This window comes from Oncorhynchus kisutch, linkage group LG4 (genome assembly GCF_002021735.2).
Source record: "Oncorhynchus kisutch isolate 150728-3 linkage group LG4, Okis_V2, whole genome shotgun sequence".
Lineage (NCBI taxonomy): Eukaryota > Metazoa > Chordata > Actinopteri > Salmoniformes > Salmonidae > Oncorhynchus > Oncorhynchus kisutch.
The window spans coordinates 18,767,237-18,837,428 of NC_034177.2; the positions used below are offsets into that span (position 1 = coordinate 18,767,237).

Sequence of the window (70,192 nt, forward strand, 5' to 3'; positions counted from 1 at the left end):
CTGCATTTCGGTCCTCTCTTTCAACAAACGAAGAACGCCGTTACAGAATCACCCACCACATACGGACCGAGCAGCGTGTTAACAGGCAGCAGCGAAAGGAGGACGTTATGGACAGCAATGGCACGGAGTATACGACGTGGGAAGAAACCGACAGGTGTTTAGCGCAGACAGAGCTGCCAGCCTGCATGGAGAAGCCAGAGCTGCCAGCCTGCATGGAGCAGCCTGAGCTGTCAGTCTGCATGGAGCAGCCAGAACTGTCAGTCTGCAAGGAGCTGTCAGTCTGCAAGGAGCTGCCAGTCTGCAAGGAGCTGCCAGTCTGCAAGGAGCTGCCAGTCTGCAGGATGCTGTCAGCCTGCATGGAGCAGTCAGAGCTGCTTCCAGATCAGCCTGTCAACCAGAATCTTCCAGATCCGCCAGCCAGCCAGGATCTACCGGAGCCTACTACCTACCTGAGCTTCATCTCAGTACTGGGCTTCCTCTCAGTACTGGGCTTCCTCTCAGTACTGGGCTTCCTCTCAGTACTGGGCTTCCTCTCAGTACTGGGCTGCCCCTCAGTTCCGGGCTGCCCCTCAGTTCCGGGCTGCCCCTCAGTCCCGAGCTGCCCCTCAGTCCCGAGCTGCCTCAGTCCCGAGCTGCCCCTCAGTCCCAAGCTGCCCCTCAGTCCCGAGCTGCCCCTCAGTACCGAGCTGCCCCTCAGTCCCGAGCTGTCCCTCAGTCCCGAGATGCCCCTCAGTCACGAGCTGCTCCTCAGTTCTGTGGGGTTCTGGGTGAGGACTATTAGGCCATGGTCGGCGGCGAGGGTGGATTATCCCAGGACGCGAAGGGGAGGAACTAGGACATTAATGAAGTGGGGTCCACGTCCCGAGCCGGAGCCGCCACCATGGACAGACGCCCACCCGGACCCTCCCTATGGTTTTGAGGTGCGTCCGGGAGTCCGCACCTTGGGGGGGGGGGGGGTTCTGTCACGGCTTGGTCATTGTATTTTGTGTTTTCGTTATATATATTTCATATTTGTATAGTTATTTCATGTATCGTCATTTTTCTCATTAAACTATCACTAACCACCACGCTGCATTTCGGTCCGACTCTCCTTCAACAAACGAAGAACACCGTTACACCTTTATGGAAGAGTGGCAAGAAGAAAGCCATTTCTTAAAGATATCCATAAAAAGTGTTGTTTAAAGTTTGCCACAAGCCACCTGGGAGACACACCAAACATGTGGAAGAAGGTGCTCTGGTCAGATGAAACCAGAACTGAACTTTTTGGCAACAATGCAAAACGTTATGTTTGGCGTAAAAGCAACACAGCTCATCACCCTGAACACACCATCCCCACTGTCAAACATGGTGGTGGCAGCATCATGGTTTGGGCCTGCTTTTCTTCAGCAGGGACAGGGAAGATGGTTAAAATTGATGGGAAGATGGATGGAGCCAAATACAGGACCATTCTGGAAGAAAACCTGATGGAGTCTGCAAAAGACCTGAGACTGGGACGGAGATTTGTCTTCCAACAAGACAATGATTCAAAACATAAAGCAAAATCTACAATGGAATGGTTCAAAAATAAACATATCCAGGTGTTAGAATGGCCAAGTCAAAGTCCAGACCTGAATCCAATCGAGAATCTGTGGAAAGAACTGAAAACTGCTGTTCACAAATGCTCTCCATCCAACCTCATTGAGCTCGAGCTGTTTTGCAAGGAGGAATGGGAAAAAATGTCAGTCTCTCGATGTGCAAAACTGATAGAGACATACCCCAAGCGACTTACAGCTGTAATCGCAGCAAAAGGTGGCGCTACAAAGTATTAACTTAAGGGGGCTGAATATTTTGCACACCCAATTTTTCAGTTTTTGATTTGTTAAAAAAGTTTGAAATATCCAATAAATGTCGTTCCACTTCATGATTGTGTCCCACTTGTTGTTGATTCTTCACAAAAAAATACAGTTTTATACCTTTATGTTTGAAGCCTGAAATGTGGCAAAAGGTCCCAAAGTTCAAGGGGGCCGAATACTTTCGCAAGGCACTGTATGTGAAAACTCCTTCAAGACTGTTGGAAAAGCATTCCTCATGAAGCAGGTTGACAGAATGCCAAGAGTGTGCAAAGCTGTCAACAAGAATCTAAAATCTAAAATATATTTTGATTTGTTTAACACTTTTTGGGTTACTACATGATTCCGAATGTGTTATTTCTTAGTTTTGATGTCTTCGCTATTATTCTACAATGTAGAAAATAGGAAAATAAAGAAAAACCCTTGATTGAGTAGGTGTGTCCAAACTTTTGACTGGTACTGTACATTCAGAAGTCCACTGATAAGCACATGGCTTGGTCACAGATTCCACATTGTGTGCAGAACACCGGTTTGGATCATTGTTTTACATCAGCAACTAAATAAAAGCATCTGGTGTCCAACAAAAGGAGGGGAAACGTTAAAAAAAACATTGATCTGTATAATTATCTTCATCGTTAACTGTAATAGGTGTGTAAGATGTGTATAACATCAGTGACACACCTATAGACAGATGTAGTGTATGAGAGTGGGAGGGCCAAGCTTTCATGGATACGTAGGCCTATGCATGTCAGGTTATCCTCTGTTGCAACGTGTGACTGAAGTTCACCTAGGAGGAGAAGTGTTGTGAAATGGAACGCCAAAGCCATTTTTATGACTTGTAATTACTTTGAACTATTTCACCATTCATTGTATAGACAAATAGATTGCATTGCATGTTTTCTGGCTTGACTTTTGTGCTTAGACTCAGTGTGACTTTTTTATGAGATTTAATAGCTTTGAACTACTTGACCTTTCATTGTATGGAACTGTTCTGTAATGAATAGGGTAATAGAGTGCTCTGCACATTTTCGTCTGGCTAAACATCAAAATACGACTTTGTGCTTTTTTTCAGTTTAGTGCAGAATTTCCATAGGGGTCACGAATCCAAGTTAGGTTGCCCTGATCTGAAAATGTGGTTGTGAGAGAAACTCAGAAAAAATGAATTGAATAGTGCATGGTTCATAGAACCGGGGTTTCATCAGTTACCTCCGGTAGCCGCTAGATGCTGTTGTATTAGACAGAACGGTTTCTGTTTTCTTCCTACAAATGTGGCTCTCTTTTGAACTGTTTAAGCTACTAAATATTTTCACTGAAAGATAAGCCTCTCAGGAACACGTATGTGTCTTCTGTTTCCCTCTACATCGCCCACAAGCAACACAGGACTCATGCGAACAGAGTGGACAAGACCAGGCACTAAGTCAGACTGGGGGAAATAGAACATCATCAATGACAATGTTCTTTTTTACACAGAAGAGGATACAAAATGATTGCCGGATGATGTTCTGAGCTTCCCAATACCTTTCTGATGCATGTCTGTCACTTCAAACCATACTTCCTTAAGATTGAAATACTGTCAAAGTACTGTCAAACTGATTTGTAATAGACTGTCATAGCCCCAATTAAAAAATGTAACATTGGTCGTTGATTACATACCTTTTTTTACATGGTGGGGTCGCAAAAATGTTTTCATATCAAAATGGGGTCACTGGCCAAAAACGTTTGAGAACTCCTAGTTTAGAAACACGTGCAGAGATGAGAGACGTAGAGATGTCACTCACTGTGTTCAACATTCTTGGATTTCTTCATAAAGAACTATATTTTTCTGTGTGCTATGCTATTTGTAGATGTCATTATGTGGGATATGTAGTCTATTTTTACTCCCCCATTCTTTTTTACCAAAAAACTTTTTCCCACTCCTCTCAGTGCTTATGAACTTTCATCTCTGGCACACACAACCCTACCCTCTGATTTGAAGAAAATGATCTGTAAATTGCATGCTGGTTTGTGCCTAATCATAACAACTCAAAGTAAAATGGTTACAATGAGTGCCGCTCTTCTTTCCCCCCCTGAGTCAAATGAGAAGCACATGTGTCTATGGAGTTTATTTTGACTTCCCTTAAAGCCGTTACGGCACTAAACCACCATGGCTATTATGGAGAGTGGTCTCGGTGGAGAGGGGACCAAATTATGGAGGCAGGCAGCACATATGTCACACTGGTGGTTAGCCTGCAGCCTCAGAGAGAAACAGATGGAGGGGGGGAGTGATATGGGGAATACTTGAACTACTGAACAGCATTGAAAGTAGCCAAAGTCACTTTTGAGTGTAGATTTGCATATACTGTATTTGATTGGGTGTATTTTTGTGGTGCGTGCACGTGTGTCAGCACAAAATCCCTGATTATGGGTGTTTGAGAAAATGGCTGTGTTCAAGGCTGACATTTATGCTTAGTTGCCATGTCTCAACGTTTTACCTCAAGCTTAAATGAAAATTCCCCTCAGAGCCATTGCTGACATTACCAATATAAAGTCACAGATCAACTTGCATTACACTTCTATCGGGAAGAAAAGGTTGAATAGGTAATTCATGGTAACTATTGACTGAAGTCCCCTCTGAACACTGTCAGGACAGCTCCAGTCCTGAGTGTGCTTGGGGTGAGACAATGACAATGCGGACTCTGATTTCAAACACGTCTTGCCTTTACAAAACCCCTAAACCCCTAAACCTAACCAATATATCATTTTTAGGGGTCAGACGCTGGCTTGCATGATCTTTCCAAGCACTGGTGTTTGAAATCTAGAACCCAGTAAGGGGTTTTAACATGATCAGTAATTCACAAAAGTGGTACAGATGTAGGATCACTCTTTTGCTGCATATTGTTTATTCAAGGTTTTAAAATATCCACTTAAAAATTTCACTTTAAAACTTGATTTGCCCTAAGGAAAGATGTATCAACCCCTACAGAAAAATTCAATTAATTATAATGTGAATATAATCATTCACATTTCCTGTTGCTACATAATTCTTTTCCTGCTGTAGCAAACTGGTTTAAATTAATATCCTACTTCTACAGTGCCTTCAGAAAGTATTCAGAACCCTTGACTTTTTCCACATTTTTGTACTTTACAGCCTTATTCTAAAATTGATTAAATCGTTTATTGTAAATTACAAAGGAAATAGCTTTTTAGAAATGTTTGCTCATTTCTAGAATTAAAAAAAACTGAAATATTACATTTACGTAAGTATTCAGACTGTTCATCAGACCATGCTTCGTTCATCTTTGCCTCGATCCTGACTAGTCTCCCAGTCCCTGCCGATGGAAAACATCCCCACAGTATGATGCTGCCACCACCATTCTTCACCGTAGGGATGGTGCCAGGTTTCCTCCAGACGTGACGCTTGGCATTCAGGCCAAAGAGTCCAATCTTGGTTTCATCAGACCAGAGAATCTTGTTTCTCATGGTCTGAGAGTCTTAAGGTGCCTTTTGGCAAACTCCAAGCGGGCTGTCATGTGCATTTTACTGAGGAGTGGCTTCCGTCTGGTCACGACCATAAAGGCCTGATTGGTGTAGTGCTGCAGAGATGGTTGTCTTTCTGAAAGGTTCTACCATCTCCACAGAGGAACTCTAGAGCTCTGTCAGAGTGACCATCGGGTTCTTGGTCACCTCCCTGACCAAGGCCCTTCTCCCCCGATTGCTCAGTTTGGCCAGGCGGCCAGCTCTAGGAAGAGTCTTGGTAGTTCCAAATGCCTTCCATTTAAGAATGATGGAGGCCACTGTGTTCTTGGGGACCTTCAATGCTGCAAAAAAAAAATTGTACCGTTCCCCAGATCTGTGCCTCGACACAATGCTGTATCGGAGCTCTACGGACAATTCCTTCCACCTCATGGCTTGGTTTTTGCTCTGACATGCTCTGTAAACTGTGGGACCTTATATAGATAGATGTGGGCCTTTCCATGTCCAATCAACTGAATTTACCACAGGTGGACTCCAATCAAGTTGCAGAAAAATCTCAAGGATGATCAGTGGAAACAGGATGCACTTGAGCTCAATTTTGAATCTCATAGCAAAGGGTCTGAATACTTATGAAAATAAGGTATTTCTGTTTTTTTTAAATAAATTTGCAAAAATGTCTAAAAAACTGTTTTTGCTTTGTCATTATAGGGTATTGTGTGGAGATTAATTAGGCATTTAAAAAAAAATGATAGAATAAGAAAAAAGGCACTGTAGATATAAAAGAATCGGACTGATTCATATTTCTTTCACTGCTACCATGAACATACTTGTAACAAATTAAACTAAATATTTTTTTTTGTCATTGCAAATGGATTTGGAATATTCATCCAAGTCCTGTCCCAATTTTTTGTTGTTGCTATAGTTAAAAGTAAACTCTAGAGTCACTACAACTTTGTTGGACATGTGATTGCCAACGCAACATTTGTGTAAGTTTGTATTGAGTTTCTATTTCATATCTAAATTAATTATAGTAGTTGAATCAGTTACAGACGTTTAAAGCTTATGTATATTAGTTAATTGTTATGGGCAACTGTCACATTGTGGTATTTGTTTTGGCTCCCAATACAAATGTATGATCATCCTGTGCCTGTATAAAAAAGTCCATAGTGAGTGCCAAAACAATCAGCTAACAATGACACAGATAGAACTCTATGTCCTTGTACTGTTATTCTTTATTTGTTAAATGCATCAATGCTATTTACTTGGTACATACAAAACTTTTACTGCCTTCAAAACACTGTGTGAAACTGTGAGAAAGTTTGACATACTGACACTAATATGGAGAGGCACATAGCTTGCATGTCAAGTTCAAAGAGGGAATTCGTGCCATCAGATGTTATGGCACCACTAGAACTTGGACGCCGTTCAAGGTGGATCTCAGCCAAACCTACTCTTTGTGCGTGTGTATTCGCTTTTACTATCCTTGTGGGGACCAGAAGTCCTCTCAAGGATAGTAAAACAAGGATATTTCGGCAGTCCCCACAAGGAAAAAGCTATTTCAGGCTTAGGCATTAGGTTTAGAGTTACAATTAGAGTTAAGGAAAAAATTAGGGTTTTGTTTAGGTTTAGGGATTTGGGGTTGAGGTTGAGGTTAGGGTTAGGAAAAATGGGATTTTGAATGGGAATCAATTGTTTGGTCCCCACAAGGATAGTAAAATATATGTGTGTGTGTGAGTGTGTATCTGTGTAAGCAGTATAGCCTTGATCAGGGACAAGTGAGTTCACAAGACAGAGAACTTCTAGAACTCTGAGCGGATGACTCATTCCCTATTATTCCCATTACCATGGCAGCGGGCAAACCAGTGTGTTTATCTTGTGCATCGTGTAATCACCTGAGCGTCAGTGTATCTGGGAGAGACGTATTACTCAAGCGTCAGATTTTCCAAAATAGTGCGATCGCAGCACAAAACATCCTCCGCAGACATGTCAAAGCATTGTATGTCCGCCTTGGGCCATCACATAACAAACAGCAATAGGGAAATCCGGAACTACACACTGTACACATTTCAAAGTGCAGGTTGACATTTATTGTCATGAATCTTGCCCTGAAGGCAGAACTGAGCGATTTCCGCTAGATTGGCCAGCTGCAAAGTCAAAAGTGGCTATATTGTAAAACTTAATGAAAACACTTTTTGGTCTTAATTTAAGATTATTGTTAGGCATTGATCAAATCAAATCAAATCAAATGTATTTATATAGCCCTTCGAACATCAGCTGATATCTCAAAGTGCTGTACAGAAACCCAGCCTAAAACCCCAAACAGCAAGCAATGCAGGTGTAGAAGCATGGTGGCTAGGAAAAACTCCCTAGAAAGGCCAAAACCTAGGAAGAAACCTAGAGAGGAACCAGGCTATGTGGGGTGGCCAGTCCTCTTCTGGCTGTGCCGGGTGGAGATTATAACAGAACATGGCCAAGATGTTCAAATGTTCATAAATGACCAGCATGGTCGTATAATAATAAGGCAGAACAGTTGAAACTGGAGCAGCAGCACAGTCAGATGGACTGGGGACAGCAAGGAGTCATCATGTCAGGTAGTCCTGGGGCATGGTCCTAGGGCTCAGGTCCTCAGAGAGAAAAAAAATTAAAATTAAAAAATTAAAAAAGAGAGAATTAGAGAGAGCATATGTGGGGTGGCCAGTCCTCTTCTGGCTGTGCCGGGTGGAGATTAAAACAGAACATGGCCAAGATGTTCAAATGTTTATAAATGATCAGCATGTTCGAATAATAAGAAGGCAGAACAGTTGAAACTGGAGCAGCAGCACGGCCAGGTGGACTGGGGACAGCAAGGAGTCATCATGTCAGGTAATCCTGGGGCATGGTCCTAGGGCTCAGGTCCTCCGAGAGAGAGAAGGAGAGAATTAGAGAACGCACACTTAGATTCACATAGGACACCGAATAGGACAGGAGAAGTACTCCAGATATAACAAACTGACCCTAGCCCCCTGACACATAAACTACTGCAGCATAAATACTGGAGGCTGAGACAGGAGGGGTCAGGAGACACTGTGGACCCATCCGAGGACACCCCCGGACAGGGCCAAACAGGAAGGATATAACCCCACCCACTTTGCCAAAGCACAGCCCCCACACCACTAGAGGGATATCTTCAACCACAAACTTACCATCCTGAGACAGGGCCGAGTATAGCCCACAAAGATCTCCGCCATGGCACAACCCAAGGGGGGGCGCCAACCCAGACAGGATGACCACATCAGTGAATCAACCCACTCAGGTGACGCACCCCTTCCAGGGACGGCATGAGAGGGCCCCAGTAAGCCAGTGACTCAGCCCCTGTAATAGGGTTAGAGGCAGAGAATCCCAGTGGAAAGAGGGGAACCGGCCAGGCAGAGACAGCAAGGGCGGTTAGTTTCTCCAGAGCCTTTCCGTTCACCTTCCCACTCCTGGGCCAGACTACACTTAATCATATGACCCACTGAAGAGATGAGTCTTCAGTAAAGACTTAAAGGTTGAGACCGAGTTTGCGTCTCTGACATGGGTAGGCAGACCGTTCCATAAAAACGGAGCTCTATAGGAGAAAGCCCTGCCTCCAGCTGTTTGCTTAGAAATTCTAGGGACAATTAGGAGGCCTGCGTCTTGTGACCGCAGCGTACGTGTAGGTATGTACGGCAGGACCAAATCAGAGAGATAGGTAGGAGCAAGCCCATGTAATGCTTTGTAGGTTAGCAGTAAAACCTTGAAATCAGCCCTTGCTTTGACAGGAAGCCAGTGTAGAGAGGCTAGCACTGGAGTAATATGATCAAATTTTTGGGTTCTAGTCAGGATTCTAGCAGCCGTATTTAGCACCAACTGAAGTTTATTTAGTGCTTTATCCGGGTAGCCGGAAAGTAGAGCATTGCAGTAGTCTAACCGCATTAGGCATTAGGGGTAGCAGTGTGGGTTAAGGTTAGGGTTAAAATCAGATTTTATGACTTTGTGGCTGTGCCCGCTAGTGACCAATCTGCAGAGCTGCCTCCAGAACAAGATTCATGACAAAAAAACGTTAACCTGCAATCAAAGGACCCTAGCCGGCTCAGTGTCTGCTTTACAGTAGATACAATTTGGAGTAATATCCAAGTTGTCAGTACCCGTTGAGTCCATTGGAATGCTTAAAGAATATTACAAATCTCTCCTGATGGATTATATCTATCATTGTACACTTTTGCTCTCATCATGCACACGTGATGAAGTCATAAACCAGGGGGTCTGAAGAGACATCCTTTACTAGGGGGATATTTGATACTCCTGATATTTCCAGGTATACTTTTGACTATATACTCTGTGATTCTTCAGAAACATATCTACACTACACTGTAATCAAAGAAACAATAAGAGTGAAGCTATTTCACTCAAGTACATTTGAGTCTTCCCACTCCTTTCTCAGTAAAGCAAATGCCCCCCAGCCCCCACTTTAGTCTGTGTTTAACCTCAATGTCCTCCCTCCCTCCCTCCCTCCCTCCCTCCCTCCCTCCCTCCCTCCCTCCCTCCCTCCCTCCCTCCCTCCCTCCCTCCCTCCCTCCCTCCCTCCCTCACTCCCTCCCTCCCTCCCTCCCTCCCTCCCTCCCGGATCTCTCAGGTATCATGCCTGTGTGTGTGGGAGTCTGATCCCGACAAGTGATTCCCTGTCAGCAAGTCAGACGCAGCCAGTGTGGGGGCGATACAATTCTCCAGGTAGACTTTGGTGCACCCTCTCCCCCTTCCACCCTCTACCTACCCCCCTTGTCCTTCTACCTTCCCCTAATCCTCATCCTTCTGTACCTTTCCCCCATCATTCCCCCTACTCCTCCTCTTTCCATACCTTCCGTACCTTCCCCCTCCCTTTCCTTCCCCACGTCCCTTCTTCCCCTTCCCTCTTCCCCCTCCCATTCCCCCTTCTTCTACCTCATACCTCCTCCCCCCTTCCCCTTCCATCCTTCTAACTACACCCCCCTCCCCCTCCCTCTTCCGCTCCCCCTTGCCCTACTACACCCTCAATGTGAGGAAATATTGTCTGCTGACGACGTCACGCACCCAGCTCTTTCACTCACACGCAAGGGCTTCCCTGCAAGAATGAGGGTTGCTAGGCGATGGAGCGCCAGACCATAACAAACACTGGGCTTCTGTGGTGTGTAGCATACCTGTCACTGTGGGAGCTTAGGTCGGATCGCTCGCAATCCGATACTGGCTTACCTGCCTGCTCCTAATTGGCTCATATTAAAGCCCAGCACTTTGGAATGCCAACAGACTTTTTAACAACTCAAGTGCACTCATCTTAGACCCATTACAATGGCATCTATTTTATGATATGTGCTGTTGTCAGGTTGTTGTGGGGTTATATAAATGTAAATATCACTGTATAATTGAGTAAGGTAATTGAGTAAAGTGTTTGAAGAGAACACTTAGCGAGTTCCATTACAGTAACATCCTTCTTTGAATTCTGAAGGAAGAGATTTGTGAAGTATTTAAAAAAAATATTACAATCATACTGTAACCCGAAGCATTGTGAAATGATTGTGAACGTTTTTCAAATTTATTCAATGTGAGACTTTTGACCAACTTGATTTTCTCTCAGTTTTAACAGGACACAATCCAGAGGAAGGAATATAAGCCACCTGTACCTGGAAATGGTTGGAAGTCTGTAGAAGGGATTCAGCCTGTGTGTGTGTGTGTGCATGTGTGTGCGTGCCTGTGTGTGTGTGCGACATGCACGTGTGCGTACTGTTGAGTAGGTTACTTTGTAAATGTAATCCGTTACAGTTCCTAGTTAGCTGTCCAAAATTGTTAACAGTAGCGTAACTTTTGGATTACCCAAATTCAGTAATGTAATCTGATTACTTACTGTTACTTTTGGATTACTTTTCCCTTAAGAGGCATTAGAAGAAGACAAAAAGGATCCATCAAACGCATTTGGTGTGTCATCATAGAGGTTTGACTTGTGGTCAGACTCGCTCAGGTGGAACAAACTTAAACTTTTGTCTTTTTTCAATTATTAATTGAATGTCATTAAGGTGTCATAATGTATTTTTTCCCCAGTAAACATATTTTATGAATTTAAAAGTAATCCAAGAAGTAATCATCTAGTTTTTCAAAAGCATGTGTAATCTGACTACAATATTTTTTGTTGGTAACGAAACTGATTACCGTTTTTTGTAATCAGAATACATGTAATTGATACATGTAATCAGTTACTCCCCAACCCTGCGTGTGCATGTGTGTGTGGGATCAACCTGTTCTTTGTCGCTCTGTCATACACTTAGGGACTGATAGCGTATGTGTGTGTGATTGCGTACACCTATGCACATGTACATGTCTGTGTGTTTCCAAGTCATAAAACCAATATGACCATCATCTAATTGTTGCTTTATCTTCTGAGCCTGTCCAGTAGATGTTTATTTTCAGAAAGTCACGTGTTATTTCACCAACAATATGCTGTAGGTCATATCCCCCCATAATCCAACAGACTTTGCATTGATTGGGCTAAAGCTGCAGTAATTTCCTCATTAGGTAGCAGGGCTTAGCACCAGTTTGCTCTGCAGTGATTGATTTGGTCCTAAATGAATTGGCCTCTTGAGTCTATTGGACAGCTGAGGAGAGATGAATTGTTAATGACTGAACAAGCAGAAAGGACCATTGTCCTATTTCACATGCCAGTGACAGGAGAAGTATGATGGAATCATAATATGAGAACAATTGTAAGTAAACATACCATAGGCCAAGTCCTAGAGGGGACTGGTTAGCCTATGTGTGAGCATTTAATGCTGTGTTGTAATCAAGAGCTCTTGCTTAAAAAGTCTCTCTATCTCTTGTAATACACTTTCTGTGGAAGTGGAAAGTGCATTACCTTAAGTCTTCAGAGGCCCAGGTGGATATGTTGTTTTTAACCACATCACACATTGGAACCAGCTGATGAAACAGGTCATGTGTAGTTTATGCAGCATTTATGGTGTTGTTCATTTATAGTTTGTCACAACCTTTCACTGAAACTGTAGATCTCATCTAAGGAATGCTCCCTGTTTCAAGTGGTTGCTCTCAATTTTAGAGCGAAACCGCAAACATTCTGTTTGTCACTGAATGCATTTTGTGTATTCCAACAAAGAGCCTTGTACATTTGTGAGAATTCAGGACTCAGTCATAGCAATCCATAAAGAATTGACTCAATTAACTAAACAGTTTATATGTGAATATGTATGTGTTGTTTTGTTGCTTTGTGACAGGAGATCTGAGAAAGGGAGAGGAGTGATGGAGTGAGTGGATGACAGCACCCCCAATCTCCCCTTCAGCAGTACTGCAGCTCTACTAAGGTAAATCTGTACTGAACAAAAATATAAACACAACATGCAACAATTTCAAAGATTTTGCTGAGTTACAGTTCATATAAATTAATGAGGCCCTAATCTATGGATCCCCTGGGGTCTTGTATTTCAGCTCATGAAACATGGGACCACCACTTTACATTTTTTATTATTATTATTATTTTTTATACCTTTATTTAACCAGGTAGGCAAGTTGAGAACAAGTTCTCATTTACAATTGCGACCTGGCCAAGATAAAGCAAAGCAGTTTGACACATACAACGACACAGAGTTACACATGGAGTAAAACAAACATACAGTCAATAATACAGTAGAAACAAGTCTATATACGATGTGAGCAAATGAGGTGAGAAGGGAGGTAAAGGCAAAAAAAAGGCCATGGTGGCAAAGTAAATACAATATAGCAAGTAAAACACTGGAATGGTAGATTTGCAATAGAAGAATGTGCAAAGTGTAAATACAAATAATGGGGTGCAAAGGAGCAAAATAAATAAATAAAATAAATACAGTAGGGAAAGAGGTAGTAGTTTAGGCTAAATTATAAGTGGGCTATGTACAGGTGCAGTAATCTGTGAGCTGCTCTGACAGCTGGTGCTTAAAGCTAGTGAGGGAGATAAGTGTTTCCAGTTTCAGAGATTTTTGTAGTTCGTTCCAGTCATTGGCAGCAGAGAACTGGAAGGAGAGGCGGCCAAAGAAATAATTGGTTTTGGGGGTGACCAGAGAGATATACCTGCTGGAGCGCGTGCTACAGGTGGGTGATGCTATGGTGACCAGCGAGCTGAGATAAGGGGGGACTTTACCTAGCAGGGTCTTGTAGATGACATCGAGCCAGTGGGTTTGGCGATGAGTATGAAGCGAGGGCCAGCCAACGAGAGCGTACAGGTCGCAATGGTGGGTAGTATATGGGGCTTTGGTGACAAAACGGATGGCACTGAGATAAACTGTATCCAATTTATTGAGTAGGGTATTGGAGGCTATTTTGTAAATGACATCGCCGAAGTCGAGGATTAGTAGGATGGTCAGTTTTATAAGGGTATGTTTGGCAGCATGAGTGAAGGATGCTTTGTTGCGAAATAGGAAGCCAATTCTAGATTTAACTTTGGATTGGAGATGTTTGATGTGGGTCTGGAAGGAGAGTTTACAGTCTAACCAGACACCTAGGTATTTGTAGTTGTGCAGGCAGCAATCGGTTGAAGAGCATGCATTTAGTTTTACTTGTATTTAAGAGCAATTGGAGGCCACGGAAGGAGAGTTGTATGGCATTGAAGCTTGCCTGGAGGGTTGTTAACACAGTGTCCAAAGAAGGGCCAGAAGTATACAGAATGGTGTCGTCTGCATAGAAGTGGATCAGAGAATCACCAGCATCAAGAGCGACATCATTGATGTAAACAGAGAAGAGAGTCGGTCCAAGAATTGAACCCTGTGGCACCCCCATAGAGACTGCTGGTTTTAGACCAGCTCTAAAACCAGATTGCAGAGCAGAGAGGGTATGGTGAGAATCGAAATGGTCGGTAATCTGTTTGTTGACTTGGCTTTCGAAGACCTTAGAAAGGCAGGGTAGGATAGATATAGGTCTGTAGCAGTTTGGGCCAAGAGTGTCCCCCCCTTTGAAGAGGGGGATGACCGCAGCTGCTTTTCAATCTTTGGGAATCTCAGACGACACGAAAGAGAGGTTGAACAGGCTAGTAATAGGGGTGGCAACAATTTCGGCAGATAATTTTAGAAAGAAAGGGTCCAGATTGTCTAGCCCGGCTGATATGTAGGGGTCCAGAATTTGCAGCTCTTTCATAACATCAGCTATCTGTATTTGGGAGAAGGAGAAATGGGGAAGGCTTGGGCGAGTTGCTGTGGGGGGTGCAGTGCTGTTGACCGGGGTAGGGGTAGCCAGGTGGAAAGCATGGCCAGCCGTAGAAAAATGCTTATTGAAATTCTCAATTATAGTGGATTTATCAGTGGTGACAGTGTTTCCTATCTTCAGTGCAGTGGGCAGCTGGGAGGAAGTGTTCTTATTCTCCATGGACTTTACAGTGTCCCAGAACTTTTTTGAGTTGGTGTTGCAGGAAGCAAATTTCTGCTTGAAAAAGCTAGCCTTGGCTTTTCTAACTGCCTGTGTATAATAGTTTCTAGCTTCCCTGAAAAGCTGCATATCACGGGGGCTGTTCGATGCTAATGCAGAACGCCATAGGATGTTGGTTAAGGATGTTGGTTAAGGGCAGTCAGGTCTGGGGAGAACCAAGGGCTATATCTGTTCCTGGTTCTAAATTTCTTGAATGGGGCATGCTTATTTAAGATGGTTATGAAGGCATTTAAAAAAATAACCAGGCATCCTCTACTGACGGGATGAGATCAATATCCTTCCAGGATACCCCGGCCAGGTCGATTAGAAAGGCCTGCTCGCTGAAGTGTTTAAGGGAGCATTTGACAGTGATGAGTGGAGGTCGTTTGACTGCTGACCCAATACGGATGCAGGCATTGAGGCAGTGATCGCTGAGATGTTGGTTGAAGACAGCAGAGGTGTATTTAGAGGGCAAGTTGGTTAGGATGATATCTATGAGGGTGCCCGTGTTTACGGCTTTGGGGAGGTACCTGGTAGGTTCATTGATAATTTGTGTGAGATTGAGGGCATCAAGCTTAGATTGTAGGATGGCTGGGGTGTTAAGCATGTTCCAGTTTAGGTCGCCTAGCAACACGAGCTCTGAAGATAGATGGGGGGCAATCAGTTCACATATGGTGTCCAGAGCACAGCTGGGGGCAGAGGGTGGTCTATAGCAGGTGGCAACGGTGAGAGACTTGTTTTTAGAGAGGTGGATTTTTAAAAGTAGAAGTTCAAATTGATTGGGTACAGACCTGGATAGTAGGACAGAACTCTTGCAGGCTACCTTTGCAGTAGATTGCAACACCGTCCCCTTTGGCAGTTCTATCTTGTCTGAAAATGTTGTAGTTAATAGTTGTAGACCACCAAAAATGTTGTAGACCACCAAAAATTTCAGAATTTTTGGTGGTCTTCCTAAGCCAGGATTCAGACACAGCTAGAACATCCGGGTTGGCAGAGTGTGCTAAAGCAGTGAATAAAACAAACGGAGGGAGGAGGATTCTAATGTTAACATGCATGAAACCAAGGCTATTACGGTTACAGAAGTCATCAAAAGAGAGCGCCTGGGGAATAGGAGTGGAGCTAGGCACTGCAGGGCCTGGATTCACCTCTACATCACCAGAGGAAAAGAGGAGGAGTAGGATAAGGGTACGGCTAAAAGCAATGAGAATTGGTCGTCTAGAACGTCTGGAACAGAGAGTAAAAGGAGCATTCTGGGGGCGATGAAATAGCTTCAAGGTATAATGTACAGACAAAGGTATGGTAGGATGTGAATACAGCGGAGGTAAACCTAGGTATTGAGTGATGATGAGAGAGATATTGTCTCTAGAAACATCATTGAAACCAGGAGATGTCATCGCATGTGTGGGTTGTGGAACTAATAGGTTGGATAAGGTATAGTGAGCAGGACTAGAGGCTCTACAGTGAAATAAGCCAATAAACACTAACCAGAACAGCAATGGACGAGGCATATTGACATTAATGAGAGGCATGCTTAGTCGAGTGATCAAAAGGGTCCAGTGAGTAGTGAGGTTGGTTGGGGTCACGGCGATTCAGACAGCTAGCCGGGCCATCGGTAGCAAGCTAGCATAGGATGGAGGTCTGTTTTTAGCCACCTCGTGCGTTTCCGTCGGTAGGATTAGTGGGATTCCATGTGGTAGAGGGGATCAATCCAATTCGCAAAAAAAATAGATCTAGTTATAGAGGCCCAAGAAAAAAGAAAAAAATGGTCAGATTGCTGTCTTATCGGCTGCTATCTGAATAGATCTAACGATTAGCGGACCGCAGATGGGCGTTCAGGTAACGTCGTGACGGAGGAGCCAGCTGGATAACTCCCTCGGGCAGATAACGTCGGTCGTCCAGTTGTGAAGGCCCGATGGGGCTCCGCGCTGACAGTGAAACGGATCCGGATAGGTGATTGTAGCCCAGGAGTGGCTGATGGAACTCTTCAGCTGGCTAGCTCCGGAATAATTGATGTTTGCTCCGGGATCGACGTAAGCCAATAGTCACAAAGATAGCTGCTAGCTAGCTGCGAGATCCAGGTATACATGTCCAGAGCTTGCGGTTGAAATCCGGGGACATAGAGAGAAAAATAGGTCCGGTATGTTCCAGTCCGAGCTGTTCGAGCTAAAGGATAGCTGATGACCACAAACCGTGGTTAGCTGAATACTAACAATTAGCCAGCAAAGAAGCTAAATAGCTTCTGATTAGCTTCTGGTTAGCTTCAGACTAGCTTCTGGTTAGCTTCTGGCTAGCTTCTGGTTAGCTTCTGGCTAGCTTGTATGGAGGATTACAGATTTGAGGTAAATAATACTTTTTTATATATATAAATTGGTGTGGCAGGTTGCAGGAGCGTGTTTTGAAGTTGAGTTTATGGAAAAGAAAAAATATATATAAAAAGGTATGCGAAGAAAGTTTGTCTGGATTTTTTTTTCTCATTTGGTCTGTCATAGTTGAAGTGTACCTATGATGAAAATTACAGGCCTCTCATCTTTTTAAGTGGGAGAACTTGCACAATTGGTGGCTGACTAAATACTTTTTCCCCCACTGTATGTGCAGTGTCTCTCTCACTCTGCTCTGCTCTGTGTGCATCTTGCTAGCTGTCACTGAAATGGCCAGGGGCTGAAGCTCATTGGCTGGAACTCGAACTGCTAGGGGGACGGTCCACGTGGGTCAAAATATAGGGGAAATGGCGCCGCACAGCTTCCAGTAAACAGTCGCTTTCAAACGAGGGATTTCATGGCTAATTGAGGTAAAACAGTAATTCTGCTCATAGATTATGTGTGTATGAAATACAGATTGACACATTCAACCCAAATTGGGTGGTTTAGTAGTCTAAGTAGTCGCCAAAGTTCCAGAGCATGTCTTTATTGACCAGAAAATCCATATACATGAATATTTTATTTATTTATTTTATTTAACCTTTATTTAACTAGGCAAGTCAGTTAAGAATAAATTCTTATTTACAAACACGGCCTACAAAAAGGCAAAAGGCCTCCTGCGGGGACAGGTCTTGGGATAAAAAAAAAATATATATATATATATATAGGACAAAACACACATCACAACAAGAGAGACAACACAACACTACATAAAGAGAGACCAGAGACAACAAAATAGCAAGTCAGCAACACATGACAACACAGCATGGTAGCAACACAACATAACAACAACATGGTAGCAACACAACATGGTAGCAGCATAAAACAGGGTACAAACATCATTGGGCACAGACAGCAGCACAAAGGGCAAGAAGGTAGAGACAACAATACATCACACAAAGCAGCCACAACTGCCAGTAAGAGTGTCCATGATTGAGTCTTTGAATGAAAAGATTGAGATAAAACTGTCCAGTTTGAGTGTTTGTTGCAGCTCGTTCCAGTCGCTAGCTGCAGCAAACTGAAAAGACAAGCGACCCAGGGATGTGTGTGCTTTGGGGACCTTTAACAGGATGTGACTGGCAGAACGGGTGTTGTATGTGGAGGATGAGGGCTGCAGTAGATATCTCAGATAGGGGGAGTGAGGCCTAAGAGGGTTTTATAAATAAGCATCAACCAGTGGGTCTTGCGATGGGTATGCAGAGACGACCAGTTTACAGAGGAGTAGTGCAGTGATGTGTCCTATAAGGTGCATTGGTGGCGAATCTGATGGCCGAATGGTAAAGAACATCTAGCCGCTCGAGAGCACCCTTACCTGCCTATCTATAAATGATGTCTCCGTAATCTAGCATGGGTAGAATGGTCATCTGAATCAGGGTGAGTTTGGCAGCTGGGGTGAAAGAAGAGCGATTACGATAGAGGAAACCAAGTCCAGATTTAACTTTAGCCTGCAGCTTTGATATATTTTGAGAGAAGGACAGTGCACCATCTAGCCATACTCCCCAATACTTGTATGAGGTGACTACCTCAAGCTCTAAACACTCAGAGGTAATAATAACACCTGTAGGAGAAGGGGCATTATTCTTACCAAACCAACAGGTGTTCAGAACAAGGTTAAGGGCAGAGAAAGCTTGTTGGACACTAAGAACGCTTTGTTGTGGAGCATTTAACACAAAATCCAGGGAGGGGCCAGCTGAGTATAAGACTGTATTATCTGCATATAAATGGATGATAGAGCTTCCTACTGCCTGAGCTATGTTGTTGATGTAAATTGAGAAGAGCGTAGGGCCTAGGATCGAGCTTTTGGGTACTCCCTTGGTGACAGACAGCAGACTTTCTGACTTTATACAATGCACTCTTTGAGAGAGGTAGTTAGCAAACCAGCCCAAAGACCCCTCAGAGACCCCAATATTTGTTAGCCGGCCCACAAGAATAGAATGGTCTTCCGTATCAAAAGCTTTGGCCAAGTCAATAAAAATAGCAGCACAGTATTGCTTAGAATCAAGTGCAATGGTGACATCGTTGAGGACCTTGGTCGAGGGGTTGCAGTGACACATCCATAACCTGAGCGGAAACCAGATTGCATATATACTATAGACATCAAGAAAGACAGTCAGTTGAATATTGACAAGTTTTCCCAACACTTTTGATAAACAGGGCAAAATAGAAATAGGCCTATAACAGTTAGAATCAGCTTGATCTCCCCCTTTAAATAAAGGACGAACCGTGGCTGCCTTACAAGCAATGGGAACCTCCCCGGAAAGGAGAGACAGGTTACAAAGGTTGGAGATAGGCTTGGCGGTGATAGGGGCAGTAACCTTAAAGAAGAAAGGGTCTAAACCATCTAACCCAGGTGGTTTTTTGGAGTCACGTTTAAGGAGCTCCTTTATCACCTTGGACTCAGTGACTGCCTGCAGGGAGAAACTTTGTAGCAGGGCAGAGAAATAATAGGGAGAAGAATCGGGGATAGTCGCATTAGAAGGGGTGGGAGATTAGAAAATGTTGGATGGGCAAGGTGGCATGGCTGTCAAATAGGAATCCTGACTTAATGAAGTGGTGATTAAAGAGATCCGCCATATGCTTCTTATCAGTAACAACCACATCATCAACATTATGGGACATGGGAGGTGTGAGGAGGAGGGTTTATTCTCCAGGTCTTTAACCGGTTTCCAGAACTTCTTGGGGTTAGACGCACAGAGAGAGAACTGCTCCTTAAAGTAATTAACTTTGGCCTTCTGGATAGCCTGAGTGCACTTATTTCTCATTTGCCTGAACAATAGCCAGTCAGCCTGCGTATGTGTGTGCCAAGCCTTTGGCCAAAGCAATTCTTGAGGTGGAGTAACTCTGCAAGATCACGGTCGAACCAGGGGCTGAACCTGTTTTAATGCTCATTTTCTTTGTGGGGGCCTGTTTGTTAACAATACCACTGAAAATATCAAAAGAGAAGGTCCAAGCGTCTTCGACAGAGGGGATAAAGCTGATTCTATACCATTTTACAGAGGCCAGTTCATGAAGGAAGGCTTGCTCATTAAAGTTTTTTAGCAAGTGTCTATGACAAATCAGGACAGGTCATTTCACGCAGCCATTACGAACACAGGCTGTAAAACAGTGATCACTAAGGTCATTACAGAAAACACCAGACTGGTACCTATCAGGATTATTTGTGAGGATAACATCGAGGAGAGTAGCCTTTTCTGGGTGTTTGGAGTCATACCTTGTGGGATTGGTAATAATCTGAGAAAGATTTAGGGAGTCCCATTGTCACGGGACAATGTGTTATTGACTTGTTAATTGTTTACTCCATGTGTAACTCTGTGTTGTCTGTTCACACTACTATGCTTTATCTTGGCCAGGTCGCAGTTGCAAATGAGAACTAGCCTACTAGCCTACTAGCCTACTAGCCTACTAGCCTAGCCAACTAGCCTACCTGGCTAAATAAAGGTGAAATAAAAAAATAAAAAAATATTTTAAAAAACAAAAAAAACAAAAAAAACAACAACACCACCAGAGAACAAAGAGATGTGATGTCAGACTCTGTGTCATCACCAGTAGTCCCCTACCCTCTCATCTCTAACCTCGGCATGGGTACATACCCACTTCCTTATTTCACACATTTAATGTGATCTATAGTTCCCCTTGTTGGTATAGATTAGGGGTGTGGTGGTACACAGAAGACCTGCAACGCCCGAATATCACTCAAACAGATACTAACTCTGCAGTTTCAGTCCCCCTCTCCACTCCTCATATCTCATAAACAGCTTCAACAACAAAAACGATCAACTAGCAGATTATCTTTCAGGCTGAACCAGTTGTCTGATTGAACCACCGCCGTGACACGAGCAGTTCAGATGTCATGTCAGTAGTTGTATGCCAGGCAGCTATTCTACATAGATAAGGACATAAAGACATTATGACAACATGTCACAGTCATATTTTATCAAGATACACTGTGACCTGATTGTAGTCAGAGGTCCAGTGAGTTAGTCACAGTGACTGGCTGTGTTTGGTAAACTGGTGAGGTCACGTCTCTCTCCTATTCCATGGACATGTCTGTCTGTCTGTTACGGTCTGGTCTGGCACAGTAAGCCAGATCTCAGCTACTGATTGGAGCCATGACAGTTGCACAAGAGCAGCCAGAATGTCAACAGAACCATAATAGTGGGTAAAATATTAAATTCACTATTTCACTATGGCTGCTGCACCCTGCTCACTGTGACCTAAGCCAAAGCCACCCCCACAGAGACTGAACGCCAAGGGAAGGGCCACAGGCTAAAGAAAACAAAGACACTTACTCCCCAGGGACCTTTCCCTTCAGATAAGACTGTTCAAGATGGTGATGTATTTCAAATGAGACCCAAAACAATCTGCAACATTTGTTTTTAAGCTCGATAACCACCTGCCGCTATCTGGGGACATAAAGATAAGGGCAAATCCATAACTACATTGAACGGCATTTAATAAATCATTTATTATATGAATCATATGGTTGCATATGGATAGGGTAAAAAACCTTTCCAGGAAGACTAGGCAAGACACTCCTTAAAGTGGTGGAGTTAGAAGGAAGTCATTTGTCAGTGCAAACCCCATTTACATTGCTTTTGTAGGACAGACTAGTGTCCACATTATAGCTGTTGTAGGACAGACTAGTGTCTCCACATTATAGCTGTTGTAGGACAGACTAGTGTCTCCACATTATAGCTGTTGTAGGACAGACTAGTGTCTCCACATTATAGCTGTGGTAGAACAGACTAGTGTCTCCACATTATAGCTGTTGTAGGACAGACTAGTGTCTCCACATTATAGCTGTTGTACGACAGACTAGTGTCTCCACATTATAGCTTTTGTAGGACAGACTAGTGTCTCCACATTATAGCTTTTGTAGGACAGACTAGTGTCCACATTATAGCTGTTGTAGGACAGACTAGTGTCCACATTATAGCTTTTGTAGGACAGACTAGTGTCTCCACATTATAGCTGTTGTAGGACAGACTAGTGTCTCCACATTATAGCTTTTGTAGGACAGACTAGTGTCTCCACATTATAGCTGTTGTAGGACAGACTAGTGTCTCCACATTATAGCTTTTGTAGGACAGACTAGTGTCTCCACATTATAGCTGTTGTAGGACAGACTAGTGTCTCCACATTATAGCTTTTGTAGGACAGACTAGTGTCTCCACATTATAGCTGTTGTAGGACAGACTAGTGTCCACATTATAGCTGTTGTAGGACAGACTAGTGTCTCCACATTATAGCTTTTGTAGGACAGACTAGTGTCTCCACATTATAGCTGTGGTAGGACAGACTAGTGTCTCCACATTATAGCTGTGGTAGGACAGACTAGTGTCTCCACATTATAGCTGTGGTAGGACAGACTAGTGTCTCCACATTATAGCTGTTGTAGGACAGACTAGTGTCTCCACATTATAGCTGTTGTACGACAGACTAGTGTCTCCACATTATAGCTTTTGTAGGACAGACTAGTGTCCACATTATAGCTGTTGTAGGACAGACTAGTGTCCACATTATAGCTTTTGTAGGACAGACTAGTGTCTCCACATTATAGCTGTTGTAGGACAGACTAGTGTCCACATTATAGCTTTTGTAGGACAGACTAGTGTCTCCACATTATAGCTTTTGTAGGACAGACTAGTGTCTCCACATTATAGCTTTTGTAGGACAGACTAGTGTCTCCACATTATAGCTGTTGTAGGACAGACTAGTGTCCACATTATAGCTGTTGTAGGACAGACTAGTGTCTCCACATTATAGCTTTTGTAGGACAGACTAGTGTCTCCACATTATAGCTGTGGTAGGACAGACTAGTGTCTCCACATTATAGCTGTGGTAGGACAGACTAGTGTCTCCATATTATAGCTTTTGTAGGACAGACTAGTGTCTCCACATTATAGCTGTTGTAGGACAGACTAGTGTCTCCACATTATAGCTGTTGTAGGACAGACTAGTGTCTCCACATTATAGCTGTTGTACGACAGACTAGTGTCTCCACATTATAGCTTTTGTAGGACAGACTAGTGTCTCCACATTATAGCTTTTGTAGGACAGACTAGTGTCCACATTATAGCTGTTGTAGGACAGACTAGTGTCCACATTATAGCTTTTGTAGGACAGACTAGTGTCTCCACATTATAGCTGTTGTAGGACAGACTAGTGTCTCCACATTATAGCTTTTGTAGGACAGACTAGTGTCTCCACATTATAGCTGTTGTAGGACAGACTAGTGTCTCCACATTATAGCTTTTGTAGGACAGACTAGTGTCTCCACATTATAGCTGTTGTAGGACAGACTAGTGTCTCCACATTATAGCTTTTGTAGGACAGACTAGTGTCTCCACATTATAGCTGTTGTAGGACAGACTAGTGTCCACATTATAGCTGTTGTAGGACAGACTAGTGTCTCCACATTATAGCTTTTGTAGGACAGACTAGTGTCTCCACATTATAGCTGTGGTAGGACAGACTAGTGTCTCCACATTATAGCTGTGGTAGGACAGACTAGTGTCTCCACATTATAGCTGTGGTAGGACAGACTAGTGTCTCCACATTATAGCTGTTGTAGGACAGACTAGTGTCTCCACATTATAGCTGTTGTACGACAGACTAGTGTCTCCACATTATAGCTTTTGTAGGACAGACTAGTGTCCACATTATAGCTGTTGTAGGACAGACTAGTGTCCACATTATAGCTTTTGTAGGACAGACTAGTGTCTCCACATTATAGCTGTTGTAGGACAGACTAGTGTCCACATTATAGCTTTTGTAGGACAGACTAGTGTCTCCACATTATAGCTTTTGTAGGACAGACTAGTGTCTCCACATTATAGCTTTTGTAGGACAGACTAGTGTCTCCACATTATAGCTGTTGTAGGACAGACTAGTGTCCACATTATAGCTGTTGTAGGACAGACTAGTGTCTCCACATTATAGCTTTTGTAGGACAGACTAGTGTCTCCACATTATAGCTGTGGTAGGACAGACTAGTGTCTCCACATTATAGCTGTGGTAGGACAGACTAGTGTCTCCATATTATAGCTTTTGTAGGACAGACTAGTGTCTCCACATTATAGCTGTTGTAGGACAGACTAGTGTCTCCACATTATAGCTGTTGTAGGACAGACTAGTGTCTCCACATTATAGCTGTTGTAGGACAGACTAGTGTCTCCACATTATAGCTGTTGTAGGACAGACTAGTGTCCACATTATAGCTGTTGTAGGACAGACTAGTGTCTCCACATTATAGCTGTTGTAGGACAGACTAGTGTGTCCACATTATAGCTGTTGTAGGACAGACTAGTGTCCACATTATAGCTGTTGTAGGACAGACTAGTGTCCACATTATAGCTGTTGTAGGACAGACTAGTGTCCACATTATAGCTGTTGAAGGACAGACTAGTGTCCACATTATAGCTGTTGTAGGACAGACTAGTGTCCACATTATAGCTGTTGTAGGACAGACTAGTGTCTCCACATTATAGCTGTTGTAGGACAGACTCGTGTGTCCACATTATAGCTGTTGTAGGACAGACTAGTGTCCACATTATAGCTGTTGTAGGACAGACTAGTGTCCACATTATAGCTGTTGTAGGACAGACTAGTGTCCACATTATAGCTGTTGTAGGACAGACTAGTGTCCACATTATAGCTGTTGAAGGACAGACTAGTGTCCACATTATAGCTGTTGTAGGACAGACTAGTGTCCACATTATAGCTGTTGTAGGACAGACTAGTGTCTCCACATTATAGCTGTTGTAGGACAGACTCGTGTGTCCACATTATAGCTGTTGTAGGACAGACTAGTGTCCACATTATAGCTGTTGTAGGACAGACTAGTGTCCACATTATAGCTGTTGTAGGACAGACTAGTGTCTCCACATTATAGCTGTTGTAGGACAGACTAGTGTGTCCACATTATAGCTGTGGTAGGACAGACTAGTGTCTCCACATTATAGCTGTGGTAGGACAGACTAGTGTCTCCACATTATAGCTTTTGTAGGACAGACTAGTGTCTCCACATTATAGCTGTGGTAGGACAGACTAGTGTCTCCACATTATAGCTGTGGTAGGACAGACTAGTGTCTCCACATTATAGCTGTTGTAGGACAGACTAGTGTCTCCACATTATAGCTGTTGTACGACAGACTAGTGTCTCCACATTATAGCTTTTGTAGGACAGACTAGTGTCTCCACATTATAGCTTTTGTAGGACAGACTAGTGTCCACATTATAGCTGTTGTAGGACAGACTAGTGTCCACATTATAGCTTTTGTAGGACAGACTAGTGTCTCCACATTATAGCTGTTGTAGGACAGACTAGTGTCCACATTATAGCTTTTGTAGGACAGACTAGTGTCTCCACATTATAGCTTTTGTAGGACAGACTAGTGTCTCCACATTATAGCTTTTGTAGGACAGACTAGTGTCTCCACATTATAGCTGTGGTAGGACAGACTAGTGTCTCCACATTATAGCTGTGGTAGGACAGACTAGTGTCTCCACATTATAGCTGTTGTAGGACAGACTAGTGTCTCCACATTATAGCTGTTGTACGACAGACTAGTGTCTCCACATTATAGCTTTTGTAGGACAGACTAGTGTCCACATTATAGCTGTTGTAGGACAGACTAGTGTCCACATTATAGCTTTTGTAGGACAGACTAGTGTCCACATTATAGCTGTTGTAGGACAGACTAGTGTCTCCACATTATAGCTGTTGTAGGACAGACTAGTGTGTCCACATTATAGCTGTTGTAGGACAGACTAGTGTCCACATTATAGCTGTTGTAGGACAGACTAGTGTCCACATTATAGCTGTTGTAGGCCAGACTAGTGTCCACATTATAGCTGTTGAAGGACAGACTAGTGTCCACATTATAGCTGTTGTAGGACAGACTAGTGTCCACATTATAGCTGTTGTAGGACAGACTAGTGTCTCCACATTATAGCTGTTGTAGGACAGACTCGTGTGTCCACATTATAGCTGTTGTAGGACAGACTAGTGTCCACATTATAGCTGTTGTAGGACAGACTAGTGTCCACATTATAGCTGTTGTAGGACAGACTAGTGTCTCCACATTATAGCTGTTGTAGGACAGACTAGTGTGTCCACATTATAGCTGTGGTAGGACAGACTAGTGTCTCCATATTATAGCTGTGGTAGGACAGACTAGTGTCTCCACATTATAGCTGTTGTAGGACAGACTAGTGTCCACATTATAGCTGTTGTAGGACAGACTAGTGTCTCCACATTATAGCTGTTGTAGGACAGACTAGTGTGTCCACATTATAGCTGTTGTAGGACAGACTAGTGTCCACATTATAGCTGTTGTAGGACAGACTAGTGTCCACATTATAGCTGTTGTAGGACAGACTAGTGTCCACATTATAGCTGTTGAAGGACAGACTAGTGTCCACATTATAGCTGTTGTAGGACAGACTAGTGTCTCCACATTATAGCTGTTGTAGGACAGACTCGTGTGTCCACATTATAGCTGTTGTAGGACAGACTAGTGTCCACATTATAGCTGTTGTAGGACAGACTAGTGTCCACATTATAGCTGTTGTAGGACAGACTAGTGTCTCCACATTATAGCTGTTGTAGGACAGACTAGTGTCCACATTATAGCTGTTGTAGGACAGACTAGTGTCTCCACATTATAGCTGTTGTAGGACAGACTAGTGTGTCCACATTATAGCTGTTGTAGGACAGACTTGTGTGTCTACATTATAGCTGTGGACAGACTATCAGGATTCCATCAAATCAAATCTTTACCGTGGATTCCCAAAATGGCCACAAAGAGGTTTATGCAACATGTTGCTATTAATTTATGCCGAAGAGAGTGTTTTTTAAAGAGCCCAGTAAGTGAGGACCTCACTTGTGCCTGCGCATGCTTATATACTCCTCCTTGCTCATATATAATTCCACATGAACATGCCACATAACAGTGGAATGGAATCCAGATGGACTATTTATTGAATGTTATTACTGGCATTTCAGTATATTACAGTTTCTGTAACTCTTACACCCACTCTCTCCCCTAAAGTATAAATGCCTCAGTCTTAAGTCCTAGTAACTGGAGCATCAGCCTTATTTGGTGATCTGAGAATCAACACACTCCTACATCCATCACTCCATTTGAGAGACAAATCACTGAAATTAGATTAGATTAACTTCAATATAGAGGACTTGAGACCAGTCGAGTCCATTGTTTGAAATGCTGCTTACTGTACTTGGATGTGCTGCTTACTGTATATGGAGGTGCACTTGATTACCTCACAAACGAACACACATGGCCTACTACAGGTCTGGGAACACCTGAACACAATGTATGTCCTATTTGTGTGTGTGTTTGTGTGTGTTGGGGAATGAACCTAGCTGAGTCAGGCCCCATGCTTCCTAGTATAATCCCCTCTTTGAATCACTTCCTTCTCCACATTCCAGGGCTTTTCCCCCCAAAATGCTGCTTGTGACTCCAGATGTAGCCTCACAGTTGCCCAGGCTGGAGCTGCAGCATTCACAGTCACAAACCCCCCTCAGACCATGTGTAACATAGGTTTCAATGGCAGACTGGCTGGCCCTGTCCAGCTTTCAACACATAGAGACAGCATCAGACTCTCTATCTCTCTGTGTGTGTGTGTGGGTGTGTTGACAGGTAAAACAGCCTGCCACTTCCTGGTCCATGAGAATGCAAGTCAGACCCCTTGTTTGCAGGCATTTTTTTGGTTTTATCCTTCATACACAGCCAACCATACATACACTGGTAGCCTTTGGTTTATAGGCAATGTTGTTGTGTTTTGTTGTTACATTGTATCAGTGGAAAGGGGGAGGAGACACAAAAATAGATTTATATGTATTTTTTACACACAAAAAAACATACACACAAACAATTACATCTACTGTGGCCAGAAGCGCATGCTCACGCCTCCATCCCTGGTGCTTGTATTATTGTTTGCCACATGGCCTTAAACTGTAACAATTTGTTTTTTCTCAGTCACCCAGGCTATTTCAATAACAAGTCATTCGATTCTTCCACTGAGTTAATGATGGCGGATGAAGTGATTTCCAAGTTTTTAATATACATTTTTTCAAGATGAGAAGAGAATCGTCCAGCCCATTGGGTATCTCACTACACCCCCATATGCCATGTCTTGAAATATGCAGACAGACAGATTAAAAGTACATTTCCATTGTAATACTTCTGACAGCCAACTTTCAAGCTCTGCCCATAATTTTTGGACTTCACAGTATTCACAGAAAGCATGGATAATTGGATCATTAAGTTTTACAATTGAGACATGACTCTGCCATTGTGCTTTGGAATTTGTGAATTTTGTCTCTATAAATGAATTTAAAGTGGATTAAGAATACATTTTCGTTAACTGTATTTAACAATAGTTATGGTCCAACTTTCCCTCCATCTTGTGCCAACATCAGTTCTTTTTAAATCTGAGTTTCAATAATAATTAAAATAATTGTAAGATATTGTCAGTTGGATATGCTCTCTCCAAGCTTTTGCATATCTTACCTATCACATGAACATCCTTTTCTGACTCCAATAAAATTTTGTGAAATGCAACTTGAGGTGCATGTATTTGAAACTATCTACATTGGTCAGTCCAAAATTACATTTTAACTCTGACCAATTTAGCTGTGAATTCTGCAAAGCTATCCAATGATTGTTCCATAAGGTTGTGTTTTTAGGGAGAGATATTGGTTCTTTAAAATATGTTTCAATTTCTTCCACATTTTTATTGTGCTCTTAACTATGAAGTTAATGTTCTTAGCTTTAACCTTTGAAAATAGACACGTAAATATATTCTAGTGATGAGCATGCACATCTTCAATATGAATCCATTGTTCCTCTTTAGTGCATTTAATTACAGTGCATTCAGAAAGAATTCAGACCCCTTCCCCTTTTCCACATTTTGTCACGTTACAGCCTTACTCAAATATTTATTAAATTATTTTCTCATCAATCTACACACAATACCCCATAATGACAAAGCAAAAACAGGCTTACATATTTTTGCAAATGTATTAAAAATAAAAAACATAAATACCTTATTTGCATAACTATTCAGACCCTTTGCTATGATACTTGAAATTGAGCTCAGGTGCATCCTGTTTCCATTGAGCATCCTTGAGATTTTTCTACAACTTGATTGGAGTCCACCTGTGGTAAATTCAATTGATTGGACATGATTTGGACAGACACACACCTGTTTACATAAGGGCCCACATTTGACAGTGAATGTCAGAGCAAAAACCAAGCCATGGAATTGTCTGTAGAGCGCCGAGACAGGATTTTGTCGATGCACAGATCTGGGGAAGGGTACCAAAAAATGTCCGCAGCATTGAAGGTCCCCAAGAACAGTGGCCTCCATCATTCTTAAATGGAAGAAGTTTGGAACCACCAAGACTCTTCCTTCAACTGGCCGCCTAGCCAAACTGAGCAATCGGGGGAGAGGAGCTGGTCAGGGAGGTGACAAAGAACCCGATGGTCACTCTGAGCTCCTCCGTGGAGATGGGAGAACTTCCAGAGGACAACCATCTCTGCAGCACTCCACCAATCAGGCCTTTATGGTAGTGTCCAGACGGAAGCTACTCCTCAGTAAAATGGACATGACAGCCCACTTGGAATTTGCCAAGAGGCACCTAAAGAAAGACTCTCAAACCATGAGAAACAAGATTCTCTGGCCAGATGAAAACAAGATTAAAGTCTTTGGCCTGAATGCCAAGTAACATGTCTGGAGGAAACCTGGCACCATCCCTACGGTGAAGCCTGGTGGTGGCAGCATAATGCTGTGGAGGTGTTTTTCAGCAGAAGGGAATGGGAGACGAGTCACGATCGAGGCATAGATGAACGGAGCAAAGTACAGAGATATCCTTGATGAATACTTGCTCCAGAGTGCTCAGTACCTCAGACAGGGGCGAAGGTTCACCTTCCAACAAGACAATGACCATAAGCACAACGAGTGACGAATCTGCCCTTGCCCTCCATTCTGCTAGCTAACATTCAATAGCTAGAAAATAAATGGGACGAACTAAAAGCATGTATATCCTACCAACGGGACATTAAAAACTAATATTTTATGCTTCACCAAGTCGTGGATGAACGACGACATTAAGACCATAGAGTTGGTGGGTTATACACTCTACCGGCAAGACAGAACAGCAGCCTCTGGTAAGACACGGGGTGGGTCCTATGCATTTATGTAAACAACAGTTGGTGCATGATATCTAAGGAAGTCTCAAAGTTTTGCTCGCCTGAGGTGGAGTATCTTCAGAGAAGCTGCAGACCTCACTATTTACCCAGAGTTTCAGTTTTTTTTCGTAGCTGTCTTTATACCACCACAGTGCGAGGTTAGAACTAAAACCGCACTAAATGCGCTGTATTCCGCCATAAGCAAACAGGAAAACGTTCATCCATAGGCGGCGTTCCTAGTGGTCGGTGACTTTAATGCAGGGAACCTTAAAACCTGTTGCGACTCTAGGGGCAGTATTTTCATTTTTGGGAAAAAAACGTTCCCGTTTTAAAACGGGATATTTTGTCAGGACAAGATGCTAGAATATGCAGATAATTGACAGCTTTGGATAGAAAACACTAACGTTTCCAAAACTGTAAAGATATTGTCTGTGAATATAACAGAACTGATGTTGCAGGTGAAAGTCTGAGAAAAATCCAATCCGGAAGTGCCCCATATTTTGAAAGCGCTGCGTGCCAATGAGTCCCCATTGAGCTGTGAATGTGCTATGAACCAGATTACGCTTTCTACGTATTCCCCAAGGTGTCTACAGCATTGTGACGTAGTTTTACGCATTTATGTTGAAGAATACCCGTAGGGGGCTACATTGCGCAAGTGGTCACATGATGCTCCCGGAGAAAATTTTGAGTAAAGAGATTCCAATCCCTGACCAGCTCCTCTCCCCCAATCGCTTCTACTGAGAAACCAATTGTCCCGGTGGATATATTATCGAATAGATATTTGAAAAACACCTTGAGGATTGATTCTAAACAAAGTTTGCCATGTTTCTGTCGATATTATGGAGCTAATTTGGAATATTTTTCGCTGGTCAATTTCTCAGCCAAACGTGAAGAACAAAAGGAGCTATTTCGCCTACAAAAATAATCTTTGGGGAAAAAATGAACTTTGGCTATCTACCTGGGAGTCTCGTGAGTGAAAACATCCGAAGTTCATCAAAGGTAAACGATTTCATTTGATTGCTTTTCTGATTTTCGTGACAAGGTTGCCTGCTGCTAGCAAGGCATAATGCTATGCTAGGCTATCGATAAACTTACACAAATGCTTGTCTAGCTTTGGCTGTAAAGCATATTTTGAAAATCTGAGATGACAGGGTGATTAACAAAAGGACGTGTACTCAGAGCATGCGCTGACCAACTGGCAAGTGTTTTCTCTGACATCTTCAACCTCTCCCTGCCCAAGTCTGTAATACCAACATGTTTCAAGCAGACCGTCATAGTCCCTGTGCCCAAGAACATTAAGGTAACCTGCCTAAATGACTACTGACTCGTAGCACTCACGTCTGTAGCCTTGAAATGCTTCGAATGGGTGGTCATGGCTCCGAGCAACACCATTATCCAAGAAACACTAGACCCACTCCAATTTTCAAACCGCACCAACAGATCCACAGATGATACAATCTCTATTGCACTTCACACTTCCCTTTCCCACCTGGACCCTGATCTCCTTTCCCCCGTGCCATCAAGAAAGTTGACTTTGGTCTGAGAATTCCAGTTTACATATGATCATGCGAGGGTATTTAGCTTTCTTCTGCTTCACACCGATCTGATGGCATCACTCCAGATCCTCCAGTAATACATCCACGTCAAGCTCCTCTGATATCAACCCTCCCCCCCCCCCCCATCTTCCGGTAGGGAGAATATTCTCACTATTCTGTCGCTTTTCTAGCTGATCCAGTTCATGTTCTGAAGTTTGAACCTTTGTTTCCAGAAGGCCAATTGTCTTATTTGTCCACACGCCCACCTTGTATATGCATATCTGAGGAGACATATCCTCGAGGAGACACACTTCTGTTGTGTAAAGGGCAGACCAGCTATGCAGAACTGGTCTTTGTATCACCATTATGATCTAAAGCTCATTAACTGGTACAATGGCAGATAGATTTGATTTAGAGAGCGAGAAAGAGACTCACAGGCCTGCATGCTATTCACACCCCAGTGGTCTGCAGGGAGATACACCATTCTGATCTGGAGCCGGAGCATGAGGAATGCACGCAACACAGCATCTAGACTCACTGACAATTCACTTTCTACTCTCCTCAGAGTTGTGATGTAACACAAATGGGCTGTATTGATAGATATCAAATACCTGTTAGCATAAAACTATTCAATTTTGGAATACTTTGAAAATGCATCCTTCCTCCCACACTTTCTTGAAATTAATCATTGATCGAACACGTTTGGCTAGGTGAAAGCAGGGGTGTCACTATTTCGCATTCACAGATGCAGTTAAGTCAGATAAGTGATTACTTCAAAGGATGGATGCATTTAAGTATTCAAATGTTGCCTAAACATGCTGCAGACAATGTAGTAGAAAGCCTGCAATTAAGTTGAAAATAGTTTAATACAAAAGGAAACAGTCAAGCTCTTTTTGATAACTGTTATAGACGCTTGATTTTAAAGATATGGATAATATAGGCAAATCAATACCACTGCTAAAAGAGGTTTCCTAATTTTAACTGATTGAAGGGTTCCTTGTGTCATAAGTATAACGTAAGCAAAACTTTGGTTGGATGATGAAGTACAACAAAACCTTCATTTTAAAAGATCAATTGGATGTGAACTAAAGGTGTCAAAATTGATGACATTTTCTGCATATTGAAAAGCTCTGGTGGTTGTGATCAAAATGAATGGACAAGAAAGAGAGAAACCTCAAACTCACAACCACTCAGACTGTTGTCTCTTTGATTTGGACATAAACATCAGTTTACAGCAAACAAGACCATAACATTTTTATTTTATGAGGGAGAAAATATCTGATGGTGGTATCACTATAGGGATGTTTTTGCAAATTTGCGGTTTAAAGCTTTTGGCCTAGTTTTTGAGAACTTATTGAAGCAACCATGGCAGACAAGTAACCTAAAAGATCTGCTAGGAATGTACAATACCATTTAATAGCTAGCTTCATTCAGAACGGTTTATAAAAATTTTGCCTTCCATTGAGCATGTTGTATTCCACTGAATAATGGGAGGATAAATCAAGAGATGAAAATGACACAAATATAAAAATGTATCAACAGCTAATTAGCAACTTAATACATCCCAATAAACATTTAGGATTGGATTATTCACAGAGGTAATGGAAACTGCAAAAAAAACTGGTGGCAAATATTTTATTATAGTTTGACCATTTTTAGTGCTCACTTCGATCTGCACAAATGTACCAATGCACCTTATTCTCATATTAACAGCCATACAGACTGATGTCCGATGATTCCGGACCAGACGATATATTGAAGAGCTTTTTCAGCCTTGCATCAGGCTATCACTAAGTAATCAGGAAAACAGACAAATGAAGAACGCTGTGTGTAAATTCACATTAAACTTCTTATAACACTTCACTGGTTCGTTGGTCACACTCAACTTGTAACACCTGAAATTGACCTTTAAAATATATGACCACATTGCAAGCAGGTGATTTAGATGGAAAAGAGGTAAGTAGAGTATCAACAATTGTATTCATTATCTGCAACTGACCTACTATAGAAATATCATACATCTCACTACTTTTAGAGCACAACTGTAACCAAATAAAAACATATTTAGAATTTTCAGAGGAATATAATTTCTGTATTATGGCACTAAACATGAAACAAACTTCAAACTTGAAAAGAAAACAAATGAAGTCAATTGACAACAAATTTCCATGACAAAGGACTAAAAGTAATTACACATCCGTGACCAACAATGTTCCATCCATAGAAATATGGGCCTTTCCCTTTCCTGCTGCAGTTTCTATTGGGTTCGGAGCTGGTAATCTGGAAAAGAAAATGGAAACCAATATCATTAGTGATCTAATCAGTAACATCAATTTAGCACACAGTCATACACGGATATTGACGGATATATAATAAATCCGTTTGGCCATAAAAGCTAATGCTTAGAGAAGCCGTTTTCATACCCTACACTTCCACCTTAACCTCAAACACTCACAATGGAAAATAATTCATCAAAATGAATTAGTGTTTCAATATTATTCCTAGAGCCAAACAAAAGAAAACCGGATGTGTCTCTTGGGAGCTGGCTCCACCCACTGTAAAACTAACAGAGGACAAGTATGTATGAGATAACTGATTCAACCAACAGAACCAGCTCAAGGATAAGTTTCCTTATTTTGCTTCCCTAAGACCAAAGATTGTGTGTAAGTAAGGAGATGTTGAGTTAAGTTTCCCTGGTGCTTTGCTTGGCAGTATGAGTTGTAAACAAACATCTTAAATATACAGATTTACAATGGGAAGCACACAGCTGTGTCGAGTTTGGTTTCTCTGCTCAGGCCAAGTTCTGACTGCTTATCTGTTCAGGAATCTCAAGAGTTTTGAGTAGAGGTGAGCATGACATCCACACTCCCCCACACACACACCCCATCCACCCACACACTGGCTTGTGTACTTCTTTATGTTTGTGGACTTTGTGTGTCCTCTTACATGTCACAACATGGGAAAGCAAGCAGCATGGGCCGGATTTAACGAGATCAGTACAGTCTGTTAGTAGAAACCTCTCCAAAATCACTCTTTAGCCTAAGAAACAGCGTCAATGTATGTAATAACAATTTTTTTTAAACAGTTATGGAAACAGTGTGATGTGTAGAACATTAGATGTGGAGTGATGAAATGGTTTGCCCCCCAAGCCCAGCGTCTGGTTTTAATTTGCCTTGAACCGTATCTGCTTTAAGAGCAATTAAGTGCAAAGGTTAAGGTGGAACAGTGTTTATGTGGTTGCTAGGGGAACCAAGGGCACTTTGAACAATAGTGCATGGAGCCCAATAGTATTGTTATGTGACGTAAGTTGACTTTGAAACACACTACTGACATATTTGTAATTTATTTGTGACGGTGGTTGGAGAAATTCTGTGCCAAATTCAGTAGTTATGAAGAGTCTAACACAGACGCCCACAAGTCCCTGCCACACACACGCTTTAAATTTCACAACATGTTTACTTCTAGTGAAACTCAACGGTTCGCTTTCTAAATGTTGGGATTCATAGTTAGTTTGAAATACTTTTTTCATGTGCATAAAACAGAAGACTTTTTTAAACATTTAACAACTAATAAACTTCAAAATACTACTACTCTGTAATATGACATTTCTTAAAAAATATGACACTTTTAACAGAACTCTTATCCCGTCTTCACATCAGTCTAAATAACAGACTCAGATGAATGAACTATTTTTAAATTGTAGCAAGCACATGCCGCGGGCTAGACAATGGTTCTACTGGTTTCTCCCCTTCGTAACCATCAAACACATGCTGGTTGTATGGCGTTTGAGAGAGAACATGAAAAGGGGTAGAATAAGACAGCTTAAGTCTAGGACTACTTTGGCTGTGGTAATTGATTGGCTGTGTTTACAGGCCTTTACTGCCCGCTCATGGGAGAGCTCTAATTTTGTCCTATGAGCCCCTCTCCCCAAAAATGTACGCACACAGTTTTTCTTGTGGAGATGGAGACAGTGCGTGGCTTTGCTGACTCAGGCTCCTGGCCATTCGACACTCACACAGGGACACGCAGATGATGTGCCATTCGCACGCTGTCGTCCACAACAGAGTGCTTGTCGGTGCAGGGGTGAAGCTAAACCACAGACCTGTGACCCTACAGCAACCGCCATCAGCATGCCAATCAGAACCTGAGGCCACATCAAGGCCCCCAGGCCACTACAAATCTGACAAGGATTTTCAATCAGCCTGAAGAAAACACTAGGCTGCCAAAGAGATCAGGGCCTCTAGTTGACTTAGGGACACTGCTGTACAGTGAAGTGTATCACTTCCCCATAAAATAACACTGCTCCTTTTTAAAAGTGATATGAAAGGTGGATTTGAAGTACTTCGTCTTTCATTGTTTGATAACAGAGAAATATGTCATATAGGCTGGGCATAGGTCAATAATGATTCACTTCTTTCCCTTTGACGTTGTAAATGTTAATGAATGAGATTAATAAAACCACAGGGTGCCACGCTTAATATTAAGGATGTCTAACTACATTTGCTCTTTCAAATGAATATATCTCAGACTGAATCATCTGACAGTTAAGGCTGCATCACTTTCTTGAACAAAATAAAATAAAATGGTTGTGTGGTAGCAGTCTGCGGTGGACACTGGCAAGGAAACCGTCTGGAAACGGGTGCCCAGTGTGGCAACTAAAATCCAGAGCTCATCAAGATGATGCAAGTACTCAGATCAGGTGGCGTTGGCTTGTATTCAGTTGGGCCGTTGGCGGTGAATGTGGACTTAAAACTTGGCACTGCCCAGAGATGTCGCATCTTCCCAGTTAATTACAAACACCTTCACACATAGTTCATAATTACACATCAGTGATGTACTGTGTTGCTTGATTGCCGTGACAGCTTACATAAACACATTAAGTTAATAACAGGTTTGATGAACAATAAAGTTGGATTTTGTATTAATTAGGAACAAACAAAAGCTCTAGTATTCTTTGAACTCTAAGTGGAACAAATGGAATACGCCACACATGCACATGACAAATACAGATGCTTAGTATGGAAAAGGGTGGCTAGAACTTTCCTTTTGGTGAGATACAACAGTGCAGTATGCTGGCAACATTCTTAAATATATATATTTTTTATGTGTATATGCACAGTACATCTACTGCAGGTATTCAGCGATCCACTCACAGTTAAGGTCTAACCTCTCCAGTATGAAATCTATCACCCATACTTAAGACTTCAGACTCCAGCCAAACGAGTCAGACTCTCTCTGCTACCGCACAGCAAGTGGTACCGGAGTGCCAAGTCCAGGTCCAAGAGGCTTCTAAACAGCTTCTAACCCCAAGCCATAAGACTCCTGAACAGCCAATCAAATGGCAACACGGACTATTTGCATTGCCCCCTCTCCACCACTGCCAATCTCTGTTGTCATCTATGCATAGTCACTTTAATTAACTCTACCTACATGTACATACTACCTCAACTAACCGGTTTTTTAACTGCACTGTCGGTTAGGGGCTCGTAAGTAAGCATTTCACTATAAGGTCTACACCTGTTGTATTCGGCGCATGTGACTAAGAAAATTTGATTTGACTTGAGTAATTCAACAGACCCACTGGTGCTTGTTTTATTAAATCTTATCAGAACCATTTAGAGAAAATTACACTTTCAGTTTCAGCACTGCTGAATTCCCCTACTTGGCTAAATGCACTGTCAATAACCCAGTGATAAAAGGTCAACTTTGAAGAGCAAGGGCATGCATGTGTAGTCCCTGTGGGCTGCCTACATTCTTAATCCGCCAACCCCAAACCGGAGGAGTCACCTTCGTTTGGCAAAGACCTCTCTGGCCGGCCCTCCTCTCTCGCTACGCTAGCAGGTTCTCACAGTCCTCTGGAACCACAAAGCTTCCCCCCACGTGTTTTCCTTCACTTTTTTTCCACTCTTAAAAAAGAATGATTCTGCACCTCTGGCATTGACACTTAACTGCTTCAGCATATCTTGGTTCTATCCCTTCTCGCAGACAATGGCAGTGGAACTCATCTATTCAGAGGGATTGAAACAAAACTCTTATTGCCAGGCCTCATTATACTTCCTGGTGAATATGGATCACTGGAGATTAGGCTTGAGCGGTATACCATATACACCTGGCTATTTTGAACTGCTGTCAATGCTTTATTTGGGGGGGGGGGGGGGGGGGGGGGGGGGGGTTGAGGTGCCCTAAAGCTCAGGGGGGCATGTTACGCCACTGCTTATAACTTAACTATGTAAGATGTGCCAAATAAAGTATCTCCATCTCAGGGCTCCAGCGATGCATTTGGTTTGCTAACTTGCAAGATCAAGCTGCTTGTTTACAGCAGAGACAATAAATCCCCTCCTGGATAAAGATCTCTGCTTCCTAATTTTGTTTTGTACCACAAAAAAAAAAAAAAATGTAAAAAAGCACTTGTGTGCACTGCTGGTAATACTATATACCCCGTTATGGTACAGGAATGGTATGAAAGCAGAGCTCGACATTCAGGGCTGCCCGAGGCCCAGCAACCTCTGCCGAGCTCACCTGGGCAAGTTAATGAAGCTTTCATATGGCCGCTTGAGCCAGTACATTTTCAAACTCCAAAACAGAAAATAATGAATATTTGTATTTATTCCTTAATCTTCAAGACATCTGACACTTCACGTTATTTATTAAATCAGCATTCGGTTTCCAAGCGGAGGAAGCCTTCCCTCTCCGTCTCGAGTGAGCCCCGCCCCAGTAGGCTACGTCCTGGATACACGTGCAGACACATCTCAGCGGAGGCGGGAAGCCCAATTCAGAACATTGGCACATGGAATCCACACAATCACAGAATAAAAAGTCCTCCACCTGCTTTTCAGTCTTTTTTTCATATCAGACAACATCGTACACAGCGATGTCATTAGCAAAGAAAGGTTTATGTAGGCCTACACTATTGAACTGCTTGATTGTCAAGTTTATATAATTGTTTAATAACAGATTCATTTCTGAAGCTGTTAAGTAGCTATGTTGTTTATCAGCTGAATATCCATTGTTGGGTGGCAAAAGCGCACAACTCCTCACACAGCTGATCGCTGAGTGGAAAATAATATGTTCTAATAAGCCCAGTCACTGCACAACATCTATAACTGCAATCTCAGAAAGACAACAGTTTTGATTGCAATTATTGAAAAGAGCCTGACCACGGCTTTTCAGCGCTGTAGGATTCATTTTCAACTCCATCTTTACCGCATTTGGCGGTGTTTTATAAACGAGGTGTCTGGCATGACAACAAAAAGTACCAGCGGGAAGCGCGTCGGCCAGTTGAATGCATAAACGGTAGGCCTATGTTCACTGGAAAATGCAAACAATTACACAGTATTTATAAAAACACTAAAAATCACATGATTAGTGACATTGGGAGTTTTTTTACATTTAGCAAGCAACAAGGTGATATTTAGAGTGTGGCCTAGCTAATGAATAGCGTATTGTGGTTAACAATGCAAAAGAGCAACCCCATTCTTCAGCCATGTAGTCACCATGCTACATCCATCTGACTTCAGGTGATAATGCTTATTGCTATAGTAGCACACCTGCCTGATAATATGGATCATGTACACACCCTAAAGATATTGCAATATATTATTGGGCTCATTTCAAGAGGAGAATATTACATTTTAAACAGTTTCATATGTTAAGGCTATTGTCATCCTTGAGAGGAGGGGGGGGGGGGGGGGGTAAATAGTATAAATATCAGATTTTATTCATTAGCTATAATATATATTTTTTTAAATGAAACATGAAATCACCCACTATTGGAATTCTGCACGCCACGTGGTACTGGCCCGGCCTGCCACTGACAAATTTACCTGAATGTCATACCCTGGATACCGCCCAACTCTACTGGAGATACAGTTTGTCAGTTTAATCTACTTTTATTGTAGTAAAAAGATTGACATGAATTCCATCAGCGAGTCAGTGATTCCAAATAGGCTAGTCTTCAACTGTATCTTCAAGTCACACGCGCAGACAAAAACAGACACAGGACCTGTAGTCTGACCTTGCAGAGCAGACAATAGACTGCGCGGACCAAAAGACTCAACCCCCCCCTGATTGACAAAGTATCAAAACAAGCGCCCAGTCAAGTGGAGATGAATGCCTTCCTCTGGTTGAATCGGAGATAATTAAGATTGGCTGGGTTTGCTCTGCTTTATAATTCAGACAGCCATTCGATGGGGTGTAGTACAGCATGACAGCTGGCCAGTGGCCGCCAAGAACAACGCTATTGCCTGGCTACTTCCTTCCTGCCAATCAGAGGTGGGAGGGGCCCTGTCTCAGACCATCTGCACAGATAACCTTATCAGGAAGAGAGGCCTGGAGAGACGGACTGCAGACTGTACTGTAGAACCTCACAACATGATGTACTGTACAGTAGAAGAGGGGAGAGAAAATAACCAAATCTACTAGCGTTACAGACCCCTTGCTAGCAGTGAGTCTCCTAGATGTAGTCCATGGCAGGGAGAAAAAAAGTTATCAGAAGAAACATTCAGTGCTGCAATTACTAAAACTATTGAAACCAATAAAAAGGCCAAGACATTTAATGTGAGGGGCAACAGAGCAGGAGAGCCAATGGAACCACGGAGGACCGGAGCAGAGCCACATGGCTGTTCAGATACATGCACAAGTCAACACATAGGATTGATGGTAGTTGACAGGGTGTTTTACATGCAGATGTTTAGTGGGTGGTATGATAATGAGAGATCATTATTACAGTATAATAGGCTGAGATTAAGTCTTCTTTGAGAGAAGAGTGTGAATGCTTATTATTATTACTACATGGTGTGGAGAATGTTCAACCTTACCCCCGTTCTGTGTGATGTATCGAACCCATGGCAGAGCCTGGTAGCCACTCTTCTCAATGATCTTCAGGTAGCGCACCTAAAAACAAGACTTTCATCACACAGAGCAAATCGTGTTTCAAGTGAGGAAGGTGGGGGGAGGGGGTTGTAAAGTACACTATAATGAATAGAACTAAATCAGGTTTACTGTATATGATACTGCATTGTTTTTACCAGGATGATTTTGTTGTTTATATTCTCTCAAATACTAACTTTAACAATGCCACGTTTCAGGCAACAACCACAAAGGTCAAATATGCCCTGGCTGAAACACAAGTCAATGTCTGCAGATGAGAACTTCTCACATTCCAGAAACAAGCTGGTATGAAGAAGTGGTTAAGAACATTTTCGATATTAAAACAAAAAGTGGGGAACTAGCACTTCCCGGTCCTATGTGAAATTTCATAAATTCTTCAAACTACAACCTACTGAATAAGATCCACCAAGGGAACACATATTGCAAGAATTTACCAAATCCAAATTGAGCCATACCACAAGGGGGCTAACTGTTCAATAAAGCCTTTTATCCACTTCCCTAGAGTTAGATGAACTTGTGGATACCATTTTTATGTCTGCGTGTAGTTTGAAGGAAGTTGCTCACTTGCGTTAGCGCAATTGCCAACTAGCGTTAGCACAATGGCTAGAAGTCTATGGTAACTGCTAGCACGTCAAAATCCAGAAGTATCCCTTCAATATGCTTATCTTCGTGGTGCTCATAATTAATTGAGCTTCATATTCCCCCATTGTTACATGGCTGGGCTCTCATTGAAACGAGGACCACCTTCAGGCATTCAGAGATTCTAACAGAGAGTGGGGGGGATTAAGTCTTAAATCTTCCCCAAGATAAAACACTTGCAATAACAGCCCAGAGAAATACACTGACAGGCAGATTTGACAATGTGTAAATGGACTCAGCACACCACACCGCAGCCCAGCTCTCTTCACATAAAAACTGAGATTTTTATCAACACCATATGGGGAAGATGATAGTTTTTGCATTTGGGAGTGAAACACTTACACCAAGGGTACCATCAATCATAACTGGGCCATAATGAAGAAAGCCAGGACATCACAGGACCTTAAAGGCTCCTCAATGAGCACCTCTAGGTCTGATCTGTCTGGTGGTCCCGATGAAGATGCAACAGGCATGCAGTCAGCCACCCAAACTAAATACTTGATCTTCCTCTCAGAAAGAAGTGAACACTGCTAGTACTAGGGCACAACCTACCTCCAAGACACACAATATTGCTTTGTCTCATAACAGGCAACAAAGAAACAATTGATGTAGTTCTGTCCTTGAGCCGTTCTTGTCTATTAATGTTCGGTATTATGTCAAGTTTTGTGTTGACCCCAGGACGAGTAGCTGCTGCTTTCGCAACAGCTAAATGGGGATCCTAATAAAATACCAAAACAGCTACAGAGAGGGGGCTGCTGCATTCCCCTATGAAAAGGCTATTTCCCATAAACTGGCAACCTAGTAGGATACAAACACAATTTACTCCACCGAAGTAAATCTGTCTGCTGACTTGACATTATTCATGTCAGACTAGCGCTGTATTTGGACTGTAAATCTCCTCCCATTTGCGCACAACGCCAATTCCAAGTGTAATTTAAGATCTAAAGGGTGTTTGAGGCAGATCACACGACCGATACACAATGCAAAATGAATAGGTCTATATGCATATGGGAGGAGTTTCTGAACTGTCTCAGAGCTGTGTGTGTGTGTGTGTGTGTGTGTGTGTGTGTGTGTGTGTGTGTGTGTGTGTGTGTGTGTCTGCAGTCTAGACAGTAGAGGCTCTTCTCATTGTGAGAACAGGAGGATCTCAGTGCTGGCATGTCAAAGCTAACATCAGTCAGGTCCAGTGGTTGTCATTGGCAGAACAGGAGTGCTAGCAGTTAAAGCAGGCCTACAATACATAGACCTACATAACAATAAAGATTATGAATGACGTACAGTACCGGTCAAAAGTTTGGACACACCGACTCATTCAAGGGTTTGTCTTTATTTGGACTATTTTCTACATTGTAGAATAATAGTGAAGACATCAACACTATGAAAAAAAACATATGGAATCATGTAGTAAGCAAATAAGTGTTAAACCAATCAAAATATATTCTATATTTGAGATTCTTCAAAGTAGCCACCCTTTGCCTTGATGACAGCTTTGCACACTCTTGGCCTTATTGATACATTCATACTTTAAAATCAGCAAGAATCACCCTAACCTTTAGTCTCATCTTGCCTAAACGTGGTACCATAACTGAGCCTATTCAAAGTTCCCTAATATTTCATAGTTTCTAAAGTTTTAGTCATCAAGAGTCAGTGAGAAACCACCAGATACAGAAATAGTACCCACAGGGTGAAACAAGGACAAAGCATTATTCTACTTCTGACATCTCCAACATTAGTTGACCTGTCTACAACTCTACATGGCCTGTGGTGAAATTGGTAGCTCCATATTCCTACACTACCAGTTAGTCACAGACAGTAAGAAGGTTGGCTGATGTGATTCTGTAATAAAAAAACAGCTAAATCGAGGTGTAGCCTACTATACTCTATGTCTAAGTTGTCTGGAGCCTTACAAATTTAGATGTTTGTTGTTATAAACTACTGTAAGACCAAAGCAGACATGATTTGGCAACATTTTTCACACAGTTGGTAAAAAAGGTTTCAGACAGATTTGGAGCAAGCTAAATATGCCATATTTCAAGGACACCCTCTTGAAATACAGCATATTTAGCTTGGGGATGAATGTGTCCTCAGTCTTCAAGGATGTCTCTGATGGTACAGAATGTGAATACAGAGACAGTATATGTTAATAAGTGTTTTCTCCAGGCTCTGGTAGATCATTCACCATTTCAATAGCTCTTTGCCTCATGCTGATCAAATCAATAGCTTCAATTAATGCTGAAGCTAAAATAGGCACTGAATCTGTCAACCAGGGTCCAATAAACTTGTTTTTGAAGTTCTTCTTTGAAACAACTAGGTCTACATGACAGCTCTACTGCCTACTGATAGATGTCCAATAATAAAATAAACAGAAATAATTTTATTTAACCTTTATTTAACTAGGAACAAATTCTTATTTACAATGACGGCCTACTGAGGAACAGTGGGTTAACTGTCTTGTTCAGGGCCAGAACAACAGATTTTTACCATGTCAGCTCGGGGATTCATTACAGCTTCCTTTTGGTTACTGGCCCAACGATCTAACCACTAGGTTACCTGTGCCACCCCAAAACAGGAACAACTGTTTATTTACATCAAATTAAGATCAAATGATCATGTGCTTTCAAAACTTACAGCAAAGGCACATCCATCAATCACTTTCTTGGGCACCGGAATATAATATCTATTTTTCAGGATATCTGTCATGTCTGTGCCAAACACAATTCTTATTTTCATACACAGTACAAACATGATATGGACTATGATGTATTTATTGTACAATTTATAGTACATGAGAACTTGCAGTTGGTCATGTGTTCTGTTCTGATGGTTGACTGGGCCTATATGGAGTACATCTCTGAGGGGCTGGTGGGTCACGCCACTGTGTCTGAAGGGAGGGGGAACCTAGCTCTAATTATCCCCTTGAGGGGGAAGATGAGCCCTGATGTGGCTCCCCTACCATCAGCAGGTTATAAAGAAAGAATGCAGCCCCTGCCTCTATAACAGTCCAACCACTCTGGTGTTAAACTTCCCTTTTCTACCTCAGATGGAGTATGGCTGAGCTTGATGCACATCTGCCTGTATGCCTGGCAAGGCTGGCAGTGGGGTTAAACACCACTTTGATATGCTCTGATATACCACACTGTATAATTAAGGAGCTGATGTGGTTCCTCTTTCTTTTCTTTTTTTGCTGGTGCCGCGTGTCGTGTGCGAGAGACATGGGAGCGTGGAGAGAGTGAGCACGCACAGTCACACACATACGCTCACACATGTAGCCAGGCATACGCAGAGGCACGCACACATATGCCCACACACCAGGGTTTCCGTTAGGAAAATGTGACGAAGGACACTTGACTGGCAGCATTTTAATTTACTGGACATTTAAGAAATGTACCGGACCAATATGCATTGGATGCATGACCTGATTAGGGCGTACACCCACAATGCTCAGAATGACTGAAATCACATGCAGACTACAGTAGGCCTAATTCATTTTAACAGAACAGGATGCAAGTGTGCGTCCTTAACGAATTCCGATCCCAATTGACTTTTTCTCAGCCAACAAGACGAGAAACGAACAGCAAAAATCAAACCTGTGTCAATCTACGATCCTCCATAGTAGAAAAGTATACCTATTCTATTGGTCAGCTTGTCGTTCTGTGCAAGAAATAAATAACTTATGCCAAACAGACTGGAGGTTGTCAGATGATTGATCCCAAACAACCAGTAGGCCTAAGCTACACCCAAAAACATTTAAAAAGCAATGAGGCTCATACAACAGATCAGAAAGTTTTGCTTAAAATGTTGATAAACTAGATTGAACAAAAATATAAACGCAACATGAAACAATTAACCATTTTACTGGCTTAGAGTTCATATAAGGGAATCAGTCAATTGAAATTAATTACATTTAGCCTTAATCTATGGATTTCACATGATAAGTCCAAGCTGCCTAAACGTTCCCTCCATGCTAGAAGAGATCCTTGGTGGCGTGCGGTGGGCTCAGGGGTTCTGCACAATTCAAGAGGACCTGGAACACCAGCGAAGCGGCCTTGGGGTCAGCCAGAGACAAACAACACAGTGGCTCAATCAAACTCCCTAAATAGCAGCTTCCAGCGGCATCTCTGATGATGTCTCCATTGATCTCTTGTTGAGTGAGTTATTTTGAGGAGCTGTGGTTTACAAGCAACTCTTTCCTCAAGGTTCCATTACTGGGGTTAAGTAGGCCAATGTGTTGCTACGTTAACGAGAGCATCTTGGAGTGATGATGAAACCTTTCAGTGACCGTTCTCTGGTAGAACATAACAGGAAGACACTATCAATATCTCCGTCGCTTGATTTCATTACAAAGTCCCTCATTATCCATTAGTGGCAAAACTTCCTGATTTCCAGAGAAATTCAAGCAAAGTGTAATTTAATCCCCTGCCTCTCAATTATGTGTGGGATGTTATTGAATGTGCTGCGTCCAGTGCAAAACATGATACGGGTCGTTTCACCTCAGAAAGCACTAGAGGATTGACACCCACCATCTCAGATTGGTCTGAAATTGTTTGTTGTTAGAAACAGATACAATTACCATAATTGCAACATTCTGTTGAAATATAATTTGATCTGAGAAATTCAACTAATTGGTTGCATGCAAATTTACCATTTTAATTTATAGGATTCACATCATATTCAATAAATATAGAAACTAACATCTGATTTGGACGAAACTTTTTTCTAACAACTAGTTCAATATGAAATTATCAGAAGCCCCCCATGGACCCACCACACCAATCCTCCCCACACCAACAACAGGTAGTACGGAGGTGCCGGAGTACTGCATCTTCATCCTATGTAAAGTTTCTCCAGTGGATTTGGTGATGTTTTTCTTCACCTGTTCAGAGAAATGAGTCACAACTGTGAGAAGCATTGGAGTCAACATGGGCCAATATCCATGTGAAATGCTTTCGACACCTTGCCCAGTCCCTGACAAATTTAGGCTGTCCTGAGAGCATACAAAGACACGAGGCGAGAGAACCCCCTCTGAGCCAATGAAAAGGCTTTCCTTTGATTCTCTGGGCTACAAAGTAATTTCCCTGGTGGCAGATTTGGAGGTTGATTGGATCTATCAGGGGACCCACAGCTACCAGAGGGCTGTCAGGGAGAGAATGACATTGACCCACAACAATACAGACCTGCACACTGTACTGTGCTCCTAATTGTTCTTCTCTTAACCATCCCATCAACAAGCTTTGACCATTATGTCACAGTATTTGTCAAAACAATGTCTCAATGCAACAAGGCAATTTTGAGTGCTAAAAGCAGTGTGTGTGGATCGTTTTTTTTTTTTTTTTTTACTTTTGGGGGGCAATTGCCTAATGCTGGCTATTCAGCACCTGTGCAGATCTTTCTGGATACAGTGCACACATTCTGCTGGTTCACAGAAATAGAGCAACTTGTCAACTCCTAAGCTCTCCAGTGTAGCTTTGTGACAGAGAGACCAACATCTCTGATAGAGACCCACCAGGCAAACTATGGTGATGAAAGGATGTTGTTCTCCCTGTGTTAACTGACAGTGTCATACAGTATGTAGTCAAAATACTACATAAACAGCACCAGTCGCCAAAGCAGCAAACCAAGCACACCAAACCAGACACACCTCAGGTCTCAGCTTGAACAGCCAGACCTCATATGTGTTACAATAGCTCCATCATGTGTTAGAATGATTACCCGTTTCCCACTACTAAAAGCAACAAGACACCCCTGGTGGATAAAATAGGTACTTCAGCGAGGAAGGCATCTTACCTGGATGCCAGAAGTAGTGAAGTAGGGGATCTCAAACTTGACACTGATGGGGGGCTTCCCCTCCTTGTCCTCTGCTTCCACACTGGGCAGACCGAAGTGTGCCCTCATCAGATACTCCTTACCCCCCTGGGACAAGATGAAAGAGCAACAGTTAGGATCATGGTGTTGTTTTTTTTACATACATTTATCCAGGTTAGTTGTGACACTTGAGATCTGAATTTGTGGTTATGATGTTCAGTCACTCAAAGAACCCCACTTTGAAACTATGGCCTACTTTAGCATGCAGTCCAGTGTGTTGTTGTACTAACCGGGAATGACTTAATGGACCAGACGACCTCGCTGTTCTCTGGGATCCACTTGACACTGCCCACCGTGGTCTTGAACTTGGGCGAGTCGGCGTCTGTGGGAACTGGAATGTGAATCTCCACATTGTTGGCTGTGGACCGCCTCTTGAACTGACTCTTAGCCTGAGTGAGTGAGATCAATATATTGTATTTCAGAAGATCATGATTATTGTGTTTATGATAGCTTCGTGGTTAACTATTGATTTGATACCTAAGCACACTGTTATCTTAGCTGCTGGGTAACGTTGCAGGGCTGGTGTTTACCTTGATCATGTACTCGATCCTGCTGTGGGAGTGTTTCTCTATCACCGACTCTATCCAGATCAGGGGCTTCACCTGGGGACAAAACATTTCTAAGGCTTAAAAAAACAACTTCTCAACAATACAACGAAAGGGTCATTTCTGCTTTGACACGTCTTTCTCATATATGCATAAAAAATATGAATACCTTAACGCTGAAATCTGCATAAGACGAAACAGTGCCACTGTTCACCACAGCGCATGCGCATGTATTATTGTTTTTGTTGATGACACCAGATGAGAAGCATCCAGCATCGTAGCAACAACAACAAAAAGTACACTCTGCTGCGAAATACATTTTCTATACACAAAAATATTGGATACTCAACAAAAATAAAACGCTACATGCAACGTCACTTATTTTACTGAGTTAAAGTTCATAGGAGGAAATCAGTCAATTGAAATAAATTCATTGGGCCCTTAATCTATTGATTTTACATGACTGGGAATAAGCAGATAAGCAGCTGTTGGTCACAGATAACTTAAATTACATTTTTTTTTTTTTTACGGTATTCGTCACGGTATTTTTGTGCATTCAAATTGCCATCGATAAAATGCAATTGTGTTTGTTGTCCGAAGCTTATGCTTGCCCATTCCATGGGGCACTCTGTTCACAACGTTGACTCGGCAAACCGCTCACCCACACACCACCATACACATGGTATGCGGTTGAGGTCGGTGGAACGTACTGCCAAATTCTCTAAAACAACATTGGAGACGGCTTATGGTAGAGAATTTAACATTCAATTATCTGGCAACAGCTCTGGTAGACATTCCTGCAGTCAGCTTGCCAATTGCACATTCCCTCAAAACTTGGCATTGTGCTGTGTGACAAAACGGCACATTTTAGAGCAGCCTTTTGTCCCCAGCACAAGGTGCACCAGTGAAATCATAATGCTGTTTAACCAGATTGTTGATATGCCACAGCTGTCGGGTAGATTGATTATCTTGGCAAAGGAGAAATGCTCACTAACAGGGATAAAAACAAATGTGTACAAGATTGGAGAAAAAAGCTTTGTATGTAAGTAAAATATCTGGGATCTTTTATTCAGCTCATGAAACCAACACTCTACATGTTGCGTTTATATTTTTGTTCAGGGTATATTCACCTGTTTGAAGCTGGTGTACAAAACCAAAAGACACAAAAACGAAACTTCAGAACGGGAAGCATAGAAGTAGCACAAAGAACAGATCTACAGCTTTGTACACTTGCTTTCGGGAATGGGAATGAAAGGTCTAACTCACATCTCTGAATTTGGTCGGTTCCCCAACAAAGTAGCTTTAAATCCCCGCTGAATATGCATTTTTATAAAGCTGCTTTTAATGTATGATTTCAATGTATGACTTTATTTGGCCATCTTTTTTCATTCTCCTTCCTCCTGTCTTTGTTTCTTTGTAAGTTTTATGATGTGAAGCACTTGTATTGAAAAGCGCTATACAAATAAAGCTATCATAAGGGGTTCACAGCGAAGCTATTGTTATTCTTAGATTATTATTATGTCCTTGATATGGTCAAAACTTTGGCATACAATGAGTAACTTCGTCAAAAAGAATTGTACTGATTGGCCTATAGGTGGCACTGTTATAAGCAATCTCACTTAAACCCTCATATCCACAATCCTCATTGACCTTGAGACCAAAAAAAATGATGTACAGTTGAGGTCAGAAGTTTACACACACTTAGGTTGGAGTCATTAAAACTCGTTTTTCAACCACTTCACAAATATCTTTTTAACAATCTATAGTTTTGGCAAGTTGGTTAGGAAATCTATCATTTTTCCGACAACTGTTTACAGACAGATTATTTCACTGTATCACAATTCCAGTGCGTCAGTATATACACTAAGTTAACTGTGCCTTTAAACAGCTTGGAAAATTCCAGAAAATTATGTCATGGCTCTAGAAGCTTCTGATAGGCTAATTGACATCATTTGAGTCAATTTGAGGTGTACCTGTGGATGTATTTCAAGGCCTACCTTCAAACTCAGTGCCTCTTTGCTTGAAAATCAAAAGAAATCAGCCAAGACCTCAGAAAAAATAATTGTTGACCTCCACAAGTCTGGTTCATCCTTGGGAGCAATTTCCAAACGCCTGAAGGTACCACGTTCATCTGTACAAACAATAGTACCCAAGTATAAATACCATGGGACCACACAGCCGTCATACCGCTCAGGAAGGAGACGCGTTCTGTCTCCTAGAGATGAACGTACTTTGGTGCGAAAAGTGCAAATCAATCCCAGAACAACAGCAAAGTACCTCCTTGTGAAGATGCTGGAGGAAACAGGTACATAAGTATCTGTATCAACAGTAAAACGAGTCCTATATCGACATAACCTGAAAGGCTGCTCAGCAAGGAAGAAGCCACTGCTCCAAAGCCGCCATAAAAAAGCCAGACTACGGTTTGCAACTGCACATGGGGACAAAGATCGTACTTTTTGGAGTAATGTCCTCTGATCTGATGAAACAAAAATAGAACTGTTTGGCCATAATGACCATCGTTATGTTTGGAGGAAAAAGGGGGAGGCTTGTAAGTTGAAGAACACCATCCCAACCGTGAAGCACGGGGGTGGCAGCATCATGTTGTGGGGGTGCTTTGCTGCAGGAGGTACTGGTGCACTTCACAAAAGGAATGCGTCATGAGGCAGGAAAATTATGTGGATATATTGAAGCAGCATCTCAAGACATCAGTAAGGAAGTAAGAAACAAGATTCTCTGGTCTGATGAAACCAAGATTCAACTCTTTGCCCTGAATGCCAAATGCCACATGACCATGGCAGCATCATGCTGTGGGGACTGGGAGACTAGTCAGGATTGAGGGACTGATGAACGGAGCAAAGTACAGAGAGATCCTTGCGCTCAAGACCTCAGACCCTAAGCACACTGCCAAGACAATACAAGTCTCTGAATGTCCTTGAGTTGCCCAGCCAGAGCCGGGACTTGAACCCGATCAAACATCTCTGGAGAGACCTGAAAATAGCTTTGCAGCGACGCTCCCCATCCAACCTGACCGAGCTAGATAGGATCTGCAGAAAAGAAATACAGGTGTGCCAAGCCTGTAATGTCATACCCAAGAAGACGCAAAGCTGTAATCCCTGCCAACAGTGCTTCAACAAATTGCTGAGTAAAGGGTCTGAATAAATGTGATATTTCTGGTTTTTATTTGTAATAAATTTGCAAAAATGTCTTAACTTGTTTTTGCTTTGTCATCTTGGGGTATTGTGTGTAGATTGAGTCGGGAAAAAAACAATTTAATACATTTTATAATAAGGCTGTAACATGACATGTGGAAAAAGTCAAGGGTTCTGAATACTTACCCAATGCACTGTATATTTATTAAAGCCCTTTCAATGGAGAAACTCCATTATTAGTCTAAGACTACACTTAATCTTTGTCTGAGAAAACAAACTATAATGACAAGCCCATCTTATGCAATTAAAATGTCCCGTCGCTGATACAGTACATACGTGTGTGTTGAGGCGGTAGGACATGAGCTCAAACTCTCCATCGGGAGGAATGAAAGAAATGGTGCGGTCATTCTCAAAGCGGGACAGACGCACACACTGATGGAATTTGGTGTCCTCCAGCTCCACTGATTTACTCTTCCCTCCTGTGATCAGCACAGCAATAGAACAATATGGAGAGTTGGAGAGGGCATTAGAGGATTGGACTTGGTACAAGTACAAAATGAAAAATGAAAGCTATGTTTAATTGAAATAGATTAGAGGTAAGAGCTGAATCCTAACTTGAGATGTGTGCACTAAGTGTCTAAAGTTAAGGCTGAGATTCCACACAGAAACAGCTTTGAAATCTACATGCATTTGTCTTTTAACTGAACTGTAACCCATCCAGTGACAAACAGTGCAGAGGAACTCACGGCCAGTGTTCTCAAAGAGAACTTTGTCGTTGAGCCCCAGACGCAGCTCGGGCATCCCTGACAGGAACACCCGCATCTTGATGGAGCCCACGATCTCACTGCGCAGCACGTTACCATTCGCACTGACCTGCACATACATGAGAAAAGGAGAAGTATTAGACATTTTACAAGAATTGCTCAAATGTGTCTAAGTTCAAACGGTTGATAGTATTTCAATAAAACACTGAATGATTTTGTCATAGACAAAAATAAACATTGCAAGGCACGACTGTATTAGAGGGAAGGGAGTGTTAGAACACGACATGACAAGGCGCCTCACCAGAAGATTAACAGACTCAATGACGTCCAGGAAGACTTCGTTCTTCCTGTACTTGATGCCTTCTGACCTCCAGGACACTGCGTTGGTGACGGTTGCAGGGGGGCGCGGGCCCCCCGTGTCTAGCTTGTGCCCCTCTTGGGTGATGTACCTAAAAACCAACAGAGACAAACAGGGTGAGAGGATAGGACAACAATGACAGATACCACTCTGTCTGCAGCCATACTGGGTGTTTGGGTGAAATTCTAGATATATGGTGCATACACTACTGTAGATCACTACGTATCATGTGTTTAACTTGGAGGAATATGAAAATCTTTAATGGAAGCAAAACCTGGGTTGGTACAGAGTTCAGGAGACTGTTTAAGGGCTGGAGAGGATACTCACTCTTGAAGGATCTTGCTGTCAGTGGTCTGGGGGTAGCCAAAGTCCATCAACTCATCCATCAACTCATAGATGATGACAAAGTTATCTCTGATACTCTCCTCTTCCAACTCCTTAAAATACTCTGAGAAAACCTGAAGAGACAAAGGACTTGAATAAAGTTACCCACCTGCATTTTCTCATGAAGTTGGTAGTAGTGCTTCATATAATAATTCAAAGACAAGAAATGTGTTATAGCTAACCAGTTAAACATCTGTAATAACCTATGGGTAATAATTGGCCAAATAAGACTACGATTTATGACCCAAAATATGCAATTCACCTGAATAATTTTGTAGAGGAAAGAGAAGACCAATGAGACGCAAGCATTTTTCTTAGACGTTGCTACAACTGATTGAAAATATGTTAAGGTGAAGTTGATGTGGGGCTGATAAGTAAAACAAACATGAGCTGGAAAAGGCGGTCAGTTTGAGAAATAACTGAAAGTGGTATTTACTGGAAGTGATCCTTTTGTGAGCTCTAAAGGAGTAGTAGTATATTTGACCTAAGCATTCAAACCAACCATCACTCTCGCTTTTACCAATTTTGGAAAGGCAAAGGAATATTGAGGCAGTAGTTGTAAACACATTTTGTGAAAGGATGAGTGAGTGGCAGTAAGGATACGGTACAGGTTGTTGTGTTTGATCCACATGAAGCGGACACCTCCATGGGCCAGGATAGGGGATAAGTTACCCTCCTCCTCTCTGTCCATGAGGATGGGCATAAAGTGCTCAATCTCTGACATGTCCACATCTCCTCTGTAGTTACGGCAAACCAGAACCTGAAAAGGTGAAACAAAACAGGAACTTACTCTCACTTTCTCTATCCATCATGTTAGGACATCTAAATGGCATGTGTCTACTGACGACATCCTGAACAGGAATCACTGGCATGTCAAGTGTCCTTGATATGGAAGACAAAAATCTACATGCGTCATCATAATTGGACTATGCATTTGAGCCGTCACACACAGCGGACAGTTTTCTTAGGCACACCACCCCGTTCAAATGGTTTGCTCCCATGTACGTTGAGTGACGTGGACGTGGCTTGCTATAAAAAGCAGATAGAGGCATTCAGTTAATGTTCGATTGAACGTTAGAATGGGCAAAGCGAGTGACCTAAGCGAATGATCATGGTATGATCGTCGGTGCCAGGCGTGTTGGACTTTCTACACGCAACAATGTTTAGGATTGACTTAGAATGGTGCAACAAACAAAAAACATCCAGTCATCAGCAGTCCTGTGGGTGAAAACAGCTCATTGATGAGAGGTTGAAGGAGAATGGCAAGACTCCTGCAAGCTAACAGGCAGGCCACAAACAGGCAAATAATGGCACAGTACAACAGTGGTGTGCAGAAAGGAATCTCGTAATGCATAACTCGCCGATCCTTGTCACGGGCGGGCTATTGCAGCAGAGGCCCATACAGGGTTATCAGCAAAAACATGAAAAAGCGACTTGTGGGCACGCGATCACCACTGGACAATTGAGTGGTCGGACGAATTCCAGTTCCTGTTGCGTCATGCTGATGGCAGAGTCAGGATTTGGCATAAGCTGTATGAGTCCATGGTCACATTGTGGCTGTGTCAAAGGTACAGGCTGATCACGGTGGTGTAATGGTGTGGGGAATGTTTTCCTGGCACACGTTAAGTCCCTTAATATCAATTGAGCAACGTTTCCATGCACCGAAGCATTCCGGCTGTTCTGGAGGCAAAGGGGGTACCGACCCGTTAGGAGACGGGTGTACCTAATAAACTGTTGGTGGTCATGACAACCATGGATTATAACACCTCTCGGCAGGCTTGTAATACAGCCTACTATTCACAAGGCCACCACCATTATCATAATCATCATCATGCAGAATTTGTCTTTAAGGCATCACGTGATCCAATGAAACAGTTCATTCAAAACCAGTCCAGCTGGTGGGGTAGCTAGCTAAGTAATATTACTTTCCCACGGTTTTCAAAGCACTACTGATCTGATCATTTCAAAAGGAACATTATTACGTGATCAATGACGTCCGAAAATATGTTTGATCACATGGTTTTTCAAACGTGTTGCAAAATGCGAGATGACACTGAGAACTCTATGATTCCAAGCTGCTTTCAAGCACAGACCTCTACTGGACACCGTACTTACAATGTACCATAGTTAGTTTGCCTAATTTCAGTGGGTGTGACAAAACAGGCAAGTGAAGTGTAGAGAATTATTTTACTTTACCTTTATTTAACCAGGTAAGCTAGTTGAGAACAAGTTCTCATTTACAACTGCGACCTGGCCAAGATAAAGCAAAGCAGTGTGACACAAACAGAGTTACACATGGAATAAACAAGCATACAGTCAATAACACAATAGGGAAAAAAGAAAGTCTATATTAGAGGTCGACCGATTAAATCGGAATGGCCGATTAATTAGGGCCGATTTCAAGTTTTCATAACAATCGGAAATCGGTATTTTTGGACGCCAATTTGCCTATTTATTAAAAAAAAAAATATATATATATATATATATATATATATATACACACACACATTTTCATTATTATTATGTTTTAATACCTTTATTTAACTAGGCAAGTCCGTTAAGAACACATTCTTATTTTCAATGACGGCCTTGGAACGGTCTTGGGGCTAGGGGGCAGAATTTTCACTTTTGGATAAATAGCGTGCCCAATTTCAACTTCCTGCTACTCATGCCAAGAATATAAGATATGCATATCATTCATAGATTTGGATAGAAAACACTGACGTTTCTAAAACTGTTTGAATCATGTCTGAGTATAACAGAACTTATGTAGCAGGCAAAACCCAGAGGACTAACTGTTCAGATTATTATTTTTTGCCTCTGTTCCCTGACTTGTCATTGCCAAGGGATATTTCTTAGGAACCTGTTTTCAGTTCCTACCGCTTCCACTGGATGTCACCAGTCTTTGGAATTTGGTTGAGGTTATTCCTGTGTGCAATGAAGAAGTAGGCCAACTAGGAACTGAGTACACTGTTGAGAGTTGAGCAAGACGTGAAAAGTGGCTCTGGTTTGTTTTCATTCCTGTATTGAACACAGATTGCCCCATCTACAATTTGATCGATTATTAACATTTAAAAATACCTAAAGTTGTATTACAAAAGTAGTTTGAAATATGTTGGCAAAGTTTATAAGCAACTTTTGAAATATTTTGTAGTGACGTTGCGTTTTTTTGTTAGCTGTTTTTTTCTGGATCAAACGCGCTTTATAAATGGACATTTTGGATATATATGGACGGAATTAATCGAACAAAAGGACCAATTGTGATGTTTATGGGACATATTGGAGTGCCAACAAAAGAAGCTCAAAGGTAATGAATGTTTTATATTTTATTTCAGCGTTTTGTGTAGCGCCTGCAGGGTTGAAATATGCTAACCCCTTTGTTTACTGCTGGTGCTATCATCAGATAATAGCTTATGCTTTCGCCGAAAATAATTTTAAAATCTGACATGTTGGATGGATTCACAACGAGTGTAGCTTTAATTGAGTATCTACATGTGTGATTTAATGAAAGTTTGAATTTTATAGTATTTTATTTGAATCTGGCGCTCTGCATTTTCCCTGGCAATTGGCCAGTTGAGACATTTGCGTCCCCGCCTATCCCTAACTAGTTTTAACTGCCTTGTTCAGGGGCAGAACGACAGATGTTCAGCATGTCCGCTCGGGGGATCCAATCTTGCAACCGTACAGTTAACTCGTCCAACGCAATAACGACCTGCCTCTCTCTCATTGCACTCCACAAGGAGACTGCCTTTTACGTGAATGCAGTAAGCCAAGGTAAGTTGCTAGCTAGCATTAAACTTATCTTATAAAAAACAATCAATCATAATCACTAGTTATCATCAACCATGTGTAGTTATTACTAGATATTATCTAGCGTGTCCTGCGTTGTGTATCATCTGACAGAGCATAGAAGTATCTTAAGTATCTGACTGAGCAGCGGTAGGCAGAAGCAGGCGCGTAAACATTCATTCAAACAGCACTTTCGTGCGTTTTGCCAGCAGCTCTTCGTTGTGCGTCAAACATTGCGCTGTTTATGACTTCAAGCCTATCAACTCCCGAGATGAGGCTGGTGTAACCGAAGTGAAATGGCTGGCTAGTTAGCGCGCGCTGTTATCATTGTGTTGCTGGTTTGAGCCCAGGGAGGAGCGTGGAGAGGGACAGAAGCTATACTGTTACACTGGCAATACTAAAGTGCCTATAAGAACATCCAATAGTCAAAGGTTAATGAAATACAAATAGTATAGAGTATTTGTTGCAGGTTGTTCCAGTCACTAGCTGCAGCAAACTGAAAAGATGTGAGACCCGGGATGTGTGTGCTTTGGGGACCTTTAACAGAATATGACTGGCAGAACGGTTGTTATATGTGGAGAATGAGGGCTGCAGTAAATATCTCAGATAGGGAGGAGTGAGGCCTAAGAGGGTTTTATATAGCTAGGGCCAGGTGATTTCCTGAACATGTGACTTGACCGGAACAAAATCCTTAGCCCTGTGCAATACACTTTGTGGAATGTCTCTTTATTAATTGCTTCTACTAATAATTTTTTGGTCCATGTCAGCTGGTTCCATGGGACGATCTCAGGTCCCGAGGCGGTGTCCAAGCTGCGGCCTGTAGAGGATGGCCTGTTCCTGGTGCGGGAGTCCATCCGCCACCCTGGTGATTATGTGCTCTGTGTCGGCTACTCCAGCCAGGTCATCCACTACCGAGTCATGTACCAGCACAGCAAACTGACCATCATCAACACCCAGTACTTCTACAACCTCATAGACATGATAGAGGTGAGGCAGAGATGGATTTGTTATTTAGTTTGTAGAGTCATATGCTTGATGTAGTCAATGAGTGCTAGGAATATGGGAACAAATACTACACTTTTTTTCTACTTTAATACATTATATGTGAATTTGTCCAAATATTTATGACTTCTTCAAATGGGGGGGACTAGATACATGGAGTGCTTTCATTTCTAAAAGGTAAAACAGATCTGTATAAAATACCCACAAAGGTGACATTCTGTACTATCAAATCAAATTGTATTTGTCACATGCTTCGTAAACAACAGGTGTAGATGAACAGTGAAATGCTTACTTACGGGTCCTTTTCCAACAATGCAGATTGAATAACGAGTAAAAAATAACATGGCTGCAGTTGAAGTCGGAAGTTTACACACACCAAATACATTTAAACTCAGTTTCACAATTCCTGACATTTAATCCAAGTAAAAATTCCCTTTCTTAGGCCAGTTAGGATCACCAATTTATTTTAAAAATGTGAAATGTCAGAATAATAGTAGAGATAATGATTTATTTCAGCTTTTTTTTCTTTTATCACATTCCCAGTGGGTCAGAAGTTTACATAGACTCAATTAGTATTTGGTAGCATTGCCTTTAAATTGTTTAACTTGGGTCAAACGTTTCAGGTAGGCTTCCACAAGCTTCCTACAATAAGTTGGGTGAATTTTGGCCCATTCCTCCTGACAGAGCTGGTGTAACTGAGTCAGGTTTGTATGCCTCCTTGCTCGCACACTCTTTTTCAGTTCTGCCCACAAATTTTCTATAGGATTCAGGTCAGGGCTTTGTGATGGCCACTCCAATATCTGGACTTTGTTGTCCTTAAGCCATGTTGTCACAACTTTGGAAGTATGCTTGGGGTCATTGTCCATTTGGAAGACCCATTTGCGACCAAGCTTTGAGTTCCTGACTGATGTCTTTAGATGTTGCTTCAATTTATCCACATAATTTTCCTCCTCTTGATGCCATCTATTTTGTGAAGTGCACCAGTCCCTCCTGCAGCAAAGCACCCCCACAACATGATGCTGCCACCTCTGTGCTTCACGGTTGGGATGGTGTTTTTTGGCTTGCAAGCCTTCCCCTTTTTCCTCCAAACAAAACAACAAGGTACCATGTTCATCTGTACAAACAATAATACGCAAGTATAAACAACATGGGACCATGCAGCCGTCATACCACTCAGGAAGGAGTTGTGTTCTGTCTCCTAGAGATGAACGTACTTTGGTGCGAAAAGTGCAAATCAATCCAGAACAGTAAAGGACTTTGTGAAGATGCTGGAGGAAACGGGTGCAAAAGTATCTATATCCACAGTAAAACGAGTCCTATATCGACATTACCTGAAAGGCCGCTCAGCAAGGAAGAAGCCACTGCTCCAAAACCACCATAAAAAAGCCACACTCCGGTTTGCAACTGCACATGGGGACAAAGATCGTACTTTTTGCGAAATAGGAATTGGAGATGTTTTGGTTTGGAGATGTTTAATATGAGTCTGGAAGGAGAGTGTATAGTCTAGCCAGACACCTAGGTATTTGTAGTTGTCCGCATATTCTAAGTCAGAACCGTCCAGAGTAGTGATGCTAGTCGGGGGGGGGGGGGGGGCAGCGAACGGTTGAAAAGCATGCATTTGGTTTTACTAGCGTTTAAGAGCAGTTGGAGGCCACGGAAGGAGTATTGTATGGCATTGAAGCTCGTTTTGGAGGTTAGTTAACACAATGTCCAAAGAAGGGCCAGATGTATACAAAATGGTGTCGTCTGCGTAGAGGTGGATCAGAGAATCACCCGCAGCAAGAGTGACATCGTTGATATATACAGAGAAAAGAGTCAGCCCGAGAATTGAACCCTGTGGTACCCCCATAGAGACTGCCAGAGGTCCGGACAACAAGCCCTCCAATTTGACACACTGAACTCTGTCTGAGAAGTATTTGGTGAACCAAGCGAGGCAGTCATTTGAGAAACAAAGGCTGTTGAGTCTGCCGATAAGAATACGGTGATTGACAGTGATTGACAGAGTCGAAAGCCTTGGCCAGGTCGATCTAAACTGCTGTGAAACATATTTTCCATAACCAAAAATATTGTATTTTCAGCTGTTTGAAGCTCAGGTACAAAACAGAAAGTAAAATAATGAAAAGTAAAACTTAAGACTGTGAAGCATAGAAATAGCACACATAGAACAGATCTACCTCGTCTTACTTGTTTTCACCGAGAATGACTGATCTAGAACTTACTTTTCTATGCGAATTTTGTTGGGTCGCCCAAAAACCTACATATTGCAGCTTTAAACAATTACTTGTCTTAAGGATCTTAGATAATGCCATAGATTCCTTTTTTTTTTATAGCAAAAAAAGGGATTCACAGCAACAACAAAAAAAGGGAAGCATAATGTAAGGTACGAATCTGCAATATAATGGTAAATAATTGTAGGCTACGAAGATTAGCGACTAACCTTTGCACCATTGAAATTTGATGAATAATGTGGAAAAAACGTATAAAACATCAAACGGTACTTTTCATTGCTGACTAGCAGATGTCATTTACATGAGTCATTTAGCAGACGATGTGAGTTCATACATTTTAACAACAAAAACGTGTACTGGAACCCGTGCGCCTGGCACCGACGATCATCGCTAACGTGCATTGTTACTAAAAGCTCAGCGTAATTAACCGTTTTTCGGCACAATTTGGTAAAAGCCCCAAAGGCTTCAGAAGCCTCGGTTTCCCATCACTACTTTCCCCATGCCAACATAAAGCTCTCAAATCCAATACTCTATATTTTTCTTATAACGTAAACTAGCTAGCTTTATATTGTAAGTTGTCCATCAAACCGTGCAATGCATTATTAGCTAAACATTTTAAATGTGAAACACTTGTTATTTAGCTAGCTAGCTAACGTTAGCTAACCCAAATCTGTCATGTCCTCTTACCTTGCCTTTGAGGTCTAACACGTAAACCGCACTTGCTGACATTTTGCTTCTAGTTCGCCGTAACTTACTACGAGTTGGTGATAAATATATTTATAATATCTAAACAGTACAATATAAAAATATGTAGCGGTACGGTAGCATCCAACTAGGGGTGCTAGGTGTTTTTCGCTACCATTGACCAGGTTTTGTGCACACGTCACTTCACAAGCCAGAAGACACAAAACGTTACATGCTCCACTTCCGGGAAGCTGTCACCGCCTTCTTCTTCTTCTTCGGTGGGGTTTATCGGCGGTTGACATCCAACGTTATGGTGCATTACCGCCACCTACTCTACTCGAGTGTGAGCCGTTGCTAAAAAAATATAAAGTACTTGAGACTATATCTAATGAAGTTCCACCCAATATACTCTTTAAACTAATTTCCTGTATCCCCTTCTCCCTCATACTAGAGCTTAAGCCTCTCTCTATACCTCTGATCCTAACCACACTGTAGCAATACATGCTCCACGGTCTCTGTTTCCTGGCAATAATCACACTTACCCGTTGGATGCTTTCCTATCACATTTAAAGTCTTATTCAACTGGCTGTGTTCCACCCGTAATCTTTTAAAAATAGCCTCCTCTCTTCTGTCCCTTCCTGCCGTCCTCCCATCCCCGACTTTCCCCCGAACTTGAAATAAATGCCTGCCCTTAGTATCTCTATTCCACTGCTCCTGCCATCTCTCCACCATCACTGTCCATATCAGGCTTTTTGCCTCTGCTTTGCTTACTGAAACTACAACATCCCTACTACTAAGTGCTTGTTTAGCCAGTACATCAACTGTCTCATTCCCCTCCAGCCCCACATGGTCTGGGACCCAAGTAAATCTTATTTGTATACCCATCTGTCTAATCCTGCAATGGATTTGTAGTACCTCATAAAGTAGGAGTCATCTGCTACCTGAGCTAAAGGACTGCAGACTCATCAACACTGCGCATGAATCAGAGCAAATAACTACTCTGGTTGGCTTGACTTCCTCTACCCACTGCAAGGCCAACAGTATGGCCATCAGCTCCGCCGTATATAAAGCAAGATGATCTGTAATATGTTTCCTGACTGCCACCCCACATTCCTGCACTATCTTTTGAACTATCTGTGTAAATGGCCACAAAATCCTAATACACAGTATCCAGCTGTCTCTTCAACAAATCAGATGGATCAACACCATCCCTATCTTTCTGTAGTCTCTCCAACACTTCTAGATCAACTACTGGAGGCAGGAGTAGCCATGGTGTATTTATAGGAATAGCTACCGTTGGACTGATGCATTCAATGAATCATTTACATCCTCCCTACTATCCAGCACTCCAGGGTTCTCCTCTCTCGTTCTCTCTCTCTCCCTCCCTCCTCTGACAAATTTGCCGAGCTATGCATTTGGACAAACGCTTTGGCAATTATCTCAGCCTTCTCCTCGTCTGTTACTGCCATATCATCTCCACTCGTCAACAATGGATAATCCCACCACCTTGTGACTCCGCTCATCCTCTTAATCATCTCCCACACGTGTCGCTCTTCCAACAGTGTCACAGAACCGACGCCAATATGACCTCTTTGCCTGACAGATAATTCTCCTCACCAGGGCGTGCTTATACTGAGTCAGATGTTGGTAGTTATGCATCCTTTTCAGTACTCTAAATGCCCTGTTTCTACTCCACACCATTGTTCCACACTCCTCCATACACCATGGGACTGCTTTCCTCCTCCACCTCCCTGAACTTTTAAGTATAGCCTCAGTAGCTGCCCCCACTAAAGCTGCTCTCACCCAGTTATTCATACTATCCACATCCCCGCTCTTATCCACCCAAGCCATCACCTGCTCACTCAGCTCCTGAAACAGATCCCACTTCCAAACATTCACCTCCCTCCGGCCTACTGTGCATTCTATGGGGTAATGATCCCTCCCTACTGTCGACTCCTCCCATACCTCCCACTTACAGATTCCTGCCATCACACTAGATACCAGAGTGAGGTCCATGGCAGACTCTTTCTCTGTGGCTACATCAATCCTGGTCCCTCAGCCATCATTCAGGCACACCAGATCTTTCATTTCTATCAGATTTTCCATCACTTGGCCATCCAGTAATACATGACTCCACCCTCAGCTGATGAGGTAATCTCAAATCTCTTCCCATGTCAACTATCATAAACTGATGTCTCCCATCCACTTTCACTATGAGCTGAATCCTCTGTTTTAGACACTACTTTAGAAGTGCTATTGATAGCTCTTGCTAAGAATGTCACCAGCTTTCTCTTATCTTCATTGCCTCACACCCATCATGTCACACTATGAGCACCCCCCCAGCTGCAGCACTTTGGTTGTACACCATCCCCACACTCATCCTCCCCTCCACACCTAGCACACCTCGTTTTCTCTTTACACGCTGTTGCCACATGCTCTGGCAGTTATAACATCTTAAAGGCTTCGGGACATAAACCCTCACATAATAGCTCATATATCCTATGGTTACTATATTTGGCAGTACCCGGTCCTTGAAGTGTAACAGAATAGATTGGCTATCTACACTAACACCACCCCTTGTTACTTTGAATCTTTGAACGTTTACAATGCCTTCTCAAGTTGACGCTTACCTCTTCAGTGCCAAGGCATCCCTGTCATCACCCCTTTAATTCACTGCTTGGCCAGGCCAGCAGCTCGACACCACCTTACACTTCCCTATTTACTTCACTCAGAGCTTTTTCCCCTCTGCGCCATGTCCTTACAGAAATCCAACAAGCGCCAATCTCTTAACACTTTAGCATTGACAACTTCCCCGATCAACTCTTGTATCACAACCTTCACAGACTCATAACCCCAACTCCCCCTTCCTCCCTAAACTTCAGAATCACTTTATGCTCCTCCATGCTGCCCTCGCAACCTCTCTACCCCAAAACTGCTGCTAGAGTTGTAACTATGTTCTAGCACCACCTTTTCCAAGACAAAATGTTTCATTCATACATAAGACATAATTTGGTCCATATTGTTTTCTATTAGAAATTGGAATTACCTTGGAGAATACACAGTACTTACTTATGCATGTGGTGGTATAAGAGACCAGGGCGCATATACACAAAGTGTTCCAGAATAGGAGTGCTGATCAAGGATCTGTACATATAATCATATGCATTATGATCTAAAGGCCAAAACTGATCTGAGATCAGCACACCTACTCAAACAATTTGGGGCTATAATAATAATTGTAGGATCTCCATGCCTCTACTTCACAAATAGATGGCTCTGCAGTTTGGCCTGTGGAAAATGCCATCTTTACAGCATTTAACTACACACAGCCAACTCCAACAATCAATATTATGGTGTATAAATGAGTGAATTTCCAAATACAATGAAAGGTAACTCACTTTAATCAAATACACATGATTACAACAGCATTCCTGTGTAATCTAGTATAATTCAGCATATGGAACAAATGTATTCACAAAGGGTGTGTTCGTAAAGTCACTCTGGAGTGCACTCTGTGCATTTGTAAATTCAGAACTTTGATTGTCTGTTCATGAATTCAGAGCATACACTGGAAGCTCTGGCTGAGGAGTAGGATTGATTTGAGTGTTCTGACCTCACACAGCAGTCAAGCACCCAAGCTAACTGGCTAACTTTGGCTAGCTACTTCCAGACAAATGAGAACACCTCACTGATCATTTTACCCTCCCTAGCAGAGCTGGTTAGGCTGTTTTTATGTTATCCAGAGCGTTAGTGAGTAACTGTGCTGCTGGCAACAAACTACCATATTCAACAGGTGCTGAGCATTATCAAATTCATCAGTTATTCTGCGCTCTGGCACACAGACGAGAGTGCTCTTAAATCTGAAGAGATAGCCAGAGTGAATTTAACAACTGACCCAAATGACATATTAATGAACAAATGACAGCATGTGTCAATTTCTAAAGCATATTCTAAAATAAAAGTGATCCAGTAGTCCTCTTTATTTGGTCCAGCTGACTTTAGGAATATCGTAATGTTCTGTCAGGCTGTCCAGGTGACGGTTGAAATCCTGCAACAAAAATACTGTTGTTTATAGTAAATGCCAGGGGTTTGTACAACAACTCTCCCCAAGCATATTTTCAGAATTACAGTAACTGCATAAAATGTCTTACCTCAACTCTCCTCTTGTGAGTTTTTTCTGCTTTGTTCAAAATCCTCTCCATTTGCTGAAAGAAATTAAAAAAGGTGTGGGGGGATAATGGTAAACTACGTATTTCATCCCATGACCAACATTGTATCCATTTCAGTGCTTTAACATCAGTTGGACAATACATTCATCTAGAACAATGAGTATTACCCTCTTCTCTTGCATCTTGTCAAATGCAATTTGAGCTGGTGTTCTTTTGTCAATGTATCCACTCTTGGTCTCCTCCTCTTCGTTTCGATTTGTATTAATTTGCTGCTCCAAACGCTTCGTCTCTTTGTCCTTCTTCTTCTTTCTAATAAATAAATAAATAAAATGGTAGGTAACGTTACACCAACTAAAGCTTTGAGGGAAATACTAGATTAGGCCTACATGTCTGATTACTTGCATTTAAAGCTACATGAATTTAAATAGGCTGATACTAGCTACGTATGTAACAATTTACAGTGAACAACCGATGATGTTGCTGTTGTTACCATGTGTGCTTGTAGCGAAGCGAACTTTAGCTGGTTAGCGAATTTAGCTGGGGACAGAGCTAGCTACTCTTTCACGTCCGACCAAGGTGAAAGAGATACTTACGTTTTAGAGCACACTGACTTATAAGTAATAATAACATGAAATACATACTTTTTACCAGCGGAAACAACTCCAATCCCTTTCAATTTCAGGGAGCCTTTCTGAACGGTGGCGTATTGATCCGACATCTTTGTTGTTGTGGATTCGTCGTCTTCTTCTTCTGTGGATTTATATGGCGGTTGGCAAACAACTTTAAGGCGCATTACCGCCACCAACGAGACTGGAGTGTGGATCAGAGACAGTGGAGGTCTAAATCGATGGGGGTATTTGTTATGCTCCTCTGGGTAGCAGCTCATGTGGGAGTAGAGGGGGATGAGGAAGTGGGTATTATCACCAAGCAGGCTCTTAAACATCCTAATGTTGAGATGGAATTGTCAATCAGTAAAGCAGAAGCCAAGGGGTTAACAAGAACAGTGGTTAAAAGTGGCAAGAATTGTGGAACAGAGAGAGAGTAAGGTAAGACACCTGTATAAGATCCAGGAAAAGGTGGGGGCAGGGAAGTCCTCAGGCCGAGAGAGAAGGGAAGGAAAGTGTATTCACAAGGCTGAGACTGGGACACACAAGGCTAAATAGTACATTGAAATTGACGGAGAAACATCCGACTGGGAGGTGTGATCATAGTCAGGAGGAGATGGAGACAGTGGAACATATTCTATTCCAGTGCCAGAAATATGTGAGAGAAAGGGAGTGATTGTTGTTGGATTTGAGGAGTAATGGGGTTGAAAGGCCAGGATTAAGTGAACTGCTGGGGAAATCTAAAAGGGATGTAGTATTTCATTATGTATTTCGTTTCCTTAGGGAGAAGGGATGATTGGGTAGGATTTACCCCATCTGTTTCACCCGATACAAGCACTGCAAAACCTCATAAAATACATCCTTTCCGCTCTGAGACACACATGAATTCTGGCCTCACCTCCTCTACCCTCTCTGCAGCCAATAGTATGGCCAACAACTACATTGTATAAACAGATAAATTATCCGTTGCTCTTTTCGTCACTGCCCCGTCGTCCCTGTTTTAGGGATCTTAGATCCATCTGTGAATATATTAAAGTATATAATATTATATATATAATAGTACAGTGTATAATAGTGTAGTATATAATATTAAAATATTGTGTTCTTAAATGTTCACTTACAACTGAATCAACTCCTTCCTCAACACCCTCTCAAGCAACCCTAGATCTATCACTGGCTGAGGGAGAAACCAAGGTGGGAAAACAGCGAGAACCGCAAAGGGGATGAACTCCCTCCCAAACAACCCTAGATCTATCCCTGGCTGAGGGAGAAACCAAGGTGGGAAAGCAGCGAGAACCGCAAAGGGGCTGAACTCCCTCCCAAACAACCCTAGATCTATCACTGGCTGAGGGAGAAACCAAGGTGGGAAAGCAGCGAGAACCGCAAAGGGGCTGAACTCCCTCCCAAACAACCCTAGATCTATCACTGGCTGAGGGAGAAACCAAGGTGGGAAAGCAGCGAGAACCGCAAAGGGGCTGAACTCCCTCCCAAACAACCCTATCTCTCTCGCCATGCAATTGCCTATCCACCCAAAGCTTGTATTCAGATTTAGTTCACCTTTTTTGTAGGATGTGTAACCTTATGTCCTTGTAGATTTACACAGTATGTCATGGCCAGCTGTCTTCTTAACTTAAACAGCATCTCTCCCAACTCTACCTGCATTGCTGCCACCGGGGAGGTCCTGAGTGCTCCACAACATATTCTTAGGGCTTTGGCCTGGATAACATCTAGCATTTTTTTAAATGTTTGAGCTGCTGATCCATATGCTATACTTCCATAATCCATTGATGACCTTAACAACGCTATATATATATATACACTGCTCAAAAAAATAAAGGGAACACTAAAATAACACATCCTAGATCTGAATGAATGAAATATTCTTATTAAATACTTCTTTTCTTTACATAGTTGAATGTGCTGACAACAAAATCACACAAAAATTATCAATGGAAATCAAATTTATCAACCCATGGAGGTCTGGATTTGGATTGACACTCAAAATTAAAGTGAAAAACCACACTACAGGCTGATCCAACTTTGATGTAATGTCCTTAAAACAAGTCAAAATGAGGCTCAGTAGTGTGTGTAGCCTCCACGTGCCTGTATGACCTCCCTACAATGCCTGGGCATGCTCCTGATGAGGTGCCGGATGGTCTCCTGAGGGATCTCCTCCCAGACCTGGACTAAAGCATCCGCCAACTCCTGGACAGTCTGTGGTGCAAATTGGTGGATGGAGCGAGACATGATGTCCCAGATGTGCTCAATTCGATTCAGGTCTGGGGAACGGGCGGGCCAGTCCATAGCATCAATGCCTTCCTCTTGCAGGAACTGCTGACACACTCCAGCCACATGAGGTCTAGCATTGTCTTGCATTAGGAGGAACCCAGGGCCAACCGCACCAGCATATGGTCTCACAAGGGGTCTGAGGATCTCATCTCGGTACCTAATGGCAGTCAGGCTACCTCTGGCGAGCACATGGAGGGCTGTGCGGCCCCCCAAAGAAATGCCATCCCACACCATGACTGACCCACCACCAAACCGGTCATGCTGGAGGATGTTGCAGGCAGCAGAACACGCGTTCTCCACGGCGTCTCCAGTCTCCAGTCACGTCTGTCACGTGCTCAGTGTGAACCTGCTTTCATCTGTGAAGAGCACAGGGCGCCAGTGGCGAATTTGCCAATCTTGGTGTTCTCTGGCAAATGCCAAACGTCCTGCACAGTGTTGGGCCGTAAGCACAACCCCCACCTGTGGACGTCGGGCCCTCATACCACCCTCATGGAGTCTGTTTCTGACCGTTTGAGCAGACACATGCACATTTGTGGCCTGCTGGAGGTCATTTTGTAGGGCTCTGGCAGTAGTCCTCCTGCTCCTCCTTGCACAGAGGCGGAGGTAGCGGTCCTGCTGCTGGGTTGTTGCCCTCCTACGGCCTCCTCCACGTCTCCTGATGTACTGGCCTGTCTCCTGGTAGCGCCTCCATGCTCTGGACACTACGCTGACAAACACAGCAAACCTTCTTGCCACAGCTCGCATTGATGTTCCATCCTGGAGGAGCTGCACTACCTGAGCCACTTGTGTGGGTTGTAGACTCCGTATCATGCTACCACTAGAGGGAAAGCACCGCCAGCATTCAAAAGTGACCAAAACATCAGCCAGGAAGCATAGGAACTGAGAAGTGGTCTGTGGTTACCACCTGCCGAACCACTCCTTTATTGGGGCTGTCTTGCTAATTGCCTATAATTTCCACCTGTTGTCTATTCCATTTGCACAACAGCATGTGAAATTTATTGTCAATCTGTGTTGCTTCCTAAGTGGACAGTTTGATTTCATAGAAGTGTGATTGACTTGGAGTTACATTGTGTTGTTTAAGTGTTCCCTTTATTTTTTTGAGCAGTGTATATAATTTTCAATGCCATTCTATCTGCCCCCACTCCACTCCTGACAAGCAATCCATCACATTCAATATTTTCTTTCCTTTGACAACTACTCTCTTAATATGCTCCGTCCATGTCATTTCAAGTGTCAAACCAGAAGCCCAGGAACCTAAACCCTCCCCAGATTCCTTCCATACAACTTCAAGTATATTTCCTCCCCAACCTTCCTTCTAGAAAAAAAACACAGTCTGTGTTTTCTCAATTGAAAACTTGAAGCCCCACCTGAGGGACCACTGCTTTACTTCATTCATCACTTCTTGAACTCTTCTGGCTCTATGGGTAATATTTCTCCCTCGATTCCACAGCACTCCCATCATCCGCAAACAACGACCTCCCAATATCAGATCTCACCTGAGAGAATACATCGTCAATCATAATGGAAAACAACAAAGGACTAATCATATCAAAATCAAATCAAATTAAACTTTATTTGTCACATGCGCTGAATACAATAGGTGTAGACTTTACCGTGAAATGCTTACTTACAAGCCCTTAACCAACAATGCTGTTCAAGAAATATAGTTAAGAAAATATTTACTAAATAAACTAAAGTAAAAAATGTAATGTTACACAATAAAATAACAACAACGAGATTATACATGGGGTACCGGTACAGAGTCAATGTGTGGGGGTACAGGGTAGTCAAGGTAATATGCTAAAGGAGGCATAGTCACTTTTCAGCAAACTTAATGATGGTGTTGGAGTCGTGCCTGGCCGTGCAGTCATGAGTGAACAGGGAGTACAGGAGGGGACTGAGCACGCACCCTTGAGGGGGCCCTGTGTTGAGGATCAGCGTGGCGGATATGTTGTTACCTACCCTTACCACCTGTGGGCGGACTGTCAGGAAGTCCAGGATCCAGCTGCAGAGGGAGGTGTTTAGTCCCAGGGTCCTTAGCTTAGTGATGAGCTTTGAGGGCATTATGGTGTTGAACGCTGAGCTGTAGTCAATGAATAGCATTCTCACATTGGTGTTCCTTTTATGCAGGTGGGAAAGGGCAGTGTGCAAAGCAATAGAGATTGCATCATCTGTGGATCTGTCAGGGCAGTATGCAAATTGGAGTGGGTCTAGGGTTTCTGGGATAATGGTGTTGATGTGAGCCATAACCAGCCTTTCAAAGCACTTCAGGGCTACAGATGTGAGTGCTAAGGGTCGGTAGTCATTGGCAGGTTACCTTAGTGTTCTTGGGCACAGGGACTATGGTGGTCTGCTTAAAACATGTTGGTATTACAGACTCGGATAGGGAGAGGTTGAAAATGTCAGTGAAGACACTCACCAGTTGGTCAGCGCATGCTCACAGTACATGTCCTGGTAATCCGTCTGGCCCTGCAGCCTTGTGACTGTTGACCTGTTTAAAGGTCTTACTCACATCGGCCTTTGGAGAGCGTGATCACACACGCTCTTCTGTAACAGCTGTTGCTCTCATGCATGTTTAAGTGTTACTTGCCTCGAAGCGAGCATAGAAGTAGTTTAGCTCATCTGGTAGGCTCGTGTCACTGGACAGCTCCCGGCTGTACTTCCCTTTGTAGTCTGTAATGGTTTGCAGCTTCTGGCTTTGTTGCTTATGGCCTTATACAGCTGGTTGAGTGTGGTCTTAGTGTCAGCATCGGTTTGTGGTGGTAAATAGACGGCTACGAATAATATAGATGAGAAGTCTCTTGGTAGATATTGTGGTCTACAACTTATCATAAGGTACTCCACCTCAGGCGAGCAATACCGTGAGACTTTAATGTTATACATCGCGCACCAGCTGTTATTAATGACACTTCCCTGGTGGGTACCATTATCTACCTCATAGCTTTCTGACAGAGCTCCCCACCCTCACTCGTATTGATCG

The 70,192-nt window shown here is 42.5% G+C and overlaps 2 protein-coding genes across 4 annotated transcripts; both read right to left on the bottom strand.

Annotated features, from left to right (window-relative positions):
• Positions 1-33,476: 33,476 nt before the first annotated feature.
• On the bottom strand, positions 33,477-60,429 carry LOC109889179 (adaptor related protein complex 1 subunit mu 1). 3 transcript variants are annotated; one of them, XM_020480416.2, is made up of 12 exons: positions 60,153-60,429; positions 53,050-53,206; positions 52,709-52,776; positions 52,390-52,520; positions 52,006-52,153; positions 51,687-51,813; positions 51,277-51,419; positions 47,777-47,848; positions 47,477-47,635; positions 47,169-47,294; positions 40,673-40,748; positions 33,477-34,136 (listed from the first exon to the last, which is right to left on the bottom strand). In XM_020480416.2, exons 1-12 carry the CDS (start codon positions 60,192-60,194, stop codon positions 34,114-34,116), a joined length of 1,272 nt encoding a protein of 423 aa, XP_020336005.1. In that variant the 5' UTR covers positions 60,195-60,429; the 3' UTR covers positions 33,477-34,113. The 3 variants fall into 3 exon arrangements, with proteins under 3 accessions (XP_020336005.1, XP_020336004.1, XP_020336006.1); XM_020480415.2 differs by lacking the exon at positions 40,673-40,748; XM_020480417.2 differs by lacking the exons at positions 40,673-40,748; positions 52,709-52,776; positions 53,050-53,206 and having other exon boundaries at positions 60,153-60,381.
• A 3,103-nt stretch (positions 60,430-63,532) lies between these two features.
• LOC109889184 (protein FAM32A-like) lies at positions 63,533-65,300 on the bottom strand. Its single transcript, XM_031822582.1, has 4 exons — positions 64,960-65,300; positions 64,486-64,627; positions 64,301-64,354; positions 63,533-64,197 (listed from the first exon to the last, which is right to left on the bottom strand). Exons 1-4 carry the CDS (start codon positions 65,259-65,261, stop codon positions 64,129-64,131), a joined length of 567 nt encoding a protein of 188 aa, XP_031678442.1. The 5' UTR covers positions 65,262-65,300; the 3' UTR covers positions 63,533-64,128.
• Between the last annotated feature and the right edge of the window lie 4,892 nt (positions 65,301-70,192).

What these genes read in the sequence shown, in the direction of transcription:
- LOC109889184 (XM_031822582.1), bottom strand. Translation starts at nt 65,261, where the DNA reads ATGTTTAAGAGCCTGCTTGGTGATAATACCCACTTCCTCATCCCCCTC. An exon ending in GTTGTTTCCGCTGGTAAAAA is followed by an intron (nt 64,628 to 64,959) that starts GTATGTATTTCA and finishes TTTATTTATTAG; the next exon opens with AAAGAAGAAGAAGGACAAAG. An exon ending in ACAAGATGCAAGAGAAGAGG is followed by an intron (nt 64,355 to 64,485) that starts GTAATACTCATT and finishes AATTTCTTTCAG; the next exon opens with CAAATGGAGAGGATTTTGAA.
- LOC109889179 (XM_020480415.2), bottom strand. Translation starts at nt 60,194, where the DNA reads ATGTCAGCAAGTGCGGTTTACGTGTTAGACCTCAAAGGCAAG. An exon ending in TCCTCTACAAAATTATTCAG is followed by an intron (nt 52,521 to 52,708) that starts GTGAATTGCATA and finishes TTGTCTCTTCAG; the next exon opens with GTTTTCTCAGAGTATTTTAA. An exon ending in CCTACCGCCTCAACACACAC is followed by an intron (nt 47,849 to 51,276) that starts GTATGTACTGTA and finishes TTTTGTCCCCAG; the next exon opens with GTGAAGCCCCTGATCTGGAT.